Source organism: Quercus lobata, chromosome 12, assembly GCF_001633185.2.
Source record: "Quercus lobata isolate SW786 chromosome 12, ValleyOak3.0 Primary Assembly, whole genome shotgun sequence".
Lineage (NCBI taxonomy): Eukaryota > Viridiplantae > Streptophyta > Magnoliopsida > Fagales > Fagaceae > Quercus > Quercus lobata.
Window position 1 is genome coordinate 16,045,817 of NC_044915.1, and position 72,089 is coordinate 16,117,905.

General features: G+C 34.4%; 3 protein-coding genes and 1 pseudogene across 3 annotated transcripts; 2 read left to right on the plus strand and 2 right to left on the minus strand.

Moving 5' to 3' along the window:
- The first annotated feature begins 8,157 nt into the window (after positions 1–8,157).
- LOC115970290 (serine/threonine-protein phosphatase 7 long form homolog) lies at positions 8,158–8,622 on the plus strand. The gene has a single exon (XM_031089945.1). The coding sequence runs from the start codon at positions 8,158–8,160 to the stop codon at positions 8,620–8,622; it is 465 nt and encodes a 154-aa protein (XP_030945805.1).
- Positions 8,623–25,693: 17,071 nt separating this feature from the next.
- LOC115970095 (geraniol 8-hydroxylase-like) lies at positions 25,694–28,900 on the minus strand. Its single transcript, XM_031089767.1, has 2 exons — positions 27,840–28,900; positions 25,694–26,502 (listed from the first exon to the last, which is right to left on the minus strand). Exons 1-2 carry the CDS (start codon positions 28,728–28,730, stop codon positions 25,897–25,899), a joined length of 1,497 nt encoding a protein of 498 aa, XP_030945627.1. The 5' UTR covers positions 28,731–28,900; the 3' UTR covers positions 25,694–25,896.
- Positions 28,901–34,448: 5,548 nt separating this feature from the next.
- On the plus strand, positions 34,449–39,782 carry LOC115970291 (annotated as a pseudogene).
- A 6,317-nt stretch (positions 39,783–46,099) lies between these two features.
- On the minus strand, positions 46,100–48,158 carry LOC115969850 (geraniol 8-hydroxylase-like). The gene is made up of 2 exons (XM_031089482.1): positions 47,084–48,158; positions 46,100–46,969 (listed from the first exon to the last, which is right to left on the minus strand). The coding sequence occupies exons 1-2, from the start codon at positions 47,975–47,977 to the stop codon at positions 46,364–46,366; spliced, it is 1,500 nt and encodes a 499-aa protein (XP_030945342.1). The 5' UTR covers positions 47,978–48,158; the 3' UTR covers positions 46,100–46,363.
- Between the last annotated feature and the right edge of the window lie 23,931 nt (positions 48,159–72,089).

Genomic DNA, 72,089 nt, shown 5'->3' on the forward strand with positions numbered 1-72,089 from the left:
ATTTAATTAAAGTGGAACTCATCATTCATATGAGATGAGCAAATACACCATTATTGTACTCTTGTAGTATTGTATAATTTTCATAAAGTAATAGATTTCATCAATGAATGTCCTAAGGACTCAAGTTAAAGTGCATTTAAAATTTTATAAAATAAAATTTTTCCTATTAAAAAAATGAAATAAAATTATATACAAATTAACAAAATTGTATACAGAATATCTAGAATTTAAGCATGGTTCATAATTCAACATTTAATATTTTAAGGGTGACAATTTGTGTTCCCGTTTTGGGTTTGTGTTGTGTCAACTATCAACTCATGAGTATTCAACTATTTAGGTTGACATTAACTTAACATGTTTATTAAACGAGTTAGGATTCTTCAACTCTAACACAGCCTATTTATGAAACAGATCGGTTGTGTCAACCTGTTTATCAGATTTTATCAAAGTGAAAAAAATACAAATTTTAGTATTAACCCAGATCTGAACTATGAAAAACCAAACAAATAGATTTTTTAATATAAAATTTAGAATTAACAAGTAACTATATCACAAATAATCATTTAAAACTGAAGCAGATATATCTCAATATCACATATAATTAATCACAATATATCAAACAAAAAAACCACAACAACTAATAATTTTATATACCTTGAGTTTTGAAGAGTATATTGACAAAATAACATTTAAATAAATGAGTTAGACAGGTCAAACGAGTTATGCGGATTGGAGACGAACATGATACTTTTATTAAATGAGTTAGTCATGTTAACTTGAATATGATACGAACTATTAAATCTCAACTCATAACTTACTAATTTCATGTCATATCATGTCACGTGACATGTCGGATTTGGTCACCCGTAATACAAATATCTAGAATCTTTTTAAAGAATCAAAATCAAAACCATCTTGAATTTTTGTGCGCGCTAATTAATGATTTACACATGACAAGTACTTTTGTCCTCTTTGTTTATTTATTTAAAAACCATCTAGAATCTTTTTAAAGAATCAAAATCAAAACCATCTTGAATTCATGTGCGCACCAATGAATAATTTACACATGAGAAGTACTTTTCTCTTCTTTATTTATTTATATTTATTTTTCTAATTGTGTTATCTATATATGAAAAGTGCATTATAGCTCACAATTAGGTTCTATAGGGCATAATTTATTTATTTATTTTGAAAAATAAAGTCAAACTTTACACACTTGAGAAAAACAAATACAAATTATAAACACTTGAGAAAAACCATTTAGGAGCAAAGTATATTGAATAACATGAAATGAATTGGTACACCAACATTACGTGTCTATATATATATATATATATATATATATTAATAAGCAAAACTTAGAGAAAGTTCAATTAGAATTTGAAATTAAAATCCAATTTTGCGTTATGTGTCTAAATTTATGTAGAGACCACACCATAATTATCCATTTAAGTTTGTGCCATGTGTCCACTTAAATTTCTTAATCTTTGTGCCAAGTGAGTTAATGGGTGCAAAATACTAAAAATCTAATATTATGAACTATGTATCCAAATGAGTTAATGGGTACAAAATACTAAAAATTTAATATTATGAACTATGTATCAAAAAAAAATAATTATGAACTATAAAATTAAAATTAAAAAAAAAAAAAAAAAACTAATCACATATACTTAATAAAAATCACCACACAACAAAGATCACCACACATTCTATCTTATTAAAAATTAGAAAAAAATGATCATAAGTAGTATTAAATTTGGGTAAGAATTTCAATATGTCACTAATTACATTTACTTTAAAAAAAAAGTAATTTGACTAATTATTTATTTTTTTATAATAAAAATTGTGTTTAATTTTAAATGTATCCATATGTATGCATATGTTACATGTTATTTTTTTTTTAATAATTTGAATAATTATTTATATTTTTATAACAAAAATTGTGTTTAATTTTAAATGCATCTATGCTTTTCCATGAGTTACATGCTAGTTTCTCATTAAATACGGAAGCTCTTAAAACAGACAATAGAAAGCCACACTCCATTCTAAAATAGGCCTTCTGGAAATCGAGCTTTACCCTTAGAAAGTTCCTTATTTTTTTCTTCATGTGTTTGAAACTATAAATTATCTCTTGGGCGATCACCACATTCTTCATGATCCATCCATTTGGTACAAATGCCACCTATGTTGGATCTATCAATATCTGCTTAGAAGAGGCCTTAGTTTCACTTTCATCACCAAAATTTTAGAGATAACTTTGTGACGCATATAAACTGACAACTGTTGGCTGGAATTGTTTAAAGATAGCTTTGTAAGTTGTAACACATGCATAAATACATGGTCGGAATTGATTTAAGTTACGTTTGATACCCCATAATTAAATAATGAATGGATCATATTGAATTGGTTTGTATAATTGTGTGTTGCACACTTGCACTGGTGTGTATTGAACATTGGGCATGTATAAATGTACTAGATATCCTGGGTTATAAGAGATTACGAGAAGGTGCTAATTATAATATGCAAAATCGTTTCGAGGTATGGAGCAACTTAGCAAATATGATTAGTTTATCTTAAAATGACAATCTAAATGCTCTTCCAATTGTTTCTCAAAAAAAAAAAAAAAATGCTCTTCCAATTTTCACATGCATAGAAATGGAACATTTTTATATAGTAACATAATTTTAAATTGCCGCTGTTAGACATGAGACATCACCACCGATCTCATACTTCTCGCACCTTCTTCAAGTGCTATATATGTTGTCCATCTACCATTAAGTCGTTGCTCTATAAACGATGATACTTGGTTTTAGGCCAAAATTGGCATTTGCTCATTTCTCACAAACTTTCCAGCATTTTGCCCATTTTCTGAAACTATTTAGGGTAATGTCCATGTTTTGAAACTCAATAATGTGAGAGTCAAGTTTTAATAAAGAATTCGATATTAGTATGGTCGAGTTTGTTTGACCGTTGTGCCATGTTGGCGAAGTAGACGTGGCTTTTTCCAATAAAAAAATGCTCGTGTGAACATGTATAACTCGGTAAGTACAAAATCGAGTTTTCCTTAACGATTTGAATCCCTAACGTCTCACAATGCCTATTCACTCTCTTCCTGTACACTCTCCATCGCTCTCTGCCATCACTCTCCCTCGCTCTCTACTTTGCGATCAGTCTTCCCCACTCTTCATCGGTCTCACTCCCCTATCCAGTCTCCCTCACCCTCTTCGATCAGTCGTCGTTGCTTTCGTTGAACCCTCACCATACTCGCTGCCGTTGATTACAGGGACATTGCTCTCCTTTGATATCTTTTCTGATTTTGGGTAATATTAGGTTGTGTTTTACGTGGGATTTTGATTATTTCATTGAAACTTACTTAAAAGTAGTAAATTTACTATTCAAGATGAGAATTTTGTTGTCTTTTATATGCTGCAATGATGATGATCTAAAGTATTTCTTGCTATATGGTTATGTTTGTGTTATTTTCTCATTAATGAGAATTTTGTTGTCTTTTACATGCTAAAATGATTATTTTCTCATTAATGAGTTTAAATGTGCTTGGGGTTCTGATGGGGGGTTTTGGCAAGTCTTGTGTAAATACATAAGCCATGATGTATAACACCATAGGCTATTGTGGTTTATATATACCCTACATTAAATATTGTAACATATAGTTCAATATAGCAAAGATATGACTAATTGCCTTTCCGTCGTAGACATAGGCCATTAAGGCAAACTATGTTAATAGATTCTCTTATTTCTACTTTCTCTTTTTTTATTTATTTATTTTTATTAATTCTTTCTATTTTAACATTATAAATTTAAAATGTTAGGATTGCTTTGAGCTTTTCTTGATCTTTTTTGTAGTGATCATTCTGTAATTTTCATTGCAATTATTGTGAGTGTGAAACCTTGAGAGGATGGTTTAGATTCCCTGGTAGATCCTTTAAAAGGATGGTCTTCCCACAACCCGGGGGACCAAGCAGTAGAGTTATCCTGCAAGAAAGGTAAGGCCATGTAAAATTTTTTAGTTCTCTCATTAGAGCACATTTTTCAGTTCTCTCTATTGTTAAAAAAAAATCATTGAAGCTAGGAACACAACAAAAATTGTAGTGAAATTTTAGAATTCTAGTATAATTTGGGAATGTTGTAAAATTATAGTGAATTTTTAATGTGCCCTTAAACAGACTATAAAATAAAATAAAATAAAAAACCTTATGAGCGTATAGTATGAAAATGTATTACAGATTCAAGTAAGTATTCCAATGTGAAGGGACAATATTCCCCACTCCAAAGCATTATAAATTTATGTATAGAGGTATTGAATCAATGAAGATTTCATAAAAATGGGATAGCACTAGGTGATAAGAAATCATAGTATAATATCTTTTCCAACTGAAAAGTCTGTGCTAAATAAGCACCTCCAATGAATAAAGCATGACTACCCAATTACATGTCCCTCACATATCTAAACAATATACTACAAGTCCTCAAAATTTCCTTTATACACCAATCTAAATCATACAAATGTTCTTTACTTAATAAAATTTCTGTATATGATATCACTTAGAAGTATCCTGCAAGAAAGATACCACTTAAAGAAGATATATAGACAGACCAACAAAGTGAGGAACTCAATTTCAATTATTTCTGTATATAGGCTATAGCTTACCTTACTAGCTTTATGATACCACTAACATCATTGATGATGCTTATCTTGGTTTGACTTGACTTTGAACCTGGCAGCTTAGTGAATACCTGTTAAGAAAGAAAGAAGACAACCTTGATTTTCCAATATTCATACATGTTATATAATAAGCTGATAACCGTAGCATATTTTTATTTTAAATAAAATAAATAAACTATTCATAAACTGTAGGATATACAATTCAGCAAGATTCAGAAAACCCAGGTTACTTCTTGGTTATTGATGCTGAATGAAAAGTGTAAGGGTGTTAGATATCGTTCTAGTTAGATGTAAACCTTTAAATCTATAAGGAACTTCTTGTAGTCTCAAGAAAAAACTCAGTATCCATCAGAAATAAAAAGCCATATATTTTTTTTATTAAATTATTGAAAGCAAATTTTAAGCCTATTTGAAGGCCCCTCAAAACTTTATTCTTTAAGTAAAAATATTTCAAAATAGACAAGACTCTAATTTGAAAAGGAAAACCTTAAAATCACCTAAAATTATGAAAATCAAATAGAAGTATGAAAATATAACAAATGACAAAAATTAATTCCATTTTCTTTGCTCTAAGATGGTCATACTGAGACACACAAACATGCATGTGTATATGCATATTTATACCCCATGATGCCTTTCATTTTTGTTTTTTGTTTTTTAAAACCTCTATGTCAAAGCTGAAAATCCTTAAATCAAACTTTGAATTACTCTCCAAAAATGAAAATACTTATAGAGAGTACACTGGGTTTGTGTAAAATGTGTCTTATCCAATTGTAGGCATGATTTTTTATAGTTGTTCTAAATGGTGTCGAACTAATTACGTTTGAGTCTAAATAGATACACTGTTTTTCTTTTGGTGTGGTGTTTTAGAATTCATGCCGGCCGTTTCTTTTGGTGTTCTCTTCAACTTGTCACAATGAATTATAATTTTATATAATATCATGGTAATCTAATTTGGTTATATGCATGCAACCCCCTCAATTATTTCTGTCCCTATGCATTGTTCTTTTCTCCAAAATTATTTCTAATGATTCATGGCAAGTAAATGTAGCTAGTTCTTGCTACTTTTGAGCTGTTAGTAGTAATAATAATGTTAATCAAACTATGTGAATTTTATGTTTTTTGAGCTATTAGGTATAGGTGTTTTTGATTCTCAATGTTATATCGTTTTTGTGAAATAGCCTCGCTATTGTGTATCTAAGTTATGATGGATTATCTAGATGGAGATTGAACTCTGCTTTTCAATGACTGGCTTAGCTACAATCCTTGATTCATTTGCTTACCAAATTGGGCCTCCAAATTGTGTTTGCCATGTTTTTATTATTATATAAAATCTGTCTTTATATGTTTTGACTGTGACTTGATCTATGCTATCTTGATGGATGTTTCATTTGTTTTTTTTACTTCAATTACTGATATAGAAAAAAAAAAAAAAAAAGGAAAAAAAAAGGGTGTTTTTATTAAAATTCTGGCAAGTTCTTATTTATTTAAGCTTTAATTTGATTGCTTTTGGGTTGCATGTTAAGTAGGGGTAAAAAGTGATGTGATAACTATCTTATTGCAATTATACTTTGCTTGGCATGTTTGATGTTGAAACATTTTAGTCTCAATTGAGTTGCCTGTTTTGTGCCTCTTTCTTTTGAATGAGTTGGAAGTTCAGGTTCGAATTAGGATTTAGATTGATTTTTGTTTGAGATAATTTATATAGTACGATTCCAAATTTGATGTCGAGATTACTTGGCTAGGAAACTTTGGTTGATGATTACTGAGTTCTTGACTTACTACCTCCTTTGTAAGTCTCATTACCTCATTAGTAGAGTGAAGAAGTTACCAGGTTGTTAAGAGTTCTTTCTTATAGGGAACTTAACCTGATAATATTAGCATGGTCTTATAACACAAGAACAATCTGATTTGAGATTTTATGCAAGACTTAAAAGAATGTCCTTATTGTCAACATGTCACCTTAGGTAACACTAGTGGATTGTATTTTTATAATATATTTTCTCCTATTTCAAAGGGATTTTGGATAAGTTATATTTTAGGCATGGTTAGGGGACTGTAGGTATTTGTTCATTTTCTAGCAAGATATGTACAAATTTAAAAAATTTAGATGGAGTAACCTCCCAGCAAAAGTAAAGTAGGATTCTACCAACTTTAAATCAATAGTTTTGTGCACTATAGCTATTCGAGGATGGGCTGTTGGAACTGGTTTATCAGTGGTGGCTTTGTAGAGATATGAGGAATAGAATCAGCAATGAATTCAAGATGAAAAACAATTTTTTAATTCAATGTCTAACTCTTATTTACCCTGGGAGTAAGGATGTGTGTTAATGGAGTAATTATACAATACTATGAGATTCCTTGGTCCTGTAATGATGTGTGCTAATAAGCAATTAAGATACCTTTGAAGCTAGAGTAACTTTGAGGTGGTTTTGAGAGCAACACTTACAAGTCACTAGATGTTGAGGTGGTTTTGTGTGAATGGAAAAAAAGAAAAAAAATTGAGCATATTAAAGATAAGGACTTTGCTACTTAGGTCATTGCCTTACATAGATGGAGGATAGCAAGCATTTTCAATGTTAAAGCTTCTTTATCATACCTTTTTTTTTTTTTTTTTTTGGGTAAGTAAACATATATTTTACTGCAAAGAGACTACTTCATGTGCAAGAGAGACAAAGAAGTCTAAAGACTTTATCATACCACTTCATTTCTACGTTCATACTGGACCTATTTGGCTGGACCTTTTATACCTTTTCTCATTGAACTTTGAAAAACCTTTTTTGGATGAACTATACTAAGCAAATATGACTAGTAATGAGGGCTTACAATTGAGCACTTGTAGCCTATAGAACCTCTACGTCTTTTTGGAGACAACTGTGCTATCTAGTTGAGTACATGAGTTGAAGCCAGAGATTATATGATTTGTTAATCGATTCATTAACTTGATGATATGTTGACAATCTCGTTGGGCTCATAATATGTCTTACTGTATCCATACTTTTATTTTATATTAATTGTGGTTTACTTGTCATAGAGTGAATCCTTAATAATTGCTAACAATCTATTTGCTGCTATGTTAGATATGCAAGCACTAAATAGAGTGGAGCCTGGACCCAACGATGATACCCAGTTGACCCGGCAGTCGGATCATCGGTCAACTCCGCTTTGGAGGTGCGTCGCCGACGAGGTATGTAGTTGTATTATTAGTACATCTCCATTTTATAATTACCTCGTGTGCACTACCTAACACAATGCTCGTCCGTGTGTAGGAGGTGCCTGGTGTCGTAAAGGTTTGACGTCATAAATGTGTACTGTTGCGAGTGGGCTAGACCCATGTATCATGCAATACATAAATGCAGCAGGTTTGATCGGGTTATACAAGGTTCCTGATATGGAGGTTGACCATGCCTTAATCACGGCCTTGGTCGAGCTGTGGCTTCCAGAGACACACGTTCCACTTACCCCATGGAGAAATGAGTATCACCTTGCAAGATATAGAGGTGATGCTGGGGATTCTGGTAAATGGGTTGCCTGTCATTGGGAAGACAGACATGAAATGGGGTGAGGTGTGCCGAGATTTGTTGGGCCATGAACCTCCGCCCATGATACCGAACTCAAATAGGTCTATCTTTGCTGGGGTGAGGATAAGATACAAGTGGCTTGATGCACGGTTTGCTGCTCCCCTAGCTGTGGACACCGATGATGAAGTAGTGCAGCAACATGCCAACTACCACCTATTTGTTTGGATGGGGGCCCTGTTGTTCTTGGACAAGTCGGCGGACCGGGTCTCACTCTTGCCTCTACAGTTCCTTAACCCAATCAACAATGCGAGACAGTATAGTTGGGGTAGTGCAGTATTGGCTTGGCTCTATAGGCACCTTTGTAGTGCATCGAAGAAGGATGCGATGCAAATTGGAGGAGCACTATTGTTGGTGTAGTTGTAGACCTATTCAAGGTTCCCATGAATATACCCTATTATGAGGCCATCTTTACTGCTAGTGCACTTAGGGCCCCTTGTCATTAGGTACGTTCATTAAGTTCTCGTTATTCAAGCCAAGTGTCTATTAGGAATAATTATTTATGTGTAAAAGTATATTATATTATATTTTTCTCTTTGATATAATTAAAAACATGCCAAACTAACAAACAAAAGAAACTTATCAATGCTTAGATATTGAAGTATATGGATGTGAAATATAAAGAAAAATTTGTTAAATGTAAAGGAAGAGAGAGTTCACTAACAATATTGTTGACAGTTCATCACATGAAAGTTCACTAACAAGCATTTGTCAAAATCCCATGTTTGCTAGGTGGAGCGAGCCAAAGAGCACTGCTGAGCATGCCACACATGTCCTTGTTGCATATCAGATGTTGCTGTCTACACTATGGGTAGAGCAGATATTCGGCTAATTTATGTATTCAATTGCATGACCACATTTATTTCGCCACAATTTGAGGTTTTTATTTTTGTTTCCCTAAATTGCATAACCACGTTTTTATTTTTATTTTTGTTTCAATTCTTGGACTGTTGTAGGAATGATGGCAAGAGGTTTAAATTTTTAGCAGAGGATGTAAGTATAGTCTTTAGTGGATGAAAAAGACCAAACTATATGCAGTGTTCAGAGAGTTTGAAATATGTCTAGAATTTCTAAACATAGAGCAATAGATGAAATAATTATAAACAAAAGGTTTAGAAGTAGCTTATACCAGTTTATCTAGTGTTTTTGCTAGTATTAGTATATTGTTTCTCTTTTAAGATAGTAGCAAGAATGCCCTGTACCTTCTCACAATTTGTCTTTTAGTTTCATCATGTGGTGGATTTAGTAGTACCTTTGATTCATAGCCTAGCCTTTTTATTTTTAATTTTTTTTTCTTAACCACTTTTCTAGTTTTGATTTTGCATGATGTCCTTGTAGACAAAACTAAATGCTAAGATGGTAGCCCCACCATTAGTTGTTTGTTAGTTTGTCTTTTCAATTATCTGACTAGTCATTGAAGTGCTTGATTTTGGTGTTTTTCATCCACTCATTCTTTTGTTGTTTGGTCTTATCCTTTATCCACATTAATATGAGAGGTGGGGCATGGTGTTTTATGCATTTGATTCAAGTATGTCCATGCACACTTTTAAGAGGATAATAAAAATGGTTGCTAGTAGTTCATTATCCTAAAAATGGAGGGGAAATTGTATATTTTGTATCCTCAATCTTTTTCTTGTTTCAACATCCTTTCTATACTTATAAAGGATAAAATTTATATGCAATAACTTATGTTCTCCAATTAAATTCAATCACGTAATTGTCTAAGTTATAGTATCTAAGAATTGTACCTAGCTTTTATCCTACTTTCAAATGTAATAAATAGAAAAGGTTAATGTAGGAAATGAAGGTGCATATGATCATTTGAGTAAATCACTACTAGAGGTATCATTAGAATTAGGGTTAACCTAATTATTTAGCAATATTGTTTATGTGGCATAATTAACCTAACTTTGAAATTGCAAATCATAATTGGTTAATTAATTGATTCAATTTCAAATTGGTTAAAAGGATAACAACCAGGGTATAAATTTTCCAACAAATGCAATAGTGTAGTACCTAGTGTAATAGAATAGTACAACAATATAGAGATACACTACAAGAGATAGTACAATAGGCTTAAGAATGGGCTTGGGTCGGGTGTACTATTCTAATAGTCCCCTTAAACTCAAGATGAATCGCAAGAAACCAACTTAAGTTGGTATACAAAAACAATTTGGGGAATTTTACTTTGTGAAAATGCTCACGAACATTGGGCGTAACTCGATTCCTATGAAATCGAGTTATTAACAACACCCTTCTAGGCACTTGGATTCCTCCTAGATTGCATCTGGATCGATCTAAAGTCATCACTGGACCAAAGAATGTAACTCGATTTTAAAGTCATCGAGTTATGTTGGGAAGTACCCAAGCAAGTAACTCAACATATTCGAAATCGAGTTATTTACAAGTTGGTTCTAGACACTTGGATTCCTCCTGGATTGCATTTAGATCAATCCAAAGTTTTGGGCTGGATGTGGTGGCAACAGGGAGTAAATTGATTGTTAAGTAATTGAGTTATGTTGCAAGTATCTCGAACATTTAGAAATCGAGTTACATTGATTCTAGATCAGTCCATTCTCATTGAAACTCGATATATTCGGTATCAAGTTACATTGTAACCCGATGATTTGGAAATCGAGTTATTTACAAGTTGATTCTGGACACTTGGATTCCTCTTAGATTGCATTTGGATCAATCCAAAGTTTTGGGCTGGAGGTGGTGGCAACAAGGAGTAACTTGATTGTTATGTAATCGAGTTAAATTGCTTTAAGTAACTTGATAACTGTAAAATTGAGTTACTTATAAAAACTTGGTAATTGTAAAATCGAGTTATGTAATAAAATAAGAAGTTATTGACCATTTCTACAGAATCTGTAGCAATCGGTGATCTCTCTTTTGGATTGCTCTCGGCAAATCTGGCTGGAATCGACAATTTCCTGAACAAATTCTTCAAAGATTTTATGTAGTAAGCCTCTTTTAACCGTTATTGTCTTTAAAATTACACATGGTGGTGTGTTATTCTCCGATTTTTGTTCTCAATTTCAAACTTCATTGTCTATGTAGATTGTGATGAAATTGAGTGTTTGTCTCTGAAATGTATAATGGGTTAGGTAGTATGAATGTTGTTTGCCTGTGTAATACTCTGTAGTTGCGAAAAATACATTATATTTGGTTGAAAACTAAAAATTTAGGGCTGATAATGTATGCTTGGCGATTTGGGGATTTCATGATTGTGGGTGCAAAAGTCAGAACTGGTTAATGGGCCCTTGTGTATGATTGTGGGAGCAACTGATTGTGAATACTTTTTTTTTTTTCTTTGAATATACTAAATTGTTCAACCAACGAAGAGTTCATTGATTTATAGCATATTTCATCTCCACCTAAATGTCTTCAAGTCATACGCACCTAGTCAAATTATATATTTACTGGACTAGATATAGTGATGATCCACTCAAAGCCTTGCAAAACTTACCCAATATAGGTGAACTGTTTGCTTGGTCTAGGACCCTAAGTGAATTCATCGGTGGGTAAATAACATTGATTTGTGTATATTATATTGAATCTACACAATTGATTTGTGTATACATTGATTTGTTTTGGTGGCCAAGAAACTTGAAGAAAAAAACTTTGTATGATTTAGTTTTCAATTTTTAGTTTAATTTTTTTCTTTTACTTTAAAATTAAGAAATTTTTCATGAGGATTTTTTTTTTATTCAAATGTTGATAGGATTTTTTAAAATATTATTTAAACATTTTTATATTTATTACGTGTCTATGCATTTTGTGCAGTAGAATTAGAGTATGGGTGTTGTGTTTATCTCTTACTAATGCGGGTTTTTTTTTTTTTTTTTTTTTTTTGTGAGCTGATCATGTTTCCATTGCTGACCATTAGTTAGTTATGGCTTTGAAGAGGGCTAAGAGGGGAAAATCCAAAGTTGCATCCGAACCTGAACTGGTGTTTGATCAATTAAGGTTCCACACGCATGCAAATGAGCAAACCTTTAAAACCTTGATTAAGGATAGGCGTATTTGGGAAGAAAGGCAAATCAATCTACATGAATTGCATCCTTCTGTCCGTGAGAATCTACAATCTAGGCATTGGCTGTCTCTATGTACAAACACACAACCCTCTCTAGCTGACTTGATTAGAGAATTCTATTCGAATCTCTTAGTGCATGAGGATGTTTGCTATGGTCACAGAGTGACATTGTGGATATGTGGTGTACCGTTTACAATAACTAGGGACGTAGTATCTGATGCTCTTGATGTACCTATAATTCATACTCCTACTTATCCCTACTTTGAGTCTCCTCGTATTGATAATGTTATGGATGTTCTTTGTGGAAGATCAGTCACTTGGGGTTCTGACCCAAGCATTAGCTCATGTGAGTTAACTGAGTTTAATTATATTTTCTTTAGAATAGCTTGTCACAACATCTTCCCTATCTCTCATGTCCATACCATCCCTATAGACAAGTGTTTCTTTCTTTATGCCCTCGTCACCGATGGTTTCATTTATTTTCCTTCCCTTTTCATTGAAACCATTGCGAAGGTGCGTAGGAGCAAGTATAAGAGGCATGGCCTGTTCTTTCCAGTTTTCATCCATAGGGTCCTCAAATATTTAGGATTAGAGAACTTTCCTTCCCAAGAGTTGGTCCTCATCCTTGCCCCCATAGGAGCCAAATTTCTAAAATAGCGAGATTCCCAAAAGAAGTTTGTCGATCCCAGTGTTGGTTCATCTAAGAGACTACGAGTACAGCCAACTACTGGAGATGTTCCAAATGAGGACATGCATGGGGATCCTATAGCTGCTGTTGCCGAGGATGGTGATGATGGTCTTCTTGCCGAGGTTGTAGCTTTGTGAGCGGACTTAGTTGACTATAGACGTCCTATTCCACCTTCTCCACCATCTAACTCTTGATGATTGCCATTGGCCATTGTACCCAAGGGGGAGACGAACCATTTGTAGTTGCTGTAGCATATTTGGAGAATTGTATGACAGTTCTGTATAGTGACTTTCAACTAGTTGTATATTTTGTTATTTTAGTGGCAGTTTGAAGAACATGGTATCCGTGGAAAGTAATTTGATATATTAATATAATGTTTAGTTTCATGCCCATCGTTATTATTATTAGTATTACTGAAATGGTTCTAACTATAAGAATTTTTTATGTTATTATGTGATTCTATATAATATCAATAGATCCAAAAATGTAAATAAGATTTATTTCATAATTTTGTACGGTGTTCACATGTTATTAGATTATAGTAATTATTAATACAAATTGAAGGTTTGTGAAAGCACAATTGGTTTACAGGGTTTGATATTGCTGATGAACCACCTAGGAGATTTTCCTTGGAGCAATGGATCAAGCTATATCTTGACTTCAGGCAACTGTTTTTATTACAGGTTTTTCTTTTCAGTCATGTACTTTCCACTGATTGGATATTGTTGTCCCTCTTAAATTAGCATTTATATTATTCTGAATTTGGTCCCCGTGTGGACTATACCTCATGCATCATATTTTCATTACGAAATTTATTGATGAAACCTTGTAGTGTAGTCAGTTTACACAATTAGGTCAAACTTTGCGTAACAGAGAAAAAAAAAAACAAAAAACAAAAAAATAGAATGACACTTGGCATGACCTCATGCACTCCTGCATTAGGTCTAATGGTTTTTTTTTTTAATCAAATATTGATTGTTTTGATTTTATGCTACTAGAATGGAGTATACGAATGTCAATCTTATAGAAGTCTTATAATGTTATTCACTATCATTTTTTCATCGTGTTGTTTAATTGGTCCATGTATCGCACGGGTTAGCGACCAGTAGTCTTCATAATAACTACAATAGCAATAATAACTACAACAAACACCAAGTCATTCCTAAAAAAAAAAAAAAATAGAGTAATTGGATACACCAACTACTTTTGCGCCAAGTCTAGTCCTATCAAACTGCTTCACATGAATATGTACGTAAACTTTTTCATAGTACCCTCATTAGCTCATTTTTATTGCCCCGATTCCAGCCATATCAAACCGAATCACGTGAATACAATTCAAATGACTAATGCGGCCAACTTTTTAATTGAAACGTGACAGCTTCTGACAATTTCACCATGCTCACTGAGATAGAAACACATTCACGTGACTCATTACGCACGCTTCTGCACTACACTGCATGGACCAACCGTTGTTGCACCAAGACCAGTCATGTCAACCACATCAAACACACCACACATGCCAACAAACGTTATGGTTGAGTCAAGTCATTTTCTCAATTATTTGTACACATCCTAACACCCCATCACTGTTTCGCCCTGTCCAATCAGATCAAACACAAGCCCTACTATTCTTCTCATGTGTATACTCCTGTTACCTGATGCACTTTACTACATCAGCTCGGAATTTGTTGCACCAAGTCTAGTCATATCAAGTGAACAACTTACATGTGCCAATTACTATTATGCAGTTGAGCCTACTCCTGTACCAATTATGAACTGCTGCACCCAGTCTAGTCATATCAATCAATCAAGCTGACTCATGTACCAATTACTATTAACTGAACAACTTGCACATGACCGACACTACCATACCATATAGTTTCCCATGCAATCCGTCTATATGTACCTTAGTCAATCCTTACACCATGCTATCACACCACACCATACATTTACCCTTCGCATCTAGATATACCTCAGTCAAATTCACTGTTTGCAATGCCAATGCGCAATTGGCTCCTACCCCGTTTTCCTGACAACTATAAGAGGGAGAGAGATAACGATGAGAGGGAATATTATGCAAGATTGCGGCGAGAATGGGAGTACCGCATGAACAAGTCCAACTCTCTACATAATAATCTCCTTCTACTTGGGGCACCTTTGGTGGACCGAGTCTCGTTAACAATGCCAAGAGGAAACATGGAGCAATGTAGGCAGGCCATTGCCAAAATCTAAAAGGAAAACAACCTAATGTTCCTTTGTAGGTATAGGTATCACCTGCTGCAGCTTGTAGAAGAGCAGGCTGCTGCAACCAATAGACAACTCACCCAAGTGAAACGTAATAGTGTCCTCAGCTACGAGGACTACCTATCTGAATGAATATCTATGTACTACATCGCCTAGCTAGGTTCTATCACTACAACAAAAGTGGGCTATGGTGACGAAATCTAGTGAGGATAAACAATTTCGTCACCAAATGATAATATTTAGTGAGGAAAAGAAGAATTCGTCACCAAATATTATAAAAATTTTAAAATTGGTGACGAAATAAATTGATTTCGTCACCAAAGATGTACCAATTGGTGACGAAATCAATATTTCATCACCAAAGATGCACAAATTGGTGGTGAAATATTTATTTCGTCACTATAGGTCATGAAAAAAAGGCAAACCTAGGATGACGAAATTTTCACATCACCAAAGACTTACCAGAGGTGACAAAATGCTAAATTCGTCACCTAATATTAGGATGTAGGTGTCTTTGGTGACGAAATAAATTTTGATCACCTATTGTTTAACCAAAGACTAACTGGAGGGTGACAAAATTCAAAATTCATCATCCAATATTAAGATGGAGGTGTTTTTGGTGAAGAAATAAGTGTTCATCACCTATTGTTTACAAATAATTAAGGATGGTCATGGGCAAGGTATATCCATATATACCCGACCCAATTAATTTATCCATGGATTTCCGATTACCTTACCCAATTAGTATCCATACCCAATTGTTACCCAGTCTGTTTATCCATAGATATCCATACCCTACGCAAAGCCAATTTTTATAAAATCACCAAATATTCTCAAAAACCACTAAAATAACCAATATATCTTCAAAATCTCTAAAGTAAGCAAAATACTCATGAAACCTTTAAAATGACCAAAATACTCCTACAATCTCTAAAATCACCAATTAGGCTAAAAAACCACTAAAAGGACCAAAATATCCCAAAATCTCTAAAATGAGCAAAATACCCCAAAAATCACCAAATATGCTCAAAAACCTCTAAAAATTACCAAAATATCCCATAAATCTAATAAATGACCGACACCCCCAAATCTTAAAAAATGACCAAAGTACACACGAAACTTAAAAAATGACCAAAATACCCCTAAAACCTAAAATTTGGTCAAAATACCCCCCCCAAAAAAAAAAAAAAACCAAAATACCTCTAAAACCAAAAAACTGACCGAAATAGCCTTGATGCTTGAAAATTACCAAAATACCCCTAATCCTAAAAAAATGACCAAAATAGCCCCCCCTCCCCCCGAAACCTAAAAAATGACTAAAATACCCCTAAAACCTATAAAATGAAAAAAAAAAATGGCCATAAAACCTATATAATGATAAAAATATACCCTAAACCTAAAAGATGATCGAAATACCCTTAAACCAAAAAATGACCAAAATACTCATTTTTATAATTTCAGGCTATTTTGGTCATTTTTTAGGTTTAGGGGGTATTTTGGTCATTTTTCAAGGTTTTGAGGGTATTTTCAGTTATTTTTTATGTTTAGGGGGGTATTTTGGTAATTTTAATATTTCGAGGGTATTTTGGTCATTGTTAGGTTTCATGGGCATTTTGGTACTTTTTAGGTTTTGGGGAGTATTTCAGTCATTTCTTAGGTTCAGGACGTATTTTTTGTCATTTTTAAGTTTCGGGGGGTATTTTGGTCATTTTAAAGGTTTCGGGGGTATTTCGGTTATTTTTTAGGTTTATGGGGTATTTTGGTATTTTTATAGTTTCCGGGGATATTTTGGTAATATTTTAAGTTTAAGGGGTATTTTGGTAATTTTATGATTTTAGAGGTATTTTGGTCATTTTTTAGGATTAGGGTGCATTTTAGCAATTTTAGAGGATTTTAGGAGTACTTTGGTTATTTGCAAGTTTTAGTGGCAATTTGGTAATTTTGATTATTGGGTTGATTGGGGTTTACTCATAATAATTTGGTTGAGTTAGGTTTGGATAAGATTTAATTAGTTAAATGGATAATAATGGGTAAATTACACTGGATTGGTATGAAAATTGACATACATATTAAAAACATACTAAACATGTAATCCAACGGTTGGATTTTCAAAATATGAATTCAATAATAAGTTATTGGATGGTGTAACATTTTTTAGAGTTACATCAGGTGTAACTTGAACCAAGCCCTATATTTCTTAATTTGATGTGAATTTTGACAAATTTACCAATAGATTACATTATCTTCATATATTTTTTATGCTTACAAAATTTCAAGATAATCAAAGATTAATATTTATGTCATCAATCAATTGTTTAAATTCAAGTTTTTGTAGTATAAAATAACACATAAAATATGAGTTTAAAGATCAAATGGTAAACTACATCTGATTGATATGAAAATTGGCATGCATGTTAAAAATATATAGAAATGTAATCCAACGGTTAGATTTTTCAAAATATGAATTGAATAATAAGTTATTGGGTGGTGTAAAATTTTTTAGAGTTACATCAGGTGTAACTTGAACCAAGCCCTATATTTCTTAATTCGATGTGAATTTTGACAAATCTACCGTTAGATTACATTATCTTCATATATTTTTTATGCTTACAAAATTTCAAGGTGATCAAAGATTAATAGTCATGTCATCAATCAATTGTTTAAATTCAAGTTTTTGTAGTTTAAAATAACGCATAAAAGATGAGTTTAAAGATCAAATGGTAAACTAAATTCGATTGGTATGAAAATTGGCATTCATGTTAAGAACATATAGAAAATATAATCCAACGGCTAGATTTTCAAAATATGAATTCAATAATAAGTTATTGGGTGGTGTAACATTTTTTAAAGTTACATTAGGTGTAACTTTAACTCAGCCCTATATTTCTTAATTCGATGTGAATTTTGACAAATCTACTATTAGATTACATTATCTTCATATATTTTTCGTTCTTACAAAATTTCAAGGTGATCAAAGATTAATAGACATGTCATCAATCAATTGTCTAAATTCAAGTTTTTGTAGTTTAAAATAACGCATAAAAGATGAGTTTAATGATAAATGGTAAATTATATTCGATTGACATGAAAATTGGCATGCATGTTAAGAACAGATAGATCATGTAATCTAACGATTGGATTTTTAAAATATGCATTCAATAATAAGTTATTGGGTGATGTAACATTTTTTGCAGTTACATTAATTACGTTTAACTTGAACCCAGCCCTATATTTCTTAATTTGATGTGAATTTTGATTGCTATAACAACTGTTACTTTGGGATCATTTTGGCATCTTAACAGAAACATTCAAAAACCGATTGAGCTGTCTTGGTTTTCAGTTTTCACGGTTGATCAACCGATTCATAGTTAATCTTGGGTTTTTACTATTTTTCGGTTTTTAGTTATAACCAGACCGGATCAGTGATTGGTTCCTGGTTGAATTGGCAAGTCTAGTCTAGTTTTAAAAACTCATATGAACAAGAAGCTAAAAAAGTGACTGGTTACCAGTTTTTTGGTCCGTCCGATGACGTCATAAATATTTATTTTATAATTATAAAAGGAAAAATCTAATAAGTTTATTACTAATAATATGTAGGTAAAAATTTGCAAAAGATTTTTGTGGGTTTTCACATCTTATATTTAGAAAATAAAAATAGCAAAATGTAAAAACGGACCATCGCATATTTTAGTGATACTTTCATTTAGATTTAATTATTTTTTTTCAAAATGGACCATCACATATGTTGAATTGTAATCTTATAAATAAAATGTTTTTTATTTGTTTATTTGTGTGTATATATATATATTAATGAATTAATGTTAGAGAAAAATTAAGTACTTTTTAAATTTATTCACTTAATTAATCAAAACTACTATTTTTTTTCTAATCATAATTATCATAAGAAGAAAAAAAAAACTAAATTATGTGAATATCAAAGCTAAATCATAATTATCAAGTAGTAGTGGTAATATATAATAATAATAATGTTTTTGAGAAGTAGTACGTAGTACAATGTACACTTAACAAAAAGAAGAAGAAGAAAGTAGTATAATGTATAGTGTTGCAAGTAAAACAACGCATAAAACTTAAAAGAATATCAAAATTATGTGGCTCTCATTCATTCTATATTAAAAACTAAAAAACAAAGGTGTGGCTTTTATTGAATTATTGTGTATACAAATAGAATTAGCAGACTAGCAAAGCAGTGAAGCACAAAGTTTGTAAACTAAAAGTAGAGGTTCAGTTTTTTCTTTTGAGTAGTGCATAGCACGTAGTGAATATTTTTTTATTTCTTTTCGTGCTGTGACCAATTTTCAGGCGGGTTCTAAATTTTTTAGGGTTTTTTTTTTTTTTTTCATTATTTTTTATTGGATAAATTTTATGTATAGTATTTTAGGTGCTGTTACTTAAGTTCCTCTCTTAAGATTCTTCCATGTGGCTACTTAATTTTAAAAATACACTTTTATCATGAGAAAAAAGTCACGTGATAAAATCTTAAGAGAGTAATCTAAAGAATAACATCTAAGGAATAGCATCTATGTTTTTTATTTAATGGTGGTGCTGAGATTTTTGTTTATGGTAGTGGCTGGGTTTGTGTTAATGGTGGTGGCTGTGCTTTTTGTTTAATGGTGGTGGTTGAGTTTTTTTATTTATGGTAGTGGTTGGGTTTTTGTGTTAATGGTGGTGGTTGTGTTTTTTTGTTTAATAGTGGTGGTGAGTTTTTTGTTTATGGTGGTGGTTGAGTTTTTTGTTTATTCTGATGGCTAGGTTTTTTTTGTTTATGGTAGTGATTGGGTTTTTGTGTTAATGGTGGTGGCTATGTTTTTTGTTTAATGGTAGTGGTGAGTTTTTTGTTTATGGTGGTGGCTGTGGTTTTTGTTTAATGGTGGTGGCTATTTTTTTTTTTTTTTTTTTAAATAGTGTTAGCTAGATTTTTAATTCATTGTGGTGGTTGGGTTTGTGTTTACGATGGTGGTTGGGTTTTTGTTTTGGATTTCACTTTATTTGTTTTGTTTTAAATTGGGATTTTTTTTTTTTTTTTTTTTGCATTCTTTATGATTTCTCCATGATTTGTAATGTGGATTTGGTTTTTATTTGATGAGAATGTTGTAAGTCTTCTTTCTTTGATAGTTTGGCTTTATATGATGTTGCACTATGATTATTTTGTCTAGTTTGTTATTGGGTATTCTGTGGACTTTTTCTGCATTGTCTTACTAATAATGATATTTTTTGTTGTAGTACATCTTATCAGGGATATAGGTTTGCAGTTTAGTTTGTTATTGATGTATTTTCCTTTATACTTGTGCAAATATGAGATTGGTGGCAAAAAGATAGCTTTTGTGAGGCTACTTGAACTCAAATAATTTTCTATAAAGTTTGGAAGCTAAGACATCATTTGTATATAAATGGTTGTAATTACTTTGTGAACATCTTTATTGCATTTTTAGATTGTATGGATGTTTTTATTTTTATTTTTTTTTTATTTTTTATGGATTTGGTTAGAAATGAATGGATGTTTGTTTTTATGGATTTGGTTAGAAATGAACAGTTTAATGTAATGGCAAGTAAATGTAAAGAATATTAATAAAAAAAAATAAAATTGGTGACAATAATTTTCATCGCCATATTTGACTATAAGCAGAAATTGGTGACAAAATAATTCGTCACCTGATCTATTAAAATTAAAAAAAAAAAAAAAAACCGGTGACGCAAAACTTCGTCACCTAATCTATTGAAATTGGGGAAAAAAAAAAACATTTGGTGACGAAATATTCCGTCACTGAAAATAAGGTTTAGTGACGAAAATATTAGGTGACGAAAAACTTTTGTCACCTATCATTTTTTATTGGTGACGAAAAAATTTCGTCACCTATCATTTTTTTATTAGTGACAAAACATTTTCGTCACCAATAAATTTTGTGACGGAGCTTAGGTGACGAACGTTGTTTCGTCACCATATGTATTCGGTGACGAAATAAGGACAAATTGTGACGATTGGTTTTGTCACCATAGGCCACTTTTGTTGTAGTGTATGTAGGGTGCATACTATCTCCAGAATTATGTTATCAATGTTGGTAATGCTAGTTGGTCGATATGCAGGTCATGCATATTGATGGTATCCTGTGTAAGAATATGTATGTTGTATGTGTTATGCATGTATGTGTTAGTTGGTCGATGTACAGGTCATGCATATTGACCAACATCGTGTGTAGGAAAATTTAGGTATTATGTATGGGTTATGCATCTAATAATTTGCCTACCTCTTTGCTATAAATAGTTATTCAAGATTACGCATCAGATGTGCATATTTGTGCAAATGATGATAAGGTTTACATAAACCCTTAACCATAAACACTGTTCCCTACACAGTACGAATACAACAACAGTGACACACATACATCTAAAACATAATTAAGGATAATAGTTATACATCAAAGTGCGAGTGGACCACAACACGATTACTTTTCATCTGACATCTCCACGTCCTACTAATAAATGTTTGCTGCAAGAAGTGATTGCATGTATCATGCATGCTCATACAACTTACATTCCATTGATTGAGACGTATCTTTATTCGATTATTTTCTTCTCTTATGCGGCACAGTGCTCTACGAAGTTCGTCTATAGTGTCTCTTGGCATTTACAATGCTAGTCACCGTGACACTGGTAGCTTATAACCTACTATCTCATCATAAAGCATCTCCTATTTACGGAGTAACCAATCCCACTCTGCCCTCATGATATTATGGACCTGTGCACTATTTCGCAGGTTGGGATTGATTAGATAGTTGAATTTATCTTCTAGTACCTAGCAATGACCCATCGCGATGAACACATCTTGTGGTCTGTAGCGATAAGGGTCACCTATTGACGATGACTACAATAACATCAAAAGATCAAGTTAACGATGTGCATCAATTGTTAGTAAATAATGTATAGCTGCATAACATGGTACACGACTAAGACAATTCTAAATTGATGTGGTTTTACATGCTAGATCTATCATGTGGCCCGAAACATAAAAAAAAAGAATAATCATATAATGGTGCATAATGCATGGCACTATGTGAATCAAAGATGAGGATCTGGGCAAGCACACTGCAACTATGCAAATATAATTGACTTATACTACTATACACACGTGGAAATACACTGTAACAATGGGAGCATGGGTACTCCGTTCATGTACCGTTTTTCTAGCCTGTATTGTCATGACAAGCCCTGATACTCATATATAAAAATTTTATGATATTTAGACCATGAGATAAGCTTATAAATGCACCACAATACTAAATGGATTATTTATATCCCACTAACTTCCTCGACTGACTAAGCTATGAGTCGCAACGCCTCAAGCTCAAAACTTACGGTGCGAAACAAGTTTGGATCTACTTCAACAAATGCAACATTACAAGTTCTAGCAGACCAACAATTACAGACATACACAAACCACTATGGAGGGAAATGGGTTGGAAAGAAAAGATATTTTGTTAATATTCCAATATACACGTACGAGAGTCTAGGAAGCGTTGGACATATCATGGTCGGCAGACCTGCACAACTGAGTACAAATACCACCACAATGGAGTTCACCACAGCAGAACAACCATGATCAGAGCTATACGAGAAGAGGTGTGAGTTGGAGGTGTACTGTCGATGGTATGAGTTACGAGTTCCCAAGGCACGGTTAGCCGAGTTACCTAGAGATGAACCTACCAACATACTTGCTCGTCTTGAATGGGAGAACGATCAAATACAAAGGTGACTAGACCGTTTTCATGCAATCCAAAAGGCTAGGAAACATCTATCAAGGAAGGCGCAAGAGTGAGCTATCAAGTCTATTAATGAAATTACTAATTTAGACGATGATAAAGATATTTTAGACTTCTCAGATTCAAGCAATGATGATTTCCAAAAATTCCTACCTATGAAAATTAGACGTTGTTGTTAATGTCTAGACACTCTATGTAAGATGTAGTGTTGTTGTCAATGTCTGACAATGATGATTACGTATGTTCAACTAAAGTATGGAATGCATTAATGATATGTGAGTCCTACCACCTACGGATGCATTTGGACTATAGTAACCACTTTTATTGCTTTTGCATTGCTGATTTACTAATAAAAGCCTTCTAGAGTTATCAACATGACCAAAAATGCTACTTATCATATTCTTATAAGTATGTGTTATCCTTCATTTCACTAACTGTCTTATAACAATCTAAGAAAAAAAAGTTATATGGTTGATTACTTCTTGCTATGGTAAAGATTCTCATTCTCTTGTGATTAAAATTTACTACAACAAACAACCAAAATTACACCAATGTACTCACATAACACTCATTCAACCAAAAAAAAAAAAAAAAATTAGTACAATATCAAATGAAAATACCATTGCCATAAAATTCGGGTATGGGTTTTTTACCTGAGGTGATACAAATTTCAGTTCAGTCTAGAAGTAGCTGTGGATTTGTGGAGCAGTAGTGGAATTCGGTTCAGACTGAAAGCAAGATAGTTTAAATGGGAGGAGAAGTAAAGTTATAACACGATAATAACTTGATTTTACAGATGGCGATTTTGCTTTATAACTCGATATTATAATAATCAAGTTATGTACGGATTAAAACAAAAGAAAATGCTATGCTTGACACCAAGACAATCTGAATAGGAGGAGATGGATAGCTATAATACGAGCATAACTCGATATTTTTATCATCGGTTATATAACTCGATTTTATAATAATTGAGTTATTTAGGGATTAAAAAAGAAAAAGAAAATGCCACTCTGGCTCGCCAGCATGGCAAAAATATCTTCTAAACTTGATTATAAAATGATTGAGTTCTTCACAAAACTCGATTATGGTAATATCGAGTTACAAAATAGGGATATTTCCCTAATTAATTTGAGAAATAGGACAAAATGCTAGAAAGTTTGTGAGAAAGGGACAAATGCCCATTTTGACCCTTGGTTTTAACTAAGTGCCTAAGTTTTGCTGTTGAATGACTAAAGTTACTGTGTTAAATGCCCAAAGTTGGTATAAATTGTGTAAGACTACCATGAAATGTCTTGATTGCCACTTTAACATCATATAATGAGCCATTTAAAGACTACGTTGGTTGTAATACACTATTCAACTAATAAAAGATGATCAAAAAAAAAAAAAAAAAAAACTAATCAAAGGAATTTTTGTGTTTATCTCAAACTATTTCATCGTATCTTTATGTTTTTGCTACTCCCTATGCGTGTGTTTGTTCTCAAAAATTAAATTCCTTTTATGTTTTCTTTTACATGTTCATTTTACTTTCATTAATTACAGTATAAAAGACCCAAAAGGATGAAGTTTGGACTCAACTTTCATTCATTAACAAATTTAGGTTTCTTAAGTTTCTCAAAAAAGAAAAAGAAAAAAAAAAGGTCCTTATGACTATAAGTCTGTTCTGTATCATAGCCTTCATAGGCCCCAAAATACCGCAATATATTATAAAAATTCGGTAGTACTAAACCTCATAGTACCTTGGCGATATTCTTTATTATTCAATTTCATTAATTGAGATCATTAAATCCTCTTGACTTTGGAGCAACATATGAAATATAGTTAATTTATTTGCTAATAGAAAAATATCAAAGCTCCTACGGAATTATTATAGAAAATTCCCAAATTGGCATCATAATTTAGGTTTCTTAAGCTTCTCAAAAAAAGAAAAAAAAAAAAAAAAAGGTCCTTATGACTATAAGTCTGTTCTGTATCATAGGCTGAGTTTGGATCTACGTTGCGTTTGCTGCGTTTTAAGTTTGTTGCCTTTTTTTTTTTTTTTTTTTCACCTTTTCCCCAACAAGCCGTACTGTTCATGTACGGTATATGAACAGTAGCCGTAACTTTTGACCGGTCTTTCATGAACAGTGCATCTGTGCACTGTTCATGGACCCACAAATTTCATTTTTTATCAATTTTTTTATTAAAAATGGGTCCCACAATACTATTCACACATTTAAAAATTATTTTACTACAATGTTTTCAGTTTTCAGTTTCAACAAAATAAGTTCTATCCAAACAGACCCATAGCCTTCATAGGCCCCAAAATACCGCAATATATTATAAAAATTCGGTAGTACTAAACCTCATAGTACCTTGGCGATATTCTTTATTATTCAATTTCATTAATTGAGATCATTAAATCCTCTTGACTTTGGAGCAACATATGAAATATAGTTAATTTATTTGCTAATAGAAAAATATCAAAGCTCCTACGGAATTATTATAGAAAGTTCCCAAATTGACATCATAATGTGTGAATGAACCTTTTTTTCTCAAATTCGTTTTTATTTGTTTTGTTTGTTGTTTTTAACTCTAAATTTAGGGGAAATATTGGTTTTATGCAATCACCAATTTAGTTACTTAACCCTATGCCCATCCATACCAGGTATGGTCATGTGATTCATGAAGCACAGGAAATGCTTTAGTGAATTGAATGTTGCATTATTTGATACATTAATAAAAAAAACTACTAACCTTTTTCCAAAAAAAAAAGAAAAAAGAAAACAACAAAAACATAATCACCCGTGACCCATTTGATTAACATTGTACTGTAGGGGTAGGGGCCAGTAGTAATTTAATCGACTATACAACCAGCTGCAACTATGTAAATTCTTCAACCATTTTTACACTGGAATAGGGACAGCTCTGAGAGGATGAGCTCTCTGTAAGGTTATGCCAAACTTGTCATCCATGTCCATGTCAACAGGTTTAACCCCATCTTCAAGTTTCCAATTGAATGCCTGCACGAGCGAACCCAACATCAAATGTAACATTCGAATTGCCAGTAGCAAACCAGGACATGTTCTTCTTCCACCACCAAATGGTATTAGCTCAAAGTTCAGCCCTTTAACATCAATTTCTGACCCTAAAAACCTTTCTGGCATAAATGATTTTGCGTTGTCCCATGACCTCGGGTCTCGTCCTATAGCCCATGCATTCACTAGCACTTGTGCACCTTTTGGGATAACGTAGCCACTGATTTCTACGTCTACTTGGGCTTTCCTAGGAAGTAAGAAAGGAACTGCTGGATGCAACCGCAATGTTTCTTTGACTATTGCTTGTAAGTAAGGTAACCGAGGAATGTCTGATTCTTGAACTGGGTTACCTTTGCCAATTACTTGCTCTAGCTCTGCTTTGGCTGTTGACAATGCCTCTGGGTTGTGGAGTAGCTCTGCCATTGCCCATTCTAGCGTGGCTGAAGTTGTATCAGTGCCCGCAACAAATAGGTCCTAATCCATGTTCACAAACCATGTTCATCATTCATAAGTACAGTAAATAAATAACTAACTATTAAAGATGTTAGAGATATATTATCCTAGAGGCGCGTGAGATTGTCCTAGTGTACTTTGTCTGTGGCAGAGTTTTGCTAGAGATACTGATGTTTTCATGGAAAAAAACATTCCACTCACCTCACTCCCTTTGTCAAAGCCTATCTTTAGCAGTTGTTGAAATTGAAGTGGATGCAAAATCTGTAGAGGATGTCATGTTCGAACACAAATTCAACTAATGGTCCATTTTTCTCTCCTGTTGATAATTGCAAGCTACTGATTTCCAAATTTCTCAAGTGAGGAAAAATCATTCCTACAGAAGCGAATAAGCGTGTATACACCTTAGCTAAAAAGTGGACAAGTCAACTTGTTGCGCCCCTGAAGATTTTTGTTGATTTGTATTCGGAAATTAATATGTTTTGTTCTGAAACTTCTGTTTCTATTTAGTTGAAAAAAAAAAATACTATTTCCATCCTAAAGAGGTTAACTTCGGTCAAGAGCTGGTGTAAAAGTTAAGTTTTAAGCCACCAATGAGAGAACCTCCAGGTCTGTCGTGTATTCGTGTTTGAGGATTGTAAAATTTAATTGAGTTATGATTGTGATGTGGCGCTCCTGACCGAAGTTAAGCTTAAACAGAAAAGGTGAGGTTTTATTTTCTCGGAGGGTCTAAGGGTCCGTTTGGATACAGTTGAAAATTAAAAATTCAAACTGAAAACTGAAAAACACTGTAGCGAAATAATTTTTAAATGTGTAAATAGTACTGTGGGACCCATTTATAATAAAAAGTTGTTGAAAAGTAAAATTTGTGGGTCCATAAACAGTACACAATATGCACTAATTGATCAAAAAAATTTGAAAAGTCAAAGTTTACTGCTACGGTTCATTAAACAATACATAAACAGTAATCACAATCTGAAAAACGCGTGGAAAAAAAAAAAAAAAAAAACAAACAAACAAAATGCAGATGCAATCAACCCAATCCAAACGCAGCTTTAAGAAAAGTAATTGTTTGAGAGAGTGAAGGTGCTCTAGCAAAACGAGCAAGGCTACATGCACGCAAAAATTTCACAGCAATTAAGTTGATAACTTTATAATGGTTCTTATTTATTGACATTACCTAGTATCATTAACATTTTGACACCTCAACATATGTAAATTTTTTGTGTTAATTTACTTTATCCAAGCAAAACTCTTGGCTGCATGTACTGTTCTTTGAATTTGAATAAAATTTCTTATTCATCCAAAGAAAAAAATTGAAAGAAATTCAAGAAGCAGAGAGGGTAAGAAATAATACTGACCAGGAACAAACGCTCTATCTTAGTTTTGTCCATCTCCTCACTGTTCTCTTCACTGATGTTGAGAAGAGTATTTAACACATCCTTGTTCGTGTTAGAACCACACACTTTTCTCAAGTGGAGCCGTTGGCTAACCATGCGGTCAAAGAGCTCTAAAATCTTTCCAAAGTGAACTGCCAAACGGTGCCTTACGCGTTGGGGGTCCATCTTTTTTAACACTGGAAAATAATCAGCCAAGTTTGGTCTCCCAATCTCTTTCATGATATTCCAAACGATCTCCTTGTACTCTCTAGCCGTGTCAGAATTTGGGTCAGCCAAATCCACCGAAAAAATGGTGGTTGATAATAGATTAAGCGTGGTCTTGAAAGCAGCTCTCCCAACATCTACTGCCTCACCGTTTAGGCTGCTTTGATGAGTATCAGCTAGGAGGTCTTGCACTTTCATGTGTCTGATAGCTTGGTTAGCATCAAGAGTCTTGTTGGAGAATATTTGTTCCATGCATATTCTGCGAAGGTTTCTCCACCGGGTTGAAACAGGTATCCATGGCAAGCTAAACTCGTCATGTCTTTTGGCTCGGATTGCATCTGGGATGGTTCGATTAGACAAGTGTTGGTCATGTATTTGAAGGACTTCTTTGGCCATAGCTGCTGAAGAAATGACTACTGTGGTTACTTGGCCTAGTTTTAGGCTCATTATGGGACCATGGACCTCGGAAAGTTTTGCCAGGGACTTGTGGGGTTTGTCACCAAGCTCTAAGAGGTTTCCAATCAATGGAAAAGGTTTTGGACCTGGTGGAAGCCTTTTGGGGATTGCTTTGCTTCTTGAAATTACACGCAAGGCCTGGATTAAGAGCCAAGTGAGGCAAAGACATATTATACCGCTCAAGAAATTCATCTTTATCTATGAACTCTGATCGCCAGGAGAAAAGAGCTAAGTGAAAAGTGATACGACACTATACCTCACCGTTGTTCATTTATAGCCAACAAGCAGAGCAGAAAAACACACCCACTTGCTCTAACAGTACCAAAAAGCGCCACCTCTTTTTGGAAGAACTAAAAATAGATACAAGTAACGAGCCGACGTTTTCTGGGGATTCTTTTTACTCCTATTTTTTAAAATATTTGACAATATGTCTCTATTTTGAAACCTGATTTTAGCAAAATCGAGTTTCAATTAAAAAACTCGATTAGTAGAAAATTGAGTATGAGGCGAACAAACTTGAAAAAAAAAAAAATGCATGGAACTCGAGTATATGAAGCTCGAGTTTCATACCTATAGTGGCGTTTTCATTTTATTTTTCATAAGTTTGATCGCCCCATACTAGGTTTAAGAAGCCCTATAGTGGCATTTTACAGTCCTATAGTGGCGTTTTAAAACTCTATAGTGGCGTTTTTATGCAATTTTTTTTTATATAAGTTTGTTCGCCCATGCCAGGTTCAGGGAGCCCTATTGTGGCATTTTAAAACCCTATAGTTGCATTTTTATGCAATTTTTTATATATATAAGTTTGATTACCCATACCAAGTTCAGGGAACTCTATAATGGCTTTTTAAAGTCCTATAGTGGCGTTTTTTCATGGAACTCGAGCTTCATAAACTTGATTTCCATGCAAATTTTTATTTATTTATTTATTTTTTAAGTTTGATCGGGCATAACTCGATTTTAAACCAATCAAATTTTTCATTGAAACTCGATTTTGAGAAAATCAAGTTTTAAAAGAGAGACACGAATTTATATAGTTTCAAAATAGAGACATATTGCCTAATATTTTTAAAAATAAGGGTAAAAGGTTAAAATCCTGACGATTTCTATCTAGATGTGACTACAACGGCACTCTTGCCATATTTTGTTTCTTTCTATCAACCCAAAAAAAAAATATCCAAGAGTCAAAAGTATAGTTCTAATGATAATAAAATATATTGAAGAGTACTGTAATACAGTGTTCGAAGATAAGTGGTTAGACAAAGAACTAGTCGACTAGGAAGAGACACGAACACATACTACAGCGGATTATGGTGAAGAGATTCTAAAGATCAGATATTTTGTCTCTTGTCGAGTCGACAAATTTTTTTTTTTAATAGCAAAATGATATGTATGGATGAGGTTGCATGATATCATTGTCGTGATCCTCGTGGAGATTAAGAGTCTCCAACTATCATACTGCTCATAGACCTGGGAGAAATTTATTTCCACAAAAAATGTTCTCAAAAAACTGTTTGATTTTTCTATTTTTTGTCATGTTCTTGAAAATGTTGTCTAAAACTTCTTTTTACTATAGTGGATTGCTTTTCAGAAAGGTTTTTTCTTAGATTTTTTACTGTGAAACTAGTTTGTTTCATTGGTTTTCCTAGATCATCATATCTTGTCTTATTTACTTTTGCGCTACATTTATTTTTGACATGATATTGATGTTTATTTGTTTTAACAAGATTTATTCATGATAAATCTAATTAACAACTTAGGTTTAAAACTTGTTAATTTTATCAACTGCGGTTTAAATTTCCCAACATAAACAAAGGTTATTATTTATTTATTTATTTATTTCTAAAGAAGAAGGAATGGTTTATCGGGTGGGAAGTAAAAAAACTTGAGCAAAAAAGGTTAATTTATTTAAAAAATAACAATGAGGTATAAAATTGTGGAAGTGACAAACTGGAGTGGCAAATTCTCATGAGATTAACGAAAAGTCAGAGGTTTTAGTTTTATAATATATATAGATGAGGATATAGTCCAAATAAATAAATAAAATCTCGAGAGAGGGGGTTGTAGCAATAGTTGGAAGAAGAGGTGAGAAAAGAGTGAAAAAGAAAAGAAAGGAAAATCTTAAAAAATGAAGAAAAGAAAAGAGTTGGTATACCAAGTTAGCATTATAGATATGAAATTTTTAATAAATTATGTTTTTTATTTTTTATTTTTTTTAAAAAAAACAAAAAAACAATGTACCCAATAAAAGCAATTTGACCAATTGTCCAATCTTTGGTAAGTTAGGTCCTATTTAGTAACAATGTTTAAATAATAAAAACTGTTATTTAAATACCACAACACGTATTTTTATACATTTTTTCACCCACAGTTACAAAAACTTGAATAACATTACTAGACATCTATTATTAAACGCCCCTTGGTATCATGATGGTGCCTTTGTTGGACAGGTCAGACTTATACAGTTATACGTGACATTTATCACAACTTTTCAAGAGTGTTAGGTTGAAGTTCGATATAATTGACGCTAAATATAATTTTTGACCAGAGTGCATGTGAATGTTAGATCCAAAAACTTTGCAATTGGCGTATCTTTCGCCTCTTCCACTTGAGCCCTCCCCCAAATAGTACTCCTATTATTGTATATAATATTCTAATGACATGACAACTCCACTATAACCTTCTAATGACATGACCACTTGAGCCCTTCCACTTGTCCCATATGCTTGGGTCTCTGCCAATGGCCCATGCGTTGACCAGAACTTGTGCACCCTTTGGGACTGTGAACCCACTAATTTCAAGTTTTCAACATCTGCTTCGACTTTATGTGGGAGTAACAAGGGAACTGTTGGATGCAACCGGAAAGTTTCTTTGACTATAGCTTGTAAATAAGGTAACTTAGCAATGTCTGATTCTTCAATTGGGTTGCCTTTACCAATGGTTTGCTCGAGCTCTTCCCATTGATGTTGAGACTTTAGGTGGCAATAAATATTTTGTTACATTTATTGATGATACTTCACGAAAGGTGTTGGTTTATGTTTTGAAAACAAATGACTAGGTATTTGAGCACTTGAAGAAATTTCATGCCATGGTAGAAAGAGAGAAAAGGAAGCCTTTGAAGTGTTTCCGTAATGATAACGGAGGTGAATACACGTCTAATGAATTTAAAAATTACTGCTCCAAGAAAGGTATTAGACATGAGAAGATAGTTCCTAGTACCCCACAGCAAAATGGTGTGGTAGAGAGGATGAACCGCATTATTGTTGAGAAAATCAGATGTATGTTGAGAATGGCTAATCTGCCTAAGTCATTATGGGGTGAAGCTGTTATGACTGCATGCTACCTAATTAATAGATCTCCATTAGTTTCTTTGGATTTTGATATTCCAAAAAGAGTATGGACAGGAAAAGGTGTTTCTTACTTTCACTTAAAGTTATTCGGGTGCAAGGCATTTGTTCATGTGCCTAAGGAACAAAGATCAAAGTTTGATAGCAAATCCACTCCTTGTATATTTGTTGGATATGGAGATGCAAAATTTGGCTACCAGCTATGGGATCCAAAAGAAAAAAAGATGATCAGAAGTCGAGATGTAGTTTTTCATGAGTATGAAAACTTGGCAGAGTTTGAGAAAACTGAGAAGCCTAAAGCTACAGTTGAAGCTGTTCTTGATCTTACGCCTACCTCTTCTTCCTTAGATAATGCCACAAATAGGGAAGAGGTACAAGATGAGAATTATGGTGATGAACCGATTGAATTTGATGCTGATGAGCCAGCAAGTGTTGATGGTGATGATGTGACAAATACAGATGGTGTTGAGTAGGGGAGCAGCCTCCTCCACTAGAGATGGTAGAACCTCAAGTGAGAAGGTCTACTAGAGAGCGTCGTCCATCGACTAGATACTCCGCTTCTAAGTATACTATGATTACTGAAGAGGGGGAGCCAGAAAGTTTTCAGGAAGTACAGTCTCATAAGGATAAGCAAAGCTGATTGAAGGCTATGCATAAAGAGATGAATTCTTTGAATAAGAATAAGAATTATGACTTGGTGGAACTTCCTAAAGGCAAGAAGATATTGAAAAACAAATGGTGTTTAAGCTAAAGAAAGATAGTGAGAAGTTAGTGAAGTATAAAGCTCGATTGGTAGTCAAGGGTTTCAGTCAGAAACAAGGGATTGACTTCGATGAGATATTCTCTCCAATAGTCAAGATGAGTTCCATTTGGATAGTTCTGGGATTAGTAGCTAGCTTGGATCTTGAGCTTGAGCAACTTGATGTGAAGACAGCTTTTCTTCATGGTGATTTGAAAGAAGAAATTTACATGGATCAGCCAAAGGGATTTAAAGTGAAAGGGAAAGAACACATGGTTTGCAAGTTAAAGAAGAGTTTGTATGGCTTGAAGCAAGCTCCAAGACAGTGGTACAAGAAGTTTGACTCATTCATGGTGGGTCATGAGTACACGAGGACAAATGCAAATCATTATGTGTATGTAAAAAAATTTCCCAATGGTAAATTTGTTATTCTTCTGCTATATGTAGATGATATGTTGATAGTAGGACAAAATGCAGGTGTGATTGGAAATTTGAAGAAGGACTTGTTCAAGTCATTTGATATGAAAGACTTGGGTCCAGCAAAACAAATTTTGGGTATGTAGATTCTATTGAGTTGGTTCTTGAAAGGTTCAATATGAAGCATGCCAAGCCAGTCAGTACACCTCTTGGTGCTCATTTCAAGCTAAGAAAGAAATCTTGTTCTTCATCCAAGAAAGAGAAAAAAGACATAGTATCAACCATTTATTCCTCAGCAATTGGGAGTTTGATGTATGCTATGGTTTGCACATGACTAGATATTGCTCATGCAATTGATGTTGTCAGTAGGTTCATGGTTAATCCTGGTAAAGATCACTGGGAAGCAGTGAAGTGGATCTTTAGATATTTGAGAGGTAACTCTAAATTGTGCTTGACTTTTGGTGATTCTAAACCAGTTTTGGAGGGTTATGTAGATGCGGATTGGGTAGGTGACCTTAATGGTAGGAAATCTACATTGGGGCATTTATTTACTTTTGCAGGGAGAGCTATATCATGGCAGTTAAGATTGCAGAAGTTTGTTGCCTTATCTACAACTAAAGCTGAGTATATTGCAGCTAATGAAGCAAGTAAAGAGATGCTTTGGTTGAAATGGTTTCTCCAAGAATTGGGTTTGAAGCAAGATGGGTATGTAGTTGATTGTGATAGTCAAAGTGCTATAGACTGAAGCAAGAATTCTATGTACCATTCACGCTCGAAGCACATTGAGGTGAGATACAATTGGTTGAGATTAGTTGTTGAACAACAGTCATTTGTATTAGAGAAGATTCACACAGATGAAAATCCAACTGACATGTTAACTAAGGTTGTGTCTAGAGAGAAGTTAAAGCTTTGTGTTGAGTTGGTCGGCATGAGTTCTAACTAAAGACTTGGGTTAAGATCTCCTCTGTAGTGTGCTGGAGGGGGAGATTATTGGGTGCACGTGACACCCTTGGATTCCAGCCCACATGCATTGTCAAAGCTCATTTACAAGCTTGCTTCCAAAAGTCTTCAAGTCAGCCGTGCCTCTTAATGATCTTGCTTCCTCAAGCTTCCAAAGTCAACTTTTGGTTTAATGCAAAGCTGAGCAAGTGTGTGAAACACGCTGAGGAGAAAAGAAGAAAAAGAAAAGAAAGAAGCAAAGGGTCATTCGGCCTTGAGTGAGAAGAGCTGAAATAGAGAGCTATGTTCGGCCATTTTGTGTGAGTTCTAGAGTAAGCAAAAACACAGAGATATTCAGCCACTTGAAAGGTGCAGTCCGTGTGAAGAGATACTTTTTTTCTTTGCTCAAGTTACACACAAGGAAGATAAATTGGTAGAGTTCTCATGGAGTTTTTGAGTGCTACAACCATGGAGAGTTGGAGCATTCAGAGGAAGATTTTGCTACTAGCTTTGTGGTGAGATTGTATTTACTCATTGAGATTTATTTGTTGTATATCCAATTTATTGTGGATTCAAGTTTAGCATAAACTTGATAATTGAAATCTCTATTTCATAGTGGATATTTTTCAGAGTTGCCTTGTGGTTTTTCCCTTTACACTAGAGGATTTTCCACGTAAGATTTGGTGTTCTTGTGTGGTTGTGTTTATGCGGTGCCTATTGAATTTTTTTTTTTTTTTTTTTTTTGGTTTCCATAATATTGCTATTGCTTGGTAGTTCTATATTTTAATTCACACATAGACATTGAGGGGATTAGGATTTTTCCCCAACAAAAAGTAACTTTTTTCAACTCAAATTATGTTTTGGCTAAATATTCCAATGGACAGGGAGATTTAGCCAAAAAAAAAAAATGGTGATTTTCTTTTGGGTATAAGAAATAACTAATACATATCTTGGGCAAGATTAGAAAGTCAGCTCATTATGGAAAAGAATAAAGAGTATGCCATTGAAAGAAGAAGAAGAAAACAAAACCAGGTATTTGAGTTGATGAATTCACCGAGTGGAAAGGGCGAGTCTTAGATCGAGATTGAAGTGTGCATGGTGGAAAGAAGCAGAGGAGTTTGAGGTTGTTCTTCTGACTTCTGTCTTTCTGTGTTCTATTCTTGTCTTGCTCAATCTTCTTCTATGTTGGGGATGGACTCGCGGTGACTATTACAAAGGCATTTGGCTTCAGAGAGACCTTCACTCCATGAAAGTTGGGACTTGGGACAACTTCACACACAAGAAAGAGGGAGTGTGAGTGTTTGGGGGTTTGGTTTCAAATGCTAAGTTTCAGTGTTTGGGTATGATCTGGGGCTGCTGTGACAATGGATTGAAGGAGAGGCAGAGAATGGGTTGGAGGAGAGGTAGAGATGGCAGCTGCGCAGGGGAGAGAAATTTTTTTTTTGATTTTTTGTTTGGTTACTCAGACTTTTACTAGAAAATTGGGCTGGCTAAAAATAGTGGGCGGGTTGTGAAATATTTTAAGGGTAAAATTGTCTTTTTGTTATTTGGTGAGGTGTCAAAATAAGGAGTCATTGGATTAAATGGATGGCTAGGATTTAAGGTATTGCACACCGTGCAATAGGTATTGCATGGGATGTGAATCCCTTGATAACCTACTCAATTTATTAGAGCATTTGCAGCAGTGGAGCTAAAAAGCTATAATGCTATTTTAGCTCCACCAATATAGCAAAATAAGCTCACAGCAGTGGAGTCAAAGCCATAAAATTTGGCAGATATGCTACAGTGCACATCTATAGATAGATGTGCACTGTAGCACTCATCTAAAAGAAAAAAAAAATTTAATCAACTGCCCGATTAAAATAATAAATCCCACCTCATTTTTTTCATTCTTTTATTTTATATCTCCACCGTCACTCTCATCTCCATCTCCCTCACTCATCTCCCAGATCACTCCTCCCTCACTCATCACCGTCGCCATCCCAGACTAGCCTAGCCCACGCCGTCCGTCGCCATCCCAACCCAGCCCAGCCCAGCCCACGCCATCCCAGCCGCATCTCCCTCACTCATCTCTCTCACCCATTGCACTCCAGATCACTCATCTCCCTCACTCATCACCGTCGCCGTCCCAGACCAGCCCAACCCACGCCGTCCGTCGTCGTCCCAGCCCAGCCCAGCCCACACCGTCGCAAGCATCTCCCTCACTCATCGCACTCCAGCTCATCTCCCTCACTCATCACCATCGCCGTCCATCGCCGTCGCAAGCTCTCATCTCACTCATCAAGCTCTCCACGTCGTCGTCGTCCCAGCCCAGCCCACGTCGTTGCCGTCGCCGTCACCGTCGTCGTCCCAGCCGATCCACTTCAGGTCAGTGCTCTCTCTTTTCTTTTGTAATGAATTTTTTCATGCTTAATTTTTCTGGGTTTAGTGTGATTTTGTTGGTCTCTGTATTGGGAATTTTCTGTTTGGGAATTTTCTGTTATTTTGTTGTGTGGATTCTGTGCTCTCTGTATTGGGAATTTTCTATTTGTTGGAATTGGTTGTGTGGATTATGTGGTCTCTGTATTGGGAATTTTCTGTTTGGGAATTTTCTGTTATTTTGTTGTGTGGATTCTGTGCTCTCTGTATTGGGAATTTTCTGTTTGCAGGAATTGGTTGTGTGGATTATGTGGTCTCTGTATTGGGAATTTTCTGTTTGCAGGAATTTGTTGTCTGGATTATGTGGTCTCTGTAATTTGTGCAGGAAAGTTTTTATGTTTTGTTCTTAGTGTAATTTGTTGTGTTGCACAAAACCAGAGTTACGTTTGGGTGGTCTCTGTAAATTGTTGTGTTGCACAAAACCACATTCCTGTGTTGCATAAAACCACATGAATGTATTGGGTCACTGTAATTTGTTGTGTGGTCTCTGTAATTTGTAATTTGTCTATAAATGTAATATAAATGTCTCTGTAATATAAATGTAAGTTTGTTGTGTAATTTATTTATGTAATTTGTTGTGTTAATATAAATGTTAGTTTGGAAATTTTCTGTGTGCAGGGAAGTTTATATATTTTTTTTCTAATTTTATGGAGTCACGTAGGGACACAGAGTTACGTAGAGACCTAACATTCATCACGAGTATCATGAACGGGATATAGAAATTGACTCACAATTTTTGGGAACGTCTCAAAATACTCCTGTGTCAGTTTCTGATTCTCCACCTTCACCACCACAAGTTGAAAATGCCTCTTCTACAAAAGGAAAACGAGGCTCTAACTTTACTGTAGAAGAAGATAAACTCTTAGTGGCAGCATGGCTCAATACTAGTGTTGATGCCATAAACAGTAATGAACAAACACAAAATACATTTCGCCAAAAAGTTTGGGAATATTTTATGCAGTACAATACATCCGGTACCACACGTACTATTATCTCCTTGCTAAGTCGTTGGGGTACGATTAGTGAAAAGACAAATAGGTTTGCTGGGTGTATGGCTCAAATTAACGCACTTCATCAAAGTGGTATAACCGAAGAAGATAAGGAATAAATTATATTACAATAGTGTTAAAATGTCCATTCACCAATAGTTTGAAGATATTAATCATGTTATATTTGTTTTAATTTTTTTTAGATTATCAATGCGAAGGCTTTGTATTTAGAGAAGCACAAGAAACCCTTTCTTCTTGATCATTGTTGGCTCATGTTAAAGGACCAACCAAAGTTTGCCGATCCTAACAATGCTAGATCGAGATCATCCGTGCCTCCAACTTCAGAGGCAATATCTATTAGTGAAGGGGATTGTGGGTCCGGACTTGGTGACACTTCTAATTTTGAGAGACCTATTGGTAGGAAGGCCAAAAAGGCCATCCGAAAGAATAAAGCCACCGGAAAAGATGTAGGGGAATATTTGAACAAAAAATTGAAATTGATTGAGGATGTAACTCGGTTGGAAGAGGAAAAAATGTCTTTTGAGAGGGAAAAACTTGCGATTAAAAAGGAAAGTAAAGAAGAAAAACTTAAGATTGAGAAGGAAAGAATGATGATTGAGAAGAAAAAATGTGAGCGGGAAGAAAGGTTAGAGGAAGAGAGAATCATGATGATAGATACAAGTGGCTTAACCGGAACACAAAAAGCTTTTTATGAACAACTCCAAGAGGAAATCATGGCAAAACGAAGATCACGTAATTAATGGGTTTAATTGTATTTTGGATGTAGTTTAGACTTTTATGTATTTTGTAGTAGCTTATGTCACTTAATGAATTATCTTAAACTATATGTATGTATTTGTGTTGTGACTTGAAGTGCAATCTAGCAAAAACTTTGAAGTGCAATCTTTTTTATCTTTTGTTAAGTTCTATTTGATCTTGTGATAGGCATTGATATAATTCTTTGATTCAATGAAACTATTATTTGATCAACTATGAGTATTACAGCCACTATGAATGTCTTTCATCCAATTATTTCTATTCATTGAACATTCCTAGTATCATATGCTTGGTTTTGAGATGACAGGTCTTAGAATAAATCTATGAACAATGAGCATTCATAGTATTTCCAAGTTTTTTTTTTTTTAGATTTATGTGTTTGTGTTGTGATTTGTGCGTGAATTAGTTATATTCATTTTAATGTGGTTTATGTCACTTAATTCTAATCTTGCATCTATAGTAATAATTGATTTCCAATTGTCTTGAAGGTTGCATCCATGAATTCGCAAGTTCCTTCTTGATGACTCAAATGAAGATGAGATAATCGAAGAACTTGTTATGGAAGCATCACAACCTAAGCTTCGTCGTCGTTCTATCCAACGTAATCATTTGGTAGGCCATGAGAGGCTTTTTCTTGATTATTTTGCTCCCACACCAATATATCCACCCGCTTTATTTCGTAGGAGATTTCGGATAAAGCGTTCTCTTTTTCTTCGTATTCAATCTCAAGTTGAAGCTCATGACTCTTATTTTGTCCAAAAAAGAAATAGTGCCAACAAACTTGGTTTATCTTCATTACAAAAGATAACTGTTGCACTTAGAATGCTTGCGTATGGAGTATCGGGTGATTTGATAGATGAATATGTGCGGATTGGAGAAACTACTGCATTAGAAAGTTTGAAAAAATTTGTTACTGCGGTAATTGATGTTTTCTCTGAAGAATACTTGAGAAAGCCAAACAATGAAGACATTGCTAGACTGTTAGCTCACGGCGAACGTCGAGATTTTCCAAGTATGTTAGGTTCAATTGATTGCATGCATTGGAAGTAGAAAAATTGTCCATCTGCATGGAAATGTCAATATTGTGGTCATATTCGTGAGCCTACTATTATTTTGGAGGCAGTAGCATCATATGATCTTTGGATATGGCATGCATTTTTTGGGTTACCTGGGTCAAATAATGATATTAATGTGTTAGAGCGATCTCATATATTTAATGAATTTGCTGAAGGACGTGCTCCTACAATACATTACTCAATTAATGGTCATGACTACACTATGGGATATTACCTTGCTGATGGTATATATCCAAAGTGGGCAACATTTGTGAAAACAATCCCAGCTCCACAATGACAGAAGTATAAATTATTTGCAGCAGCCCAAGAGGCGTATAGGAAGGATGTTGAGCGTGCATTTGGAGTGCTTCAAGCACATTTCGCAATTGTCCGTGGACCTGCACGATTTTTTTTATCTTGAAACACTTAAAAAGATCATGAAAGCGTGCATAATTCTCCATAATATGATTGTTGAAGATGAACGAGAAGATGAGCGGGATGATAATGAAGTGGTAGATTTGGATTATGAACAAAATGATGGAGTGGATAATCCTCCTCTGTAAATGTTACGTGAACAAAGTGATGAATTTTTGTCATACATTGAGAGGCATGGACGCATTAGAGACCGAGAAATTCATTTTCAACTCCAGTCGGACCTTATTGAACATTTATGGCAACTGCAAGGCGAGTCGTAGGAACTTTCTTTTTTGTATGTGGGTTTAGTATGAGTCATAGGAACTTGTGCGAGTGTGTGAGTTTTATTGTAATTTGGTTTGAGTTATGTATGTGAGCAAATCTATGGACTACATTGTTCTTGCTATAATATGTATTCTATTTTATATGTTTTCTTATAAAGTTCCTTCATTTCATAGATCACATTGTTCCAAGGTTACTTCCGGATAATTGAGACGATAATAGGCTATCATGATAATTGAGAAATTGTTTTAGTAAAAAAAAAAAGTACGAGTATAATTTGGGGTTAAAAAAAATCACTTGTTAACACTAGATGATTATTTGCTATCATGCGGCGGCGGCGGCAGGCGGAAAAAGAGTCGTCGGTGGCGGTGGCGGCAGCGACGACGACGACGGCGGTGGAAAAAAGTCTTCGGCGATGGCGGCGGCGGTGGCGGCAGCGGCGGCGGTGGCAGTGGCAGTTGAAGGTGGTTGTGGTTGTTGTTTATTGTATAAGATATATTATTTTATTGTAGTGGATATATTATTTTATTATAATGGATATATTATTTTATTGTGATGTTTATATTATTTTATTGTGTTAAAAGCTAAAATAGATCCATTGCTGCAGTATGTATGTAGGTAAAATAGATAAAGTAACTTTTGGTGGAGCTAAAAAGCTAAATTTTTAACTCCACTGCTGTGGATGCTCTTATAGCAGAAAAATATTCCCTCCTTTTAGCAAGCTTTTGTTGGAAGTCAGTGGGGACGACAACGACAACACTCACTGGCCAGTGCCACTACCCAATGTCTGGGAGTTTCAAGGTGAGATAGAGATCTTGGCTAACTTAAAGCAAGCCTAATGTAGGGACTATTTTGGGTTGATTGAGCAAAATTATGACTAAACATACCATCTATCTATGCTGATGTGGATGTGAATGCTCAGTTCTTTTCTTCTTTTTTTAAGAACCAAATGAATGCTCAGTTGAGATTGGTTTTTTGTCGTGTCCCTGATATTTCTCCCCTTTTTTAAATAGCATGGTCTCTTCATCTAATGCTTCAATTTTTGACGTGGATATTAAATCATTGTATGAACTTTTGCTGACACAATAATGAAGATAGAAGACAAAAGAGAAGAGAGCTAAGGGTGACTGTTATTAGTTATGAATCTGAGTTTGAGGATGCGAGTGAAAATGAAATTAATGAACCTTTAAATGTAACAATAAGAGAATTTGATGATACCACTACATACTCTTGGTGTGATGGTCATTCTACAAGTATAAGTGCTTGTGGGGTGTAGGGGGCAAGGGTCGGGGTTCAAGTCTCCAGAAGGGAGTTTCACACACACATACACTAGATTAGGTTAAAGTAGAAATTCTATCTTGTATCAAAAAAAAAAAAAAGTTTGAGGAATCCATTCAAGATAACAAAAAGTTTGGTCTTTATAATTGAGTGTGCTTATGGTCTTGTTTGAAACATTGTTATTTGCTTTGTGTTATTTACGTGAGACATTATGTATTATTATTTGTTTTGACTTGTTTATGTAAGACATTATATATATATATATATATATATATTTGTGGTATTAGAACTTAGAATTTGGTATTTGTGAGTTGTAACTTTAGAACTTTGAACTTTATTTATTACAATTTGTTCATTTGTCTTTTATTAATTATCTGTGTAAAAAAAAAAATTTCAATTTATATATATTATTAATTATAATTATACGTATCTTTTTAGTATACATATTTTTTAATTGGAAAATAGGATCTTATGATTCTTGTGCTGATTCTAGCTATGATTCAATTCTCGAACTCTCTCACTGAGTGTGTGTAGGATCTTGATCCTGATAACCTTGGAGAAACATCATAAGAGAAAATTCTTGAAACACACATAAATGCGCATCAAAATTTACAACAAGCATAAATGTCACATTTTCATTGGTACATCTAAATTCAATTTTTCAACAAGCACTGTGGTAGTCCATATGTAAGTACTATGTAATCTAATCACAATTTGACACTTAAACAAATTGTAAAATTAGATATGATCTAAGCATAAGTTGATCAAAAGAGTGTGTTGGGAAATTTAGACCCCAGTTGATATAATTAACAAGTTTTAAATCCAAGTTGCTAATTAGATTTATTATGAATAAAACTTGTTTAAAAAAACAAACATCAATATCACGTCAATAATGAATGCAGCGGAAAAGTAAATAAGACAAGATATGATAACCCAGGAAAACCAATGAAACAAACTAGTTTCACAGTAAAAAACTTAAGGGAAAATCTTCCCGAAAAGCAATCCACTATAGTAAAGAGAAGTTTCAGATCTAGTACAAAACCTTTGTTCCTAAACTCTACAATCCCTGTAGATGAACTCACAGCAGAAACCTTCTACCGCTTCAGAACCCCTGAACTCTTCAATATATGAACACTACCTTTTTGCACGGATCCTAGTACGTGACTAACCAATGATGCATAGCTCCCAGTACGTGACTAACACACCAACTAGAAGAAAATGTTGGCTACAAAGTTCTTCACTTCATCAATAATGAAGATCAAGAAGCACTTAGTTACAAAACTCTATGGCGCAAAGACACAGTAGCTTCTTTAGAGAGAATAAGGCATCGGTCACCTTTTGCATATGTTCTCCTTGTATTCTCTTATGTGATGACCTCTAAAATAAGTCTTATATATGTTTAGGGTTGTGAGAAAAGAAACCCTACACATACATGTCAGCATGGGCCAAAAATCAGATTTGGAAATCTGAATTTCATAATTCTCGATCGATTGAGAAGGTGTCGAGCAGGTGTTGAGGGGACAGAAATTTGCTCGATCGATCGACCTAGCTATCGAGAGGTGTCGAGATTGCAATAAGAAGCAATTGAAGAGCTCGACAGATAAACCAGGTGTCAAGAGGTGTCGAGCAGCTATCAAGCTTTAAAATTCAGCACTTTTTCACTTGATTCTTGGACAGACTTTCATGGCTTTAACACTTGAACTTGAAACAAGGTTTCTTGAATTATTAAACACATGCTAGATCTACCCAAATACAAGTAAAGTGCGTTTTGTCAAAGGATTAGCCAATTACATAAAATAGTGACATATGTTCCTAATAAGTGAATCACATATGTCCTAACAAAGTGGATAAGGGAGCCCAACATCAAGTGCACATTCATATCGCCAATGGCAAGCTAGGACATATCCGCCAACCACCGCCAAATGAAATTAGCTCAAAATTCTAGCCTCTAAGATCAATTTCTATCCCCAAGAACCTCTCTAGCATGAACAAGTTTGGCTCGTCCCATATACTTAGGTCCCTACATAGAGCTCATGCATTGACTAGCACTTGTGCACCCTTTGGGATTGTGAAGCCCGTAACTTCAATATTTTACTTTAGGTTGACGTGAGTAGGGGTGTGTAGCCAACCCACCAACCTGCCAAAATTGACCAGACCCGACCCAACCCAACCCACCAAGTTGGGTTGGTTTTTAGGGACTGGTGGGTTGGGTTGATTTATGAAATTTTTTTTAATAGTAGATCGGGTTGGGTTTGAGTCATAACAATTACAACTCGCCTAACCCAACCCGACCCACCTATATATTTAAAATTTAAATTATATATATTTACAAATATATTTTATAATTAATAATTTTTTTATTTAATTTTTTCCCTATTCGGCTTCTCTTATATAAAACCCAATTACCTCGCAAACTCTAACAATCTTATTTCTCTCTATGTCGCCTCCCACTCCCACTCTCCCACTCCACACCTATTTGTTTATAACTGAGTTAAGACACTAGTTCATATATATTTTGTTTATCAATTCAGTTGGATATATTTTGTTTATAACTGAGTTGGAATACTAGTTTGTGTATATTTTGTTTATCAATTCAAGTGGCAGGTGGGATATATATATATTTTTTTTTTCTAATCAATTTAATAACAATAGTAATAAACAAATAAAAACTGTCCAACCCATGGGTTCAACCCAACCCAACCCAATTCATGTGGTTGGGTTGAACTCTTGTGATGAGTTTGTTTGGGTTAGACTTTTTTTAACCCACCATGGTGAGTTGGGTTGAAAAATCTCCTCAACCCAACCCCTAGACGTGAGTGGAAGGGAACTACTAGGTGCAATTGGAAGGTACCGATTAAAACAAGTCAACATTTCAAGTAAACTTTCTTTTTCTTTTTCTTTTTTTGATGAAAACATTTCACATTTGTTGGTAATTGGATACGTGGGCCTTTTGGCTTAAATACACAAAGACTATTTTCATTGATATATACATTGATCTTCTTCTTCTATTACTATTACTATTACTATTACTAGTATGTAACTCGTATGCAACCCGTATGCTTATGCACGAGAATGATGAATTCTAGTGATGTTATTGATATTAGCTTAGGTTATTAAGCATATAGAACATTAGTTTGACCAGGGCATTTGAAGGGACTAAAATAGTTTTTCCTTACAATTTTTATAATATTAGTTATACCAAGTTTCTCACTACATTGCTATTATGTATATAATTTTGAAAGTCACTATTAGATATTACACATACAATATCAATTCACAATCATAGTATGTGAAATTTTACTAAATATAACACAAAATAAAAAAGAACAGATTGGTCTAATAGTATCTCCTGAATTGAATAGGGATATGTGCATGAGATCGTTTAGCTCAATTACAATTTGTTATCTTCAAGATCTTCGCATGCAAAATATATGAATAGAAACAATATAAAAAATACGATCATTAGTTTAGAGAAATAATAACAGCAAAAATCTAAATAATTTAATTTTTATGGGAAGTTAACAAAAACAAAATCCAATTTTGGTTCTAATTGAATTTTCTCTAAGATTTGGTTATATATATATATATATTACCTAGTTAGTAATGGACCGTACATAATTATGATATATTACATAAATGACCTATAAATTTAAATTATTTTTGGTTACACAAAAAAATGGCTCATAAAAATATAAAATTATTCAAACTCCTCATTTTCTACATTAAATTAACTTGCTTGGTACAAAAGTTTAAAAGCTTAGATTAGAAGGGATGTGGTGCAAAATTAAATCCTAATTGAAATCCAATTTATATACTGAATTAACTCACTTAGCATAAAATTTTAAAACTTAGATTAGATAGGACACATGACGTAAAATTATACTCTATAATTGAATTCTAATTTGAAATCTAATAGAATTTTCTCTTAATTCTGTCTATTAATATATATATAAATATATATATATATATATATATATAGAGAGAGAGAGAGAGAGAGAGAGAGAGAGAGAGAGAGAGATTTTACATAAATAAGATGGAATTTATGTTGACAGAACAGACTAAAACATTTTTGACTAAAACATTTCAGACACAGCAAAAAGTTGGAGCGGAAATGCTTTATTACAGTGCGGCAGCTTCATTTTTGTTTTCCGCATTAATTAGTCGACTGGAGAAAAAAAAAAAATATATATATATATATATATATATATGGAAGGATCTAAGGGCGCTTGATGTAAATTGAAGTTAAATTGTATCTAGCTAACAGGAATTCACATGCATCAGGGAACTCCTTTTGTACTCATCTAATTGCAAAACAATATGAAAATACTAAAGCATATTTTATTCAGTTCTTAAAGCAGAAAATTATTCTACATAGCTAAACAAAAAGCAAAACAACATTAGAAAATGATAGGAACAGCTCGTAATGGACGTGCCATATCTGACGTAAGGCCAAACTTATCCTCCAGGTTCATGTCCTCTGGTGTGATCCAATCTGCAAGCGTCTAATCAAATGAGCGGATGAGGGAGCCCGGCATCAAGTGCACCATTCGTATCGCCAATGGCAAGCCAGGACATATTCGCCTCTCACCACCAAATGGAATTAGCTCAAAATTCTGGCCGCTAACATCAATTTCAGACCCCCAAGAATGTCAGCATCTAACATGCCGACACTGTGTTCCATCTGCCATGTATGGATTTCCATTATTGGGCTAACGGCAACGACCAAAATTGACATGGTTTTTCATTTTCAGAGACTGAGATAGGCGCGAAATTAAATTAGGAACCAAAATGAGAATATGCCTAAAATATAGGGACCAAAATTAAGTACATTTTTACCAAAAAAATTAATAAATGGAAGGATGTAAGGGCTGTTTTATGTAAAGAGAAGTTAAGTTGGACTCGAGTCTCGACAGGAATTCACATACTTCAGGAAACACCTTCTGGACTCATCTTACTATAACATTTTTTGCGCATAAACAATATTATAGACCCATTGATGTGGATAGTTTTTTTTAGCAATGTAAAACTCACCAATTTTTGTATTTTACAATGACCGGTGTGATTGCTCTAATCGCAACACAATATGAAAATACAAAAGCATATCGCATTTGTTATTCAGTTCTTAAAGCAGCAAGTTATTTCACATAGCTATGCAAAAAGCCAAATGACATTAGAAAGTAATAGGAATAGCTTGTAATGGTTGAGCCATATCTAATGTAAGGCCAAACTTATCCTCCAGATTCATGTCCTCTGGTGTAATCCCATCTTCAAGCTTCCAATCAAATGAGTGGATGAGAGAGCCCAACATCAAGTGCACCATTCGTATAGCCAATGACAAGCCCGGACATATTCGCCGCCCACCACCAAATGGAATCAGCTCAAAGTTGTGGCCTCTAACATCAATTTCTGACCCCAAGAATCTCTCTGGCATGAATGAGTTTGGGTTGTCCCATATGCTTGGGTCCCTGCCTATAGCCCATGCATTGACCAGAACTTGTGCACCCTTTGGGACTGTGTAGCCCTTAACTTCAACATCTGCTTCGGCTTTACGAGGAAGTAGTAAGGGAACTGCTGGGTGCAATCGGAAGGTTTCTTTGATTATAGCTTGTAGATAAGGTAACTTAGGAATGTCTGATTCTTCAACTGTATTGCCTCTGCCAATGGTTTGCCTCAGCTCCTCTCCGGCCTCTGATAGTATCTCCGGGTTGTGTAAAAGCTCTGCCATTGCCCATTGCAGTGTGGATGATGTTGTGTCCGTGCCGGCAGAAAATAGATCCTTTTGGAATTTGCCACGTGATTGAAACAAGTTATACATAAACAATAAGTCAAAGCTATTAACTTACTATGAAAAACATTTATGTTAAACAGAAAAGAGTAGAAATATACAGACCAGTAAGAAATGCTTAATCTGATTTTTATCAATCTCCGCCCTGTTTTCCTCACTGATGTTGAGTAGAGTATCTAACACATCTTTATTTGATATAAAACCAGGTACTTTTCTTAACTTCAACCGTTGGCTAATTATGTTGTCATAGACGTCTATCATTTTCCCAAAGTGAATTGTCATACGCTGCCTTATGCCTTGTATGTCAAACTTTCTTAGAATGGGAAAATAATCCCCCAAGTTTGGCTTTCCGGCCTCTTCCATGATGCTTGACACGATCTGCTTGTACACTCTAGCTGTATCTGAATTTGGATTTGCTAAATCCATTGAAAAAATGGTGTTTGATAACAGATTCAGTGAAATTTTAAAGGCTGCTCTGCCAATATCAACTGCATCACCGGCTAGGCTGCTTTTATGGATATCAGTAAGGAGCTCTTGCACTTTCTTGCGTCGGAGATTTTGGTTGGCATCAAGAATCTTACTGGAAAATAATTCAGAGTTGCATATTTTCCTAAGGTTTCTCCACCGAGTGGAAACAGGCGTCCAAGGCAAGCCAAACTCTTGGTGTTTGTGGGCATGGATACAATTTGGGATGGTACGGTTTGAGAACACTTGGTCATGGGTTTGGAGAGCTTCTCTGGCCATGGCTGCTGAAGATATGACCACTGTGGTTATTTGGCCTAGCTTTAGGCTCATTAAGGGACCATGAGTGTTGGCAAGCTTGGCCAGCATCTTGTGAGGTTTGTCACCAAGTTCAAATACATTTCCGATGATGGGAAATGATTTTGGTCCTGGGGGAAGCTTACTGGGTATTGCTGTGCTTCTTCTTGGGATGGAATGAAGCGCTTGAATTATGGTCCAGCTGAGGCATAGACAGATTACAAAGATCCAAAAGTCCATCTCTGTCTGTGTATCTCCTAAAAGACCACAAAACAGGTGAACTTATAAGCACCTCTCGCACTACCAAAAAAGGAAATGATAGTCACTTTCTTTGAGTATTCTATATTATAATTATTTGTGTGGTATAAGGGGGTAAAGAATGGGATTTATGTTTTCGAAGTAAGCTTCACTTACTTTTATATTTAGGTTAGATGCAGTAGAATTTCTATCATATATATATATATATATAAATATTTTTAACTTCTTGACTAACAATCTCAACCTGACAAGTGCGTGTACCTTTGATTCAACATTATCGTCTCATCCTGTCGCATTTTCGCTCTCCTCATTCATCTGTTGTGTTGCATCCACGGTCCACCCTTCCTCTGGTGGGTCCAATCCGCATTAGCACCAGATGAATGAGTGAGGAGGTTAGGGAAAATTAATGCTACAGGATGAAACGAGAATGTTGAATAATATACACACTAGTTACTTTGTTCGGTGGGTATGATGGAACCTTGTGTTTATTACACACAAGTTGTTGCACACAATTTTATGTGTTATTTTTTAACTAAAATCGTAATTTAAAATTATGATTTTGAAGTTCAAAATTGTGATTTTAAGTCAAAGTTTCAATTCAAAAATGAATGTGTATAACAGCTTCTCACCCACAATTAAACCAGTGGTAAATATCTCCTTCCACTACCAAACTCTTATTTACCGACCAACAAAAATAATTGACAGATCCAAAAATTGTGACCCATAATTTGTAAAATGTCCTATGTTGTTATGTGCTTAAAATGAATTTCCCAAAAAAAGAATTGGTCAATTGACCTTGTAATTATAGAGGCAGAGATTTTTATTTTCCTTAATTTCATTTTTTAATTGTAAAACTTGCCCTTATATCTATTAAAATTTTGCATCATTCAAGTCTTTGAAATCTTGATTGGTTCCATTGAAATTTTGTTATTCACTTTGGTAGATGATTTAGTAATTTATATTGAAAATGAAAATTTCTCTAATTACACCATAGAGATGATAAAAGATGAGTTTTATTCTATAAAAGATCATCATCGAACATAATTTAGATATGAGATATCAAGTTCTTTTATTATAATTATTATATTTTTGTGCATGTATAATATCAAACTATACAACTTTTGTATACTTACTAGAATATTAAATATGATAAATTCTCCAAGAAAAAAAAATTAGTAAATATACATACATAAAAGTTGAAAATTTTGTGTACGATATATTTATGAATTAAGACCTACTTTAATACTAGAACATTAAGGTTTATATATGTAAACAATGTTGGGTTTTGTGGAGTCTAGTTATGTTTGATTCGATTGATGACCTGACCTAACTTGAATAATGTTGCGTCGTTTTTAATGGGAGATTTTTGGAGGCTTAGTCCATGGAGCAGAGGTTTGGGCTGATAGGCCCAAGTTGGAGCGCTCATGGACAAACCTCTTAGGGGTCCAGGGGCAACAACCCCAAGAAAAATTTTTGGCCTATTTTATAGCCCATTGTGAATCCTGTGTGCAGGATGTAAAAACCGTTTTTGGTGATTAGGGTTTTGTATTATTGTCATTCTTGAGAGACTGAAACACTGTACAGCCGCACTTTGTATTTTTCCCTGATAATAGTGAAATCCCTGCAACTCCATGGATGTAGGCAAATTGTCGAATCACGTAAATACTATCTTGTGCGTGTGTTTTCTCTATTTTTGGTGATTAGGGTTTTGTATTGTTGTTGTTCTTGAGAGACTGAAACACTGTACTGCTGCACTTTGTATTTTTCCCTGATAATAATGAAATCCCTGCAACTCCATGGATGTAAGCAAATTGTCGAATCACGTAAATACTGTCTTGTGCATGTGTTGTTGTTGTTTTTTTTTTTTGGGTTTGGCGTGTGTTTTCTCTATTTTTGTTTCTCACAGGTTGGGAATTTTGGGTTAATTCCCTACAAACAAACCCATAAGAGAATGCATGTTATCAATCGGATATATGCATCATCTCTCACAATATGTGAGTCCTACATAGTTATTTTGAGATCTACACATTATAAGAAAGATGATACATATATATTACACATGAGATAATTATTAATTGGCATCAAAGAGAATGATCATAAAAAGCCATAAAACATCTACCTCATTCCTTAAAAAAAAAGAAGAAGAAGAAAGAAGAATTTAATCTCGCATAACTAAATTTCGTACTTAGGTGGGAATGCCTGATTTTAACTTTGTTACATCATTAGTAAGTCACATTTTTATGAAAGAAATCATTAGTAGCTCACCTCACATTGGTGCCTTCTTCTTCTTCTTCTTCTTTTTCTCAAACTGAGACGTGAGACACTAAAATAAATCTGATTCCTTATTTATTTATTTATAATAGGCTAGAAATACATATTATTAATAGAAATTTACAAGGGTATGCCAGAAACTATAGCCTACATAAACTGAACTGCCAACTCTTCCAACCATACAAAAATATAAAAAAACATACTCAGCTAGTACAAAATTATTTACACAAAGCAAATGCCAACAATACAAGGCAAAATGGATAAATACTCTTAATTTTAAAACTATACAGCAAAATGCACCTCTTTCCAAAGTATTTAATAAAATACCCACTTGACATTGCTAATGTCGAGTTCTACTTTCAAATGCACATAGTTTTCAATTTAAGGATATTGAATTCTACATAAAACTTGATTCTATTAAAATCGAATTTCAAAACAGGAACATTTTACACAATAGTTTCAAAAGAAAGACACACTACAAAAAATTGGGCCTATAATGGCGTTTTTTTTAGCGGCATTTGTCAAAAATGCCACTATAGGTACCCTATAGTAGCGTTCAGAGAGTCTTATAGTGACATTTTAAAATAATGGGTCTATAGTAGCATTTTCAAGGGCCTATAGCAGCGTTTTTAAAACGCCACTATAGGTCTTGGTCTTACAAGGGCCTACAGTGGCGTTTGTCCTGGTCTTACAAATGCTATTATAGGTCTTAAAAATGCTATGACATTTTGGTTTATAATTTTAAAATTAAGGATATTAACCAGTTTTTGCCCGCTACTCTATTTAACTTGGATGGAATAAAACAAAACTATCATTTGCACAAACCAAATTAATATTGCAACAAAGAATCCATTGTAGTAACCAATGTTTGTAAGATAGAGAACTTGGATTGGAGAGCCCGTACAACTTGAGTATTAGTTTCCAAAACCACATCAAAAGGCCCCAACATCAAGTCATTCAAGTGCAAATTGGAAAACAAAATAAGCTGCCATAAGAAAGAAAACCTCTCCTAAACCCATTATGCCCATTGGCCACCGCCAAAACATGAATATATGAGAGTTTAGAGTTAGATCAAACTTTTTGAACACCACGCCTTCGAAATCTTGTTTCAATCTAGTATAAGTCTTTGGCATCTTTGTCTCTATACAAAGAAAAAGGGCTTGAACTGATGAGGGTTCCCAAGCCCTCATTAGTTCAAAAACAAAAGAATAATTCAAATGCGAAAGAAAAAATATAAGTTGATAAAAGACTAACAAGCTGACCAAGAAATTGTGGGTTTTAACTAGCTAAACTGGTAAAGTCTCTGATGGTTGAATAAGAGATTTGGGGTTCAATCCCCGTCTACACCAAAAACTGATTGGTGTCTTGGTCTGATGATAAAGAGCTATCATCAAGAGCGGACGCCATAGATTGAAACTCTCTCTCAAAAAAAAAAAAAAAAGCTGACCAAGAAATTTATATTTATATAAAAAAGCAGAAGCGTAGCATTTATTGTTGATATGCTTTTGTTGAGCCATCCCATCAACCATGTCATTGATTACATCATCATTCTTTTTTATTTTATTTATTTTTTCCCTTTAATTTTTCTTTCTAATACAAATATATAAGTAGTTGGCTTTACATATTCATCTTTAAGCGGTTTTAACTTTACATATTTATCTACTTTAATTTTGATGTTATAATTAAATAATAAATCAATGAAATATCAAAACAAAAATATTGTTTATACATATTCATCTTCGACAGTTTTAAGTTTTCATATAATTTTGTCTTTACATGTCTATCTACTTTAATTTAGATGTTTTAAACTAAAAATAAAATCAATGGAGAATAATAAAAAAAAATGTCTATAAAAAGGTATTCACAAGTCTTATTTAATCTTTGATGGTAGAAAAGATAAAACTTGACAACTGTCCCATATGAGGAGTTTGAATCATGCATGTTATAGATCTCCTACTAGAGGTTTGTACCCCTATTGTCCTATTATTTGACTAATTCATATATGTTTCTTAATGCAAGTGTTTTTTGTTTTTTTGTTTTTTTTTTTTATTTACAACACTAAATTCTCTTAATGAATGGTGTTTGTTCGTGACCAAATTTAGGGGGAAATTATATTATAATATGTCTTATTTTGTGTTGTTTTTGGGTTTTAGGTTATTTGGAAAATAACAGGATAGTCTAGAGTCTAGACAATATAATGAAGAATAATTTGTGCAAATGAAGAAGATGATCTTTGTCTAGTTTCCTTTCACTATTTGTAAATATTTTGCATACCAAATTAGTAGCAAACTGTTTTCTTTAATTTTTATATGATGTTCCTAGATACTTGAGTAATTGTTTTAGGCATTTACAAATATTTTATATTGCTCTTCATCCTCCTTATCTCATTAGGGTATTCCATGAGATTTTTAAGAAAAAAAAAAATTCAATTTTGTATTTAAAATTATTTATTTCTCTATTCATTATTCACATGTTGGATTAGATTATGATAGGATTTACACAATACTTCTCATTTTTGTTAAATAAATTTCTCTACTTTTTTCCCTTTTGAAATTGTACTCTTGGTTTGTGTGTGTGTGTTTATATATATATATATATATATATATATATATATATAAAAGGAAAATGAGATACAATCATCAAGTATAAATTAAGCTACAACCAATATTTTTGCTTAGGGTTAGCTTCCTATTTCTTTTGCGTGACTTTAAAGCCTTATTAAAACTTTTTAATTTGATTATGCATTGAATTTTTGGCTTCATCACATCACATCACATCACATTTGATATGTTTTACATATTCATAATAAGGAGTTTGACTTTGATGTGAGTTTTAATTTTCCCTTTATTTTTTTTTATATTTTGATTTGTATTTTTCTTAAATTTTATTAATTTTTGAAATACGTGTTTTGGTGTTTTAGGACATATGTGATTCAATGTTAGGAACATATGTCAATGTTTATGTAATTGGCTAATCCTTTGACAAAACACATTTTACTTGTAATTGGGTAGATCTAGGATGTGTTTAATACTTCAAAGAATAAGAGTTCAAGTCTAGTATTAAGGCCATGCAAATTTGCCCAAGAAACAAATGAAAAAGTGCTGATTCATTAAAACTCGACAATTGCTCGACAGATAGCTATCTATCGAGGTTTGATGAGGCTCGACTGATACTATCTATCGAGGTATCTATCGAGAATTACGAAATTTAGATTTCTAGATCTGATTTTCGGCCCATGCTTATGTATTTGTGTAGGGTTTCTTTTCTCATAACCCTAGACATATATAAGGCTTATTTTAGAGGCCGTCACATAAGAGAATACAAGGAGAATGAATGCAAAAAGTGACCGATGCTTTATTCTCTCTGAAAGAAGCTACTGCATCTTTGCGCCTTAGGGTTTTGTAACCAAGTGCTTCTTAATCTTCATTGTTGATGAAGTGAAGAATTTTGCAGCCAACAATCTTTTTCAAGTTGGTGTGTTAGTCACGTACTGAGAGCCGTGCATCTTTGGTTAGTCACGTACTGGGATCCGTGCATAAAAATGGTGTCATTCATATATTAAAGAGTTCAGAGGTTCTGAAGCGGTAAAAGATTTCTGTTGTAAGTTCATCTACAGGGATTGTAGAGTCTAGGGGTAAAGGTTTTGTACTAGATCTGAAACTTCTCTTCACTATAGTGAATTGCTTTTCGGGAAGGTTTCCCCCCAAGTTTTTTATTGTGAAACTAGTTTTTTACTTTTCTGCTATGCATGATATTGATGTTTGATTGTTTTAACAAGGTTTATTCATAATAAATCTAATTAACAATTTGGATTTAAAACTTGTTAATTCTATCAATCGAGATCTAAATTTCCCAACATGGTTGTGAATAGAGTGTTGGTATCTTTAGGAATTACTGTAGCAGTAGTTGTAAAATAATATATATTATTTTATTCTCTCTCTCTCTCTCTCTCTCTCTCTCCTCAAACCTTGCCACTAGCATGGGTGGGTCTTTTGGTAGATCAGCATACAGTGGTGGTGTGGGTTTTGACTCTTCTCACTCTCTCTCTCTTCTTTGTCTCTCCTCTTTGTGGCTTTGAATTTCCACCTTGGGGAAAATACTTTTATACATACCTATTCTGGTTGATCTATACCATAAGCTATTCTCATAAGATGATCTACACTAGCTAACAAGTGGTTGTGGGTTTGGAATAGTGGTTGAATAGGTGGTTGTGAGTTTGGACCAATGGACGAATTGTTGGTGCTCGGTGGTGGTGTTTGTCATTGCCATTCGTGACTCCGATTTTGTTACATGTTTTGATAATCATTTCTATTAGTTTTAGTTTTAGTTTTTTTTTTTTTTTTTTTTTTTTTTTTTTTTTTTTTTTTTTTTTTTTTTTTTTTTTAAGGTTTGTGATTTGAGAGTGAGATAGGGTTAAGGAAAGGAATATTGTTTGGGTTTAGGGGTTGGACAAATGGTTTTTTTTTTTTTTTGGTTCGATCTATTTGTCTCTTAGATTGGTGGTGGATGTCGCGGTGGATATAGGTGGTGGCAAATTCCAATGGTGGGTTTAATGGGTTTCGGTGGTGGTTGTTGATTGTGATGTGGTGGTGCTAATTATGGTTGAGAGAGAGAGTGAGAGAGATGGAAGAGAAGAGAGAGGTAGGTTAGTTTATATTATTTTATTAGGTTGTATGTGAAAATAAGAATTGGGATGTTTGGTGTATTGTTAAATGAGTTGATAAATAGAAAAAAAAGCAGTTTTTTAGAATGTAATAAAATAGTTATTTTTTTTAGAAACCCAAATATAAGTGCTCTTACAACATCAACTCTCTGTCAACCCTCGTGGTTCTTTTCCTTCATATTGCCTCTTGAATCTTCATGTCATGTTCCCTTTAACATGTAACAACTTGACCTTGTCCATTTATGAACTACTTATCTAGCTTCTGTTGAAATTATTTTTACTGAAAGTACTATAAATAAAAGTTAAAAGTTAAATAAAATAAGTAACTCAGGTGGGAGTTGCAAATAATAGGAAAAAATAAGAGGCAGTATTACATGTTTCGGCTACATGTGTCCATGCTCTCATATATCGGATACATGTAATACCATCTTCTACTAAAGGAATTGTTTGTTGTCACCAATTCTTGTGCTACTGAACCAACCTCTTTCACAAATGCTTCAAAATATGTGGCATGGCATTAAGCCATGAATGAAGAGTTCACTGCTCTTATGCACAATGGCACCTGGTCTCTTGTACCACCTAAACCATACATGAATCTTGTAGGGTACAAATGGATATATCGAATAAAAAAAAAATAAAAAAAGCTGCTGGATTTGTTAAGGGATACAATGCCTGTCTTGTGGCTAAGGGCTTTCATCAACAACAAGGAGTTGATTATGGTGGGATGTGCATGAAATATAGACAATAAATTAAGTACTCTCATATTTGCTTATTTAGCCTTACTTTTATACTATTTTGTGACTGATTATAAATTTTTAAATATGCATTGAATATATGCATCATTCATTTCAGAACATATTTATTCCATATATTTGGGAGATCTATACACTATGAGAAGCAACAATAGCATATAATTTATAATTATCAAAATCAGCAATGGCACTTGACAAGCAAACTGGGATAAAGGAGCCTTCATGATCAAGAATCGCATAGGACAAAGTCAATCAGCAGAGGATGTTTCTCTTAGAATGTCAAAAATAAAGAAGATAAGGGTCGGTTTGGTATGTGATTCCAAACAACACGTTTGGTAAGGGTGTTTTTTTAGGAATGTTTAAGTTATGTTACTCATTTTAGGATGTTTAAACACAGAATTTGGAAAACTCCTTTTACTAGTTTTTATATTTCAAACAACGTTGTTCAATGATACTTTTGTAAATATTTTGAAAAACATAAGGCCTATTTGATTAGACAACACATAAAACTTCCTTCTTCAATTCCAACCAGGGGCCCACTTGTTAGCTTTTTTCTTAAAAAAAAAAAAAAAAAAAAAAAAAAAAACACACACACACACACACACACACACACACACACATATTAAACATACAATTATGTTTTTTCACATATTGAAACATGTTATTTGAAACATAGTACCAAACCAAACACATTTTTGCTTTATGAGAACTGTAAATACGTGTTTTCACAACACTTTTTAAATCATAGTTTTCACATCATTTTAAACAATAATACTAAAAATCTCCAACTAAGCAGGCCTAACTATTTGATGACAACAAACTTGAGACGCATTATATTCAGACACGAAGCAAGGCTTCAGGAAGGCCATTCTTCTTACGGAAACGAAGCAGGGGTAGATGTTCTCCAAACATACAACCCCCATATAACAGCTAATGAAGCAATATTCAAACATACTTCAAAATTACTACTAAAATTAACCACTGCTCATAGAAGTAGTGTCTATTTGGAATCCCCTTGTTTTGCTGAAACTGAAAACTTTTTCTTGAAAATATTGTAGATAAAGGTAGAAGATAGTTGAAATAATACAGTAGGATCGATAAATAGTACCAAAAAGTGCAGTGGAGCCTATGAATACTAGCAAAAATAAGCCAAATAGTAAAATAAGCTAGCTTTTTAATTTAGAGCCAAACACGCGTACAATGGCTAGTGAATGAGGTGACGGCATGATGCATAACTGTAAAAAAAAATATAAAAAAAAACATAATTGTTAATTGAAAGTTCAAATAGTGTAAAAACACTCTTGAACGTTTAGACCCCCAAATTACAAATTAACCAATTCAAGCTTTATGTCAAACAACTAGTGTGCGGAAAATGAACAAAAGCTATAATATAGAATTGGAAAACTATCTAAGCCAAACTAAAATCACAACCCACAGCAGATAATAAAAGGCAAAGATAAAAGGGAAGGAAGATGCAAACACAAGGACAACAAGCGATGTGTTATCGAAGAGGAAACCAAAACTCTCGGCGTAAAACCTCTCCACCACCCTCTAAGCAGTAAAAAATCCACTAGAAAATATAGTTGGGATACATGGACAGCAATAGACCCTCCAATCCTAATCTACCCAGTGCACCTAAGCCCTCCAAGCTTCTTACTCCAACGAGATTGCACTGAACCTTTTTCTTTTCTAGCTTCCCGGATTCCGCTACTTGACCATAGCATCAACCAATGTAAATTGGTTCCTTCCTAACTGCTTCCCAGAACACCAAACAGCCCTCTCACAGTAATGAAAATGGTAAGAACAAGGTTTTGGTAAAATGCCTCTCAAAGATTTGACAATGGAGAGGAAGAGAGTTAAGGAATTTGAAGAGACTCTTATGTATAGATTGTAGATGAATCAATCTTGTTTTACTCTAGGGTTTCTCTCTCAAAAATTCTCTCTAGAAGCTCTCTTTCATTTGTGGGTATAAGGAGTATTTATACTAGGATGAGAAGAGAATGTGAAACGTCAGGTTTTTCAAAACAGGGGTGGCTCGTGGCTTGGCCTCGCGACTTGACTGAGTCGCGAGATAACCGTATGGTCAATTGTCCTGTTTTGTCCTGTAGTACTCCAGCTAGCATGACTGTTCACCTTCTAGCATGCTTGGCACGTGTGCTGCATCTGGCAGCTTACAGCCGCGAGTCAACTGTGAGATCAAGCCGCGAGTCTCTGTTTTCTTGCACACTCTTGAGCATTCAACACTCTATTTCACTCACTACCCTTACAACAAAACCCACCTAAATACAAGGTTACTAAATGCTGAAATACAAGCAAATTTGGCACGGAATAAAGCCAACAAGATGGTTGATTAAATTCAACCTTACAATCTCCCCATTTGGCTATTCCGTGACAAAACCCTAAAACAGACTCTAGACTTAACATGTGAGTTGGAAATAGTTGAGCAAAACTCACTCACACCTAACTCTAGAAGCTGTGAAGCACTTGAATCATAAGAACATGAAACTCCTGAAACACAACAATATACCATGATCATTATATGCAGAAAAACATGAAATGCATATGAAACAGGCTTAAAGTGATCAAGCAATGATGAAGTGAAGAACCAAATCATGGCTTGATCAAACAAGTAATCACTACAAGGTAGTGATCACAGTGCTCATTCACACTTGGAATGAACACTTGAACATACAAGCAAACAAGAACAATGCAAGTTACTTGTATGCCCAACACTCAACCAATGCATAATACACTAAGTATATGCATCTAGGAACAATCCTACAAGGGCACAAGAGTGACAGTACTTAAAAGAAAATGTAAGACATTTAGATAGAAGTACTGATTTAAACAAAACATAAAAGGCTGCATAAAGTATGGTACAAACCATAAAGCCTACAAATATGCATAAAACATAACCCTAAGCAACATGGGTATAAAATACAATATATACTGAATAACATCAACAATATATATATATAAAGAGTAAACCAAGTTTATAAGTTATGAGTTAGAAACAAAAATACACCAAAACCACAGTGTATCAAACTCATAATAACACTAAATATCCAAAAACATAAACCTATAAATTTAAAGGATAAGTCTTAAAACAAAAGTATGTGTGTACTCCCCCTATTACTATGCACACTTCCCTTTGAGCTTTCTCCCCCTTATTGAATGCTCTCCCCCTTTTTGGCACGAATAGCTAAAGGCTGTCGTCTAACTTCTGTTGAATAGCTTCTAGCTGATTCTCGATGGTCTCGAGTCGCATTTGAACATGGTTGTTGGTGGAGTAGAGAAGTGTCACCATCTCATCAATGCGTTTCTGAATATTTGCAAGCAAACTACCCACTCTATCAGTTTGAGGATTAGTCTGTGCTTGCAGAATGCTAGCTTATGGAACTTCAGGGATGACACGCGAAGTAGGTGTGGTATGTACAGGTGTCTCTTACTCAGAAGCAGATGGAGTAACCGGAGAGATGTGTGCACTCTTTGGTGTTTCAAAGGAATGACTTCTGCTGGCTTGTAGAGTGTACATGGAAATTGGACGCTGACGGGTCAACATTTTTCCATCTGAGGGAGGAACAATGCCTTCACGAAGAATGAACTTCATGATGAGACTGCAAAATGGAATACATCCTCGAGCTGCAGTTCGAGCTGCGGTCTTCCTCATGGTTTGAAAGATGTGAGCACAGATATCAATGGAGGCTCTTGTAATAAGATCACAAAGGAATTGAGCTTTCCCAAGATTTATGAAGGCAGTGTTGGACAATAGGTAGAGATTAGAGAACATGATCAACTTTAGTGTGGTCAGCTCTGGTGCAAACTTTGCGGTGCTAATGGATGTGCCTGTATTGGATACTTCATGATCAGATCGTAGAACTTGTAGAATGTCTTGAATCTCTAGAGTTCGATCATCATACGGAGTTAGATCCACATTCTGAGGTCTAGTGATGCAGAGAATATCGGCGATGGAGTTCGGGGAAATGCCAAACTCCTTTCCTCTGACCCAAAAAATTAGTTCAACTCCAAGATCACTTGTATTAGAGTAGCATTCCTTAACCAGTTCATCCATTGGATCGACAAAATTCCCAAATAAGTTTGCCCAATCTCGTGGCTCAAAGATTCGAGGGATAAATGTGGTCCCTAAGGTGTCAAACTCAACCACCTGTTCCACTATAGGAGTTGCCTTATCAAAGATGTTTGAGTAGATGTGTGAGGTAAGCGGGGCTCTGAACCTCTCTAAATTGGAGTCTTGAGATGACTGAGATGAGAGTCGAGTCCTTTTAGCAACTGAGGTTGCTGGATCGTCAGCAATAATGTCTTTGCCCTTAGAGGATCGATGAGACATCTACAAGAGAATAGGCACCCAGCAAAGAACCAAAAACAGCACCACACAAGATAAATATCAACATGATTAGATGCAAATAAGAGTGTAAACCATGAATTTTATACACAAATGCAAACTTAAGACAGGTCAGACCCAAACAAAACCACAATCAATACTAAAGTGCACAATGAGTCAGGTGCAACAAAATGGTGAAAGTGCAATAGAGCATAGAGAAACACAAATTTAGAAATAACTGTCAATGAGACAGTCTACCATGACCATGAAATGCACAGATTGAGAACATTCGAACATTAAGGATAGATAGCATAAATAAAACCACATAAGATAGGAACAGGCATAAAATATCAAAATGAAAGATCAGTGGAAACCACAAACACCCAAAATAGAGCACATGGCAGTGAGGCATAACATTCAGAAAAAGAAGTGTTTTAAAGAGATACTTTCAAGACGCAAGCACACACATGTTATGTCAACATAAAAACACAGTAATATGAGATAAGTAATCCAATGCCTCAGGCATACTTCAACACACACATAAATGAGTGGAGTAAGTCACAAAAAGTACCAAACCCATTTATTAAAAGAGTTTGAAAATCAACAATAGCCAAAGCACAGAACAAGGAATAAGAACATTATGACCAACAAAACAATACCAGACGAAATTAGCATCAAACACCATCCACCAAACCCAGCACACAAAGAGTAAAATGAATGAACACAATATGACAAAAATAACAACCCAAACAGCAAGAAAGTAACACAAAAACCATAGCATATGAAGTGAGGAAGAGAAGACCCATACCTTTTCTTGATGATTTTGAGAAGAAATGAATCAACAATGGAGTTTGAAATGGGTTACACGAAGCATTTGGGAAGGAGATAGTTGAGAGAGCAGATGAATAGTCACAAAAAGTTCGAGGGAAAACTGAAAAAGATTTAAAAACTGCCCCTATTTTTGCCAAACAGGCGTTTTTCGCGACTGAAGTGAGTCGCCAACAAGTCGCCAGGTCAAGCCGCCAAAACATTCAAAGACAAAATTTTGAAAAAAATTTCTAAGTGTTTTTCGTGACTGGAATGTCTACCCGCGAGGGAGTCGTGAGCTGAGCCGCGAAAATCTCTGAGTAACCCTTGCGACTGGACCTTCCACTCGCAAACAAGTCGCCAAAATTGACCCGCGAACTCGCGACTGAGGCCTGTGACTTGACTTACCCGCGACTGAGTCGCCAAAACAGGGCAAAAATGATTTTTGAAATTTTCAGATTTTAAGAACAAAATACTTTCCAAAAACACCTAAAACACTCAAAAATCTTTTTGTACTTGAATAAACAAAGATTGAGCATGTGAAAATACATTTCATCAAGTACAATCACACAAATGAATATGACATTTATTGAACATAAACTTGTGTGTTGTGTGTGGATATCAACAATGAGATAGTCCTTAATCTAATGTGAAGCTTCAATGATCAATTCAACCAAGGCATACACAATTAGCACTAGATCATGTGACCCATCTCAATTATAGAAGTATGCATATATGACCTCCCACAAGACTTGATAACATCAATTGGAGTTTTACATTTGACTCCACTTTAAATCATACCTTTTGATCTTTTTGATCATTTTGAGACAATCACCTCTCATTGTGAGAGTGATGTTTGATATTTCACTATGATGAGATAGCTTTTAGCTTTTTGAATAAACATTCACTTTAATCTTTGGTCGCTTTCCCTTTTTCCTAGTTGAATACTAGTATGTGCGACAGGCTTTTGCAACTCAATATCTCTTTTCATTTGGAGATTTACATTTGGTGAGCTCTTTTTAGCAAAAACAAAAATAAAGAGTGGGAAGATATATAGTCACAAGTCTATGTATGTCTCAAGATCAACATAACCATTCACTAATCATTCATGACAAGTTTGAAGATCTATTTACAACAATCACATAGATTTCAAGATTTCTCTCACAGTGATAAGAGTGCAATGAAACAAGCTACGCTCAAAAATGCACAAAGCCATTAGCACAAAGGTACAAGGCAAAACAAGTTTTGAGACAAAACTCAACAATGTCAATCAAACTTTTTGATTTTCTATTTTTTATGTGATTTTTGGATTTTTGACACATAAGAAGAAAAAGATTGAACAAAAACAAAAATGACCAAAAGTATGCACAAATAGACAAACAAACAACCATCAACATAAACAACAAGCAAACAATCAAACACCGTCACAAAGCATAGGAAGTATTAATGCATGGACATGTTGTAATGCTTATGCATGAGTACCCTTTTTCATCCACACGTCACTTGCGTGTGGGGTGATTTCCTTATAGGATTGGGTATGAGAGTTAGGACTTTCAAACCTTCGTGTGAAGCTTTCCAAGCAGTTGGTGAATGCACCAATCATCTTCATCACATTCATCATTCCGGGATCACCGTTTTGATCTCTTGATGGTTCACTAGCCCAATTTCTCCTATCATTTCTAGGTCCTCGTTGCCTTTGAGGAGTTGCACTATTCATTGCTCTCAGCTTTTGACAATTTGGTCGAGTATGCCCTTGAAGTCCTCAATGATGACACATATAATTTGATCTAGGACTTGTTTGTGGTCGTGGACGAGACTTGGCTCGGGATTCAGACCTACCCACAGATTGATTACATGAATTCAACAACCGTTCGTTCCCCACGTTCCTCTTCTCCTCTATTTTGGGCTTCTCAGCAGTAGGGCCAACATCAGCTGATTCTTTGGCCTTTATAAACTTCACTTCTTTAGTGACATTTCCAGATGAGCTACTTCCTCCGGTATATCCCAATCCAGATTTGTCTGAAAAGTTCTTTTAAGATGAAATAACATCATCTAGCTTCTTGGTGGTGACCCTCTCTATTTTAGCATTCGCTTGCACAAACTCTTGCTCAAGAAATCTCACTTTTGTGTAAGCTTCTGATAACTCACCGTTCAGTGTTTCTATCTCACATTTGGCCTCCCTATATCGGATTAGGAGACTCTTATAGTCCTCCTCTGCCTTCTTTATTTTTCTCACAGCTGCCTTGGCCACCCTTGTGTACTCCCCCGACTTCTCCAGGAGTGAGTTATAATTCTTTTGAAGATTGGTTGTGCTTTCATCTTCTTCAGCATCTGATTCTTCAACAACTCCCAATGATTCTTCATCACTATGTTCTCCAAGGTCTCGTACAAGCAGATTTAACTCTTTTGAAGACTCAACATGGGTAATAGTCATAAAGGCTGAATAGTTCCCCTCTCCATCACAGCTTTCTTCAGAATCTAAGTCGGATGAATCCGAGTCACTCAATGTCGTGGCATACACTTTGCCTTTCAATTTCAAATAATTCGGACATTCTTTCTTAAAGTGTCCATGCCCGTTGCATTCGAAACAAGTGACACCTTGTGTAGATTGGGATTCTTTTCCATCTTTCTTTTTGAATTCCCTTTTCTCCCTTCCAGAACTTTGAAATTTTCCTTTATCACCAAATTTGCCACTATTCTTGAATTTCAAGAATTTTCGGAAATTTTTTACAAGGTATGCAACATCTTTGTCAACCACATCTTCTCCCGATGAGTCATGGTCTTCCACCTTCTCATTAATGGTCTTAAGAGCAAGAGATTTACTCTTCCGTTGATTGGGCAGTGACATTTCATAAGTCTGAAGAGAACCAACCAACTCCTGGACTTTGATGTCATCAAGGTCTTTGCTCTCTTTAATCGCTGTCACTTTGGCACGAAAATTTTCGGGCAATGATCGAAGGATCTTCCTTACAATTTTACAATCCTCCATTTTCTCTCCCAAATTAAACTTGCTTACAATCACCTCATTCAACTTGCTATAGAAAGAGTCAAAAGACTCATCCTCACTCATTTTTAACTCGTCAAACCAAGTGGTTAGCATCTGCAGCTTGGTGTCTTTTACTTTCTTTGTGCCTTCGTAAGTGGTCTCCAATATCTCCCACGCTTCTTGGCAACGGTAATGTGAGAGATCCTGTGAAATTCATCTGGAGACACACCACAGAAAATAGCATTGAGTGCTTTACTGTTAGCGTTAGATGCAGCCAGTGCTGCCTTATCCCATGTGAATTTGGCTGCCTCAGGTCTGGTCTAACCAATCTCAACAGCATCCCAAACAGATTCATCAATGAAACACAGAAATGCTCTCATGCGAACCTTCCAAAAAGCATAATTACTACCATCAAAATATGGAGGAGCATTTAGGGATTGAGACCGATCCATCTCAACAGAGAGTCAAGGATCACACAAAGGTAATGAAACCACTAGAAGTGTACCCGCTCTGATACCAATTGAAAGTTCAAATAGTGTAAAAACACCCTTGAACGTTTAGACCCCCAAATTACAAATTAACCAATTCAAGTTTTATGTCAAACAACTAGTGTATGAAAAATGAACAAAAGCTATAATATAGAATTGGAAAACTATCTAAACCAAATTAAAATCACAACCCACAGCAGATAATAAAAGGCAAAGATAAAAGGGAAGGAAGATGCAAATACAAGGACAACACGTGATGTGTTATCGAAGAGGAAACCGAAGCCCTCGGCGTAAAACCTCTCCGCCGCCCTCCAAGCGGTAAACAATCCACTAGAAAATGTAGTTGGGATACATGGACAGCAATAGACCCTCCAAGCCTAATCTACCCAGTGCACCTAAGCCTTCCAAGCTTCTTGCTCCAACGAGGTTGCGCCGAACCTTTTTCTTTTCTAGCTTCTCGGATTCCGCTACTTGACCATAGCATCAACCAATGTAAATTGGTTCCTTCCTAACTGCTTCCCAGAACACCAAACAGCCCTCTCACAGTAATGGAAATGGTAAGAACAAGGTTTTGGTAAAATGCCTCTCAAGGATTTGACAATGGAGAGGAAGAGAGTTGAGGAATTTGAAGAGACTCTTATGTATAGATTGTAGATGAATCAATCTTGTTTTACTCTAGGGTTTCTCTCTCAAAAATTCTCTCTGGAAGCTCTCTTTCATTTGTGGGTATAAGGGGTATTTATACTGGGGTGAGAAGAGAATGTGAAACGTCAGGTTTTTCAAAATAGGGGTGGCTCGCGGCTTGGCCTCGCGACTTGACTGAGTCGCGAGATCCAGTCGCGAGATAATCGTATGGCTAGTTGTCCTGTTTTGTCCTGTAGTGCTCCAGCTAGCATGACTGTTCACCTTCTGGCATGCTTGGCACGTGTGCTGCATCTGGCGGCTTGCAGCCGCGAGTCACCTGTGAGATCAAGCCGCGAGTCTCTGTTTTCTTGCACACTCTTGAGCATCCAACACTCTATCTCACTTACTACCCTTACAACAAAACCCACCTAAATACAAGGTTACTAAATGCTGAAATACAAGCAAATTTGGCACGGAATAAAGCCAACAAGATGGTTGATTAAATTCAACCTTACATTAATTTTGTTACATCATTAGTTAGTCACATTTCATTAAAAAAAATATTAGTAATTCACCTTAAATGGAGTATTAATTCCATGTGTGTTAAAAGTTATAACCCTATCCCTTCTCCTTTATCCTTTATGTGTGTTTGCTTTTCAAAAACTAATTTCCATGGTGAGTAAGTTTTTAAGTAAAAATTTACATGAATAGTACCATGGTCCATATAAAGTGTACATTTTAAGCAAATATTTGGATAACATTTGTCATTTTGGGTGACTAAGAGCATTCACATTGGGTCTTATAAATGTCATATGTTGCTAATATTTAGCATCTAACCATTAAAATGATGCATTACCCGGACTTGTAAACCTAAAAATTTTTACAAGTTCGCTATAGTGCTCTCTTACATTTAGTTACTGTAGATTATTGTATTTTCTTTTTTAATCCCTTTTATTCTTTCTCTCTCCTCTATGTCAGACTCATTTTCTTTCTCAACTCTCTCTTTCCTCATTTTAGCATTTCGTCTCCCTCTCTCTCTACGACTTGCTCTCTATTAGGACATATGTGATTTGATATTAGGAACATATGTCAATTTAGAATTGGCTAATCTTTTAACAAAACACACTTTACTTGTAACTAGGTAGACCTAGGATGTGTTTAATGCTTCAAGGAACAAGGTTTCAAGTTCTAGTGTTAAAGTCATGCAAATCTATCTAAGAAACAAGTGAAGAAGTGCTGGATTTAAAGCTTGATAGCTAGTATCTATCAAGGTTTAAAAAGTTGCTAAAGCCCGATGCTCAACAGCTAGTTCGATAGATACTCTATCTGTCAAGGTTTATGGAATTTAGTTTTTCAAAGCTGATTTTCATCCAATCTTTGTGTATATGTTTGGGCTCTCTTTTCTCATAATCCTAAATATATATAAGGATTATTTTAAGGGCTGTCAAAGGTTGCGCAAGTGTGCAGCAAAATTTTGTTCACATAAATTACGACCAGAGACAAAATTTTCCCTAGTTCATCTTTCTCGTGAAGAGGCTGCTATGTTTGTACACCAAAGGGTTTTGTGACCAAGGAGCTTTGTGATCTTCATTTTCTGATGAACTGAAGAAATTTGCAACCAACATTTTTCTTAAGTTGGTGATTAAGTTGCGTACTGAGATCCGTGCATCTATTGGTTAGTCACGTACTAGAAGTCGTGCATTGAAAATGAGAGATTGTCACTATAGAACAAGTCCAATTGGGTATTGGGGTAAGAGTTCAACTGTAGGTTAGTATAAGGTACTAGGATTCCTTCACTTGTAACCACTTATTGTGATAATAGTGAATTCTCGGGAGTAGTGACCTTAAAATCACCTAGTGGGATTTTTGCTGTGTTGGTTTTCCCCATTCATAAACAAATAATCATGTCAATTTAATTTCCGCTGCATTTAGTTAATTAGTGATTTGTTTGTACTAACACGCATTTTGCATGTTAATTGAATTAATTAACTTGGCTAAATAAATTGGTTAATTTATCATAAGGGGTCAATACATTCTTAGCCTATCACTCTCGTCTCTCACTCTCTCTCTTTGTACTGGTGGTTGGGCCTCCATGCTAGTAAGAAGCAGAGACTGTGGGTTGCAATCCGGGCTGTGAGTCGGATCTGGTGGCGATTGCAGCCTAGGCCGTGAGTCGAATCTGGTGGGTTAGGTGATAGGTTTGGATTGGTGGATCAGTTGTGTGGGTTGTGGGTCAGGTGGGTTGTAGTGTGGAGATTTGTGGGTTTTTCTTGGTTATTTGATGGTGGTTCTTCTAGGTTTGGGACCTTGGGTGTTGTGTGTGTAACTCCATTGGTGGCTTCGATGGTGACTCCATTGATGGTTTTTTTTTTTTTTTTTTTTTTTTTTTTTTTTTTTTTTTTTTTTTTTTTTTTGTAATGTGGTTTTGGTTTTGGTTTGATGGTCTGTTGGGTGGTGCTGGGTGTGATTGTGGTTGTGTGTGTGTTTTTTTTTGGGTTCTCATGGTTTGTGGCCGGTGTCTGGTAGTTTTTGGTGTGGTGGTGTGGTTGTTGTTTTTGGGTTTTGTGGTATATTTTTTTTCCTTTTCTGTTGTGACCGGTGCCTAAAGGAAAAGGTGGGTATAGCTGAATTGGGTATGGGTTTCATATGGATGGTGGCTAAATTTTATCACTGCTCTTTCTTCCTTTGTGAGTATGGCTGAATTGGCAATGGAGAAAAAAAAAATCAAGGCTTTTTTCAAGTTGCAGCAAGGCGTGTATTGGTGGGTGGTTGTTTCAGGTTTGGGTTGGTGGTAGGTGGATGAGAAAGAGAGAAAAACAGAGAGACGGAGAACAGAGATGAAGAGAGAAGAGAGAGAGATAGAGATTTTTTTATATATTATTTTATTGTATAATTTATATTATTTTAATGTATTGTATGTAAAAATAAATAATAGAATGTTGAGTATATTGTAAAGTATGGTATAATTGATAAAGTAGTTTTTTGAAATGGTAAAATGTGATATTTTATACATACGGGATGGAATGCTCTAACATTTGTCACTTTTTTTGGGCCTATAATATAGGCTTTATATTGTACTACTCATGTAAACTAAACTAATAATTGTCAATATGAATCACTCAAATAAATCTGGTTGCGTCTTTACAAAAGAGAATGGTCATGCAAAGTCATAAAACATGTGCCTCCATCAAATTTAGCTTAAAAAAAACAAAAAACAAAAAATCAATCTGTAGATCTCATGTGCCTAGGTTTTGTACTTATGTGGAGATGCAATTGTGCTAACTCTAAACCCAAAGAAGTTAGGCGTAAAATTGACCTTTTGTCATCTTTTGAAGATGGGAAATATTTGTTGTCCACAAACACTGCTTTATAGAGCCCAAAAAGTAGACGTGGCAAAACGGGCAGGTCGGGTCAGGTTTGGTTCGGGTCGCAGGTCAAAACAGGTCATTTTTAAATGGGTCAATCGGGTTGTAGGTCGGGTCAGGTTGACCTGTATTTTTCAAACATTTTTTTTTTTTAGTTTTTTTTTTTCAATTACAAAAACAAATCAATGACAACCTTTTTAGAAAGAATGAATAAAATCAATTAAGAAAATGAATTGCACTTAATGCCACTTATTAATATCCTTCAAATTCTGACAATTTTGAGCATAAAAAAAATTATTTATAGTCATAAATTCATAATGGAAAAAGTATTCAATGTTAATAGTTCACTGTCAAAATGCATATAATTACAAGTTTACATCTTCAAAAAGAGATAGATCTTAAAACAAACAAAAAATTAAGCCAGTAAAGTAGCAAGTTATCGGTCTTCTTAAGTGCACATGTTCCTATTGCATTTAAAATAATAGTAAAGTTAGATTACTTAGAAAGATAAACTAAACAAAAAAGATTTAAAAATAAACATAACATATTAAGTAAAGAAGAATAAGTAAATATTTTACGAGAATTACACCTCAATCTCAATCTACTCAACATTGGTAGCAGATTCAGCATTGCAAATATTCATACTTGCAAATTGTAGCTCAAGTTGGCCAATTTTGTTAGCATCTTCATCTACAATACAATATTTTAATATAACTTAATGTACCATGAAAGCAAATTAGTAAAGAATTAAAATTGTATAATTATGATTACAAAAAAATTAAATTACTGTCAAATCCATATAGCCAACTTTTAGAACACAACGTAACTTCCACATTCTAAGGTAAAAGACATGATCGATATAGAGTAAGAATTTTTTTCCTAGTGCTAAAACTTGATTCAGAAGCAACAATGGTTATCGGAATGCTCATGAGATCCTGTGCCATTAAAGAGAGCTTTGGAAACTGATCGTAATGCTCTTTCCACCAAGAGATAACTTCCAACTTTGAGTTTTTCTTTTTGTTTAGTCTAGGCTCTTCTAATTACAAGTCCAACTAAGATTTTTTTTTTTTTTTGGCATCACGACCACTTTCATAATGATCAAATTCCTAATCATTAAAAAAAATTGCAATGAAAAATAATAGGCGAAAATCACATTTTCGTCTCTACATTTTCACGCGATTCCCACTTTGGTTTCTAACTTTTTTTTCCACCGCTTTTAGTCTCTATCCTGGAAAACATGTCTCGTTTTTGTCCCTGCCGTTACATCAGAAATGGAAATTGCACAGGTGGCAAACGAAGTGTACTGTTGGTACACTAAAAGCTGACGTGGCCATTAAAATAATAATAAAAAATGTTATTTGGCATTAAAAATGCCACAAAAGCATCTAAATTAAAAAAAATTAAAAACATAATTAAAAATAAAAAATCACATGAATTGAGATCTAAGTGTGTCTTGAACAAGAACAATAAGAACACAAACTTAGATCTAAGAACACAAACCCAGAAATAAAAATAAAAAATAAAAAAACCTCCAAAATTGAAAATTCGTTTTCTTTTGCTTTTCTCAAGAACCAAACAACTGTGGAGGATTGTTTCTATCTAAGTTTAGGTGAAACCTTTCTACTGTCTGAATAAACAAAAACAATAGAAAAAATTCAAAAAGAGGAAAACTCCAAAATTTATTTTCTTTTGCTGAACCCGACCAAAATCTTTTAGAATCAAAGAATCCCCAACAACAAACCGCTCATCATCATCATCCAAACTTGACAGAATCAACAATCAAGAACTTAAATTTACTAAATTGAACTAATAATTCTAAAATCACACAAAAAAAAAACCATAACAATTCATTAAATATAATAAACCCATATTTACACTTAGAAGAAAAAAAGCCACAAAACCCATATAACTTTCACCAATTCCAAACCCAAATTTCACAAAAGTCAAAACTTATAGTGAGGGAAAGAGAGAGGAGGGCAGAACAAGTTGAAGGAGAGAGAGAGAGAGAGAGAGAGAGAGAGAGAGAGAGAAGGGGAAACGATTGTGAAGGAGTGAGGGAGGGAGTGAGGCGACGGCAGAGGGAGAAGGGGTGGCGATGAGGGTTGGACTGGGCTGGGCGACAGCGATGGTGGCTGGGCTGTGAGAGAGAAAAAAAGAGAGAGCGAGTGAGGATGAGGGAGTGCTGAAATTTCAGTTTTCACGATGTTTTTTTTATTTTATTTTTAAATTTCTGGGTTTGTGTTTTTATTATTCTTGTTCAAGATACACTTAGATCTCAATCCATATGATTTTTAGTTTTTAATTCTGTTTTGATTTTTTTTTTTAGTTATTTTTTTTTTTTTAATTTAGATGCTGATGTGGCATTTTTTAATGCCAAATAACATTTATTATTATTATTTTAATGGTCACGTCAGTTTTTAGTGTGCCAACAGTGTACTTCGTTTACCACCTGTGCAATTTTCGTCTCTGATGTAATGGTTGGGAAAAAAACAAGACGTATTTTCCAGGATAGGGACTAAAAGCAGTGGAAAAAAAAAAATTAGGGACCAAAGTGGAATCGCGTGAAAATGTAGGGACAAAAATGTGGTTTTCGCCAAAATAATACCACACAACATTACAATCTTTATTATTAAAAAAACATAGCACAACCTATACCAAACAAAATGCAATTCACTTACATCATCTTCCTTACTTTGTGTGAAACTAAAAAAGTGTGCAATGCGTGAAAGTGTGAAAAGAAGGGCAGAGGTGCAAGAGACAAGAGTAGTGGAACTAAACTGAGGAAGCTTTGGGGCCCTTTGTGGTTTGGTTTATCATGTTTCAACTTTCATGTTTGTGCATTGTGCCTTTGGCTTTGGACTACAGCTAGTAGTGAATGAGATATATATATATATATATATATATTTAATGGTTGTCTTGACAGTCTTGTGTTGTCTTTGTCTCATTCTCTCATGTCATGTCTGTAAAGCTTAGCTCTTATTGGTTGTAATGAAGCTCAAATAGTCATCTCTCATGTCATGTCTTGTCCGTTGTTTTTCTTGTTTAATTATATTAATAATATATTGACTATTGGTTTTGGTACTTTGTGCTTTATGCACCTAGTATCAAGACGTAATCTAAATATTTTTTTAGCGAATTTTTTTTAACAGGTCAGGTCATGGGTTATTCAGGTCGGGTTGAGTTCAGGTGAAAAAAATCAGGTTTGGGTCAGGTATTTTTCGAGTCGAGTCAGAAAATTCTAACCCATATTGCCATGTCTATTAAAAAGGATAAAGGTCGGAGCCTGGTGGTGGGACTTTTCATAATGAAACTCCAATTGGATAACTACACAGTACGTATACCATTCAAATTGTAGAGGTCAATTTAATTCCGTAACGTTTGCTCATGGACAGTGGCAACCACTTGTAGAGGATTCGTAATATGACAAAAAAAAAAAAAAAAAACTTTATTACATGCATAAGATATCTTATGTTCGAATAAGAAATTTGAAGTTTAATCCCTCCCTATACCAAAAACTATTTAGTATTTTGATATAATAATAGAGAACTATTATTAAAGATCGGGTTCTATCTATATTCTTACATTTCTTTTCTTCATCTTCATCTTGATTCTTGAGGCCTGTTTGGTATGTATGTTTAAACAATAGTTTTCAATTTTTTTAAAATACGTGTAGATAAAAAAATATGTAAAAATATATATAATATTATTTAAAAACTAAAAATATGTATTTAAAATGATATTCCAAATATTTTTTCATAAACTCAGTGAGTCAATCAAGCTTGAATTTTTTCTTCTT

Bases quoted from the DNA above. Each gene is read 5' to 3' on its own strand.
- LOC115970290 (XM_031089945.1), top strand. From the start codon at position 8,158: ATGAGTATCACCTTGCAAGATATAGAGGTGATGCTGGGGATTCTGGTA.
- LOC115970095 (XM_031089767.1), bottom strand. From the start codon at position 28,730: ATGAATTTCTTGAGCGGTATAATATGTCTTTGCCTCACTTGGCTCTTA. The intron at 26,503-27,839 runs GTCAGTATTATT...AACATGGATTAG, and splicing joins AGATAGAGCGTTTGTTCCTG to GACCTATTTGTTGCGGGCAC.
- LOC115969850 (XM_031089482.1), bottom strand. From the start codon at position 47,977: ATGGACTTTTGGATCTTTGTAATCTGTCTATGCCTCAGCTGGACCATA. The intron at 46,970-47,083 runs GTCTGTATATTT...AAATTCCAAAAG, and splicing joins AGATTAAGCATTTCTTACTG to GATCTATTTTCTGCCGGCAC.